The sequence below is a fragment of the Coffea eugenioides genome, chromosome 9 (genome assembly GCF_003713205.1).
Source record: "Coffea eugenioides isolate CCC68of chromosome 9, Ceug_1.0, whole genome shotgun sequence".
NCBI classification, from domain to species: domain Eukaryota; kingdom Viridiplantae; phylum Streptophyta; class Magnoliopsida; order Gentianales; family Rubiaceae; genus Coffea; species Coffea eugenioides.
This window is the reverse complement of record NC_040043.1, coordinates 16,115,391-16,187,479: the sequence shown is the minus strand read 5'-3', so window position 1 is coordinate 16,187,479 and position 72,089 is coordinate 16,115,391. Positions and strand designations below refer to the sequence as shown.

Below are 72,089 nucleotides of genomic sequence, written 5' to 3'. Positions count from 1 at the left end.
TAGCAAAGGTTCTTGCTAGTTCAAGTGATAATCACTTAACCTTTACTCAAGTTGCAAATATAGTTTTCTAGTCCTCGAGCGTAAATTCGGGCAGCATGCCCTTTGTGTTTACCTAATTTTCCAGCCATTTAGGCTTCATTATTTTTCCTCAACCAACCCAACATCACACATATAAGCAATTCATGTCAAGAGCCATTCCATAGGCTCACAATATCATAATAACAAGAATCACAACAATCACAAGTGCAGAATTTCAATTTAGCAAAAGACAGATTTAACGTATGAATGCGGAAATAACATATCCGAGGCTACGCTTATCAGATTGAGGCGAAACCTATGCCGTTTCGAAGCTAAGACTCAGGGCTACAATGTTCATGAAGGTCACTTAGTCCAGTTTCTAATGTAACTTGGTCAAATTCTCGAATTACTAAACCAGAAACCAATTCGTCGGCTGCTTAATCGCAGAACACTGTAATGGTCATAACTCAGTGTAAAAAAATCCAATTCAGGTGTTCTTAGAGGCATTTTAAAGCTACTTCAGAACACTACAACTTTCATGTTTTGGCCCAGAGCTAAATCAGAATGGATCCTGGTCAAAAAACGTGATAAACCGGACAAACTGATCACACAGACTGCTGGGGAAAAACTTAAAATAGTAAGGGTATTTTGGACTTTTCACGACCTACGTTGCTCCGATTGAGCTGAAATTTTGTAGGCACCTATAAAATACCATTCTCTACAACTTTCATTCTTTGCCCTAAGGCCAAATCGACCTCTAACATACAGTTATAAATTCGGACAGAATGTTGGGGAAATTTTCCAGATTCTGGAATTTCTAGTTTTTAGTGAATCTTTCCTTAATTTCTTGGTCCAATCACTACCAAAACACCTTATAAAACCTCAATTGCAACATATAAGCATCATATAATAAATTAGGCAGAATTTCCTCAAACCCTAGTCATCAAATAAGAAAGGGGAAAACTTCTAAAACATGATAATCATCCATGATTTCACCACAAAATCAAGTTGCCAAGCTTAATTTAACAAAATTGAAAGCAAAACTTAGAGAGATAAGCTTTCTTACCTTGACTAGAGGTCACTAAGAGTAGCCCAAGCTTTCTCTTTCAAAAATCACACCACAAGTCACTAACTAATCACTCAAGAACAAGTTTAATCGGTTTATTTTATTTGTTTTCTCACTAAGTTGTTGGATTGAAGATGAAATGAAATGTTTTCCCTTGTTGTTTTTCTCCTTGCTCCTCTCGGCCAGCAGCAACAATATGAAGAGGAAATTTGCTAAGTGTTGGAGTTAAATGGATGGTATTAGTCTTGGGTTAAGAAGCCATGAGGTGGCGACACACCACCTTTCTTTTTTTCTCTTTCTTTCTTGTTATTTTCTAGCCTCAAATTCGGTCAAGCTTGCTGCCAAGAGAGAAGATATTTTGTTCAAGTTCAATAAATTTGTTTGGTAAGAAAAATGGTGGTCAAGCGGTGCGTTCAATCGGTAGTGCGCGGGACCCGCCGGTTCGCGCCGTTTTTCTTAAAAACTCACGTACTAGGGTTTTTACTTCCAATTCACTAACATTATATCATTGCCACTAGTCACATATTATTTCTCACTTAAAAGTCACTTTAAATCCCCAAATTAATCCTTACTCTGTACCGAAAATTCATCCGGCGAAAAATCGCGAAAACCCTAATTTTGCTCCAAACTTGAAACCGAAGCGTAAAACCCTATTTTCTAGGTTTATTTACACTTAGTGTGAAATATTTGGGTGGTGGCTTTGATAAATAATAATTTTCAAATAAAAGGCATTTTTGAGGAAAAATGTAGGAAATTTGCGGGTCCTCACAATCTTACCTATTTCCATTATGTTCTAAGGGGCTCTCAAACCTACTCTATAGAGCCGCACAAGCAAAAACAATCGTTGGGATGAAAGTAAGCAGAAATGGTCCAAAAATCACTTATTTGTTCTTTGCTAACAACTCAGTAATCCTTTTCAAAGCCAATAAGGAGAAAGCAGACCAATTGATAAGGATCTTAAAAATGTATGAAGAAGCATCATGCCAATTAATCAACATAGAAAAGTCATCAGTATTCTTTAGAATATGTGGGGTGATGAGAGACATATAGCAAGCTAAGCAGGGGATTTACTTGGGTTCACCTATTATAATCTCAAGATCAAAGCAGCAAATCGTTGGATACATCAAGAGTAATCTGAGCAAGAAGATGCAAAGCTGGAAGAATGGAATGCTGAGTAGTGCAGGAAAGGAAGTCCTCCTTAAAGCAGTTTCCATGGCCATGCCTACATATGCCATTTCTAGCTTTAAACTACCTTGCAATCTCTGTAAAGAAATCACTTCTGAAATGTAAAACTACTGGTGGGAGAAACAAAAGGAAGGAAAAAATGCACTAGATGAAATGGAAAGAGCTCACAAAGGACAAGGAGAAAGGAGGACTGGGATTCAAAGATCTGTAGCACTTCAACAAAGCACTGCTGACCAAACAGATTTCGAGAATAATCACACAACCAAATTTACTAGTCAGCAAAGTTATGAAAGGAAGGTATTACTCCAAAAGTTCAGTCTTCAACTGCAAAGTTCCAAAGAATGCCTCGTGGATTTGGCAGAGCATCATTAGTGCAAGATCTATTCTAGAGGAAGGAATAAGGAAAAGAATTGGCAAAAGGAAAGGGACAAGAATCTGGGAAGATGGCTGGATACCTGACAATGAGAAACAGAGGCCTAGGACAGTAAGACTATGGAACTGCATAGCTCAAAAAGTTTCAGATTTGACCATGGAAGGTAGATGGAATAGACAACTGATCTTTAGGACCTTCAATAAAAAGGATGCTAAAAACATTCTAAAAATTCCAATCAATGCGGTTGAAAGGGAGGATCAAGTTTACTGGAAACACTCCAAGCATGCGAAATAGATAGTTCAATTAGGATACAAGAAGCTGAAAAGAGTAGGAAGAGAGAAGGAAGAACAGGTGACTAGTGGAGCAGGAACCAGTTATGATAGTCCAAACAAAAGATTTGAAAGGTACAGTGGGAGTAGAATGTTAAACAGATATTAAAGTTATTTGTATAGTGTCTAAATGAGATTTTGCCAGTGAATCAACTCATTTTCAGAAGAACTAAGTAGGGGAATCCCATATGTAAGGGATGTGAAGCACAACAGGAAACAATGGAACATGTGCTACTGAAATGCAAAAGAGCCCAGGAGATATGGAAATTGTCCCCAATCAATTGGAATGGAATCGACCATTTAACAGGATGTTGCAAAAAAAGGTGGATTGGAGTTCCAGAAGCACATTTACAGAGAGGAACAGATGGCCATATTCCCCTCACCATCAGTGTACTCTGGCAGATTTGAGAAGTAAGGAACAAAAGAGACTTCGAGCAATGAGAAAAAGAACCACATAGAATTACCTGGAAAGCTCATTTGGAATGGATGGAGTATGATGAACAATCAAAAGTAAGTTACAAAAAAAGAGCACTTAGGAAACAATATCAAAAGAGAGAGCTCATGCTTCAACTCAATAGGACAATAGGAGCATCAAGATCCAAGTCCAGATACACCAATAGCAAAACTCTTTGGTGACAGGAGCAACATACCAATCTACCATGCCAAAAGCCACTTGGGCTATGAAAGAAAGGAAATTTGGGAACTGGACACTAGATGAAGCTGAAGTAGTGAGACTAGCACTCATCAAAGCCGAGGAACAACAATGGTCATGCATAATGGCATTACAGGAAGACAAGAACCTAGTTAAGTTGCTTCAGGAACAAGAATGCAGTTCATGTAGAGCAGCAACAATTTTGGCTGACATTAAGTCACTCAGGCTATTGTTTTCATAGTGCTTCTTTTGTTCTGAAAATAAGAACAGATTAGATAATATAGTTAATCTTAGCAAACATGCACAAACTATCTTCTTAGATGAAGAATGAGTTAATCCCATCTTCCTATGCTAGAAGCACTTTTGTAAAGCTGGTTGGACTTTGGTCCAAACTTAGTTGGGTCTTTACTCAGTCACCTGTATAATTTTAAACATATCAATATAACTGTCATTTCGGAAAAAAAAAAATAAAGGTAAAGAAACAAGAGCGGACTAGTTTTTGGAGAATATAACTACAGTAAAGTTTTATATAAACATATAAAACACTTATCATCCAAATGGAGCCAATTATCTGGAAAAATAATTTTAGATGAGTATTATCATGGAAATCAACTCATAAGTAAGAGAGAGTTAAGAAAATATAAATGTATAAGGAGGAAGTTGATGATTTGTACTAGACATCTTGATTGTATTTTGAATTTTTGCACCAATAAATACATCAATCACACACATGCCCAACACATACTCATAAATTCCACCAATTCAAAAAGGAAATTAATGCGAGCATAAAATAAATAAAAATAAAAACTCCAAAAAAATGAAAATGAGAATGAATATCGTACTAATAAATACATCAATCATACACATGCTCAACACATGCTCATAAATTCTACCAATTAAAAAAGGAAATTAATACGAGCATAAAATAAAATATAAATATAAACTCCAAAAAATGAAAATGAATATTATTATTTCCCCATTGGGAAGAAAAATAATTAAAATAAAATCATTCCCCACCTCCAATAAACCAAAAAAAGAAAGTCATTTTAAAGAATTCCATACATGCACACGGACATCCTATTTTCCACTAATATCCCTTTTTCTTCTGCCTAGGGTTCTTCACTTTTTCTCAGTTGGGTCCCTCCCTCTAAACGCTATCAGATCCAGCCAATTAACCCTCTCGGATGATTTTGTAGACGTAATCTGCGTATAGTTTCGTCTACATTCATCATTGCTTAGAAATTTCGATTTCCTCGGCTTCTGATTGGTTAATTTTGCCCTGCAATGCTGATCAAGTTGGTGCACTGCTGATCCTTTTGTTGTCGCAATTGGTTACTCTTCACGCAAAATCAGTTCGATGGTGCACTGCTGATCCTTTTGTGGTCGGAATTGGTTACTCTTCACACAAAAGCAGTCCGCATTTTTTCGAATTGGAGTTCCGTCTTTTGTGGGTTAAAAGTTTTTTCGCTGTTGAACTATAAGTCTCTGATTATTGAGGCATTTTCTGATTCTATTCATCTTAATTTATGCTTTTTATATTTATGAAGTGGGTATCTTGTGTGAAAGTTTGAGGCTTTGAGGACTGGGATTTTTTTTTTCTTTTAATGTTTGTTGTTTTTGGGCTGAGAAATGAGGTGACGTTATTTATGCATGGTCCGAGGATTTTTATCTGCTTGTTGGGTGGGGTAGGGAAGGATGAAGAGGATCAGAAGTGAATCTCAGAGTGGAAGGAGGTTCAAATTGTCACATTTGTTAATGGGGTTAGCTGCATTATACCTGATTGTCATATGCTTGAAGTTCCCTAAGTTTTTGGAGAGTGCAGCAGTTTTGAGTAATAATGGTAATGATGTGGGTAAGGAGGGACTGCGAGTTGAGGTTGAAGAAGATACTGAACTAAGTAAACCGCGTCTGAGCTCTGCTTATAAGGATGGCTTTCATAGAATACTACAAAACAATGTGAACCAAAATGCTCCTCCAATGCCGCGTGAGGAAGCTTTAGAAGAGAAGAAAGGTGGTTCAACACCTGTTAACCCCCTTTCGCTTCATTATGGTAGAATAGCTGCTGCAATTTTGAGGCGTAGGAACAGAACAAGTGATTTCTCCGTAGTAGAGAAAATGGCAGATGAGGCTTGGTCATTAGGCACGAAGGCATGGGAAGAAGTAGGTAAACATGATGGGAAGGATATTGAGATGAATGCCACACTTGAGGGGAAGCCTGAGTCCTGTCCTTCTTGGGTGTCGGTGAATGCAGAAGAATTGGCTAGGGGAGATAATCTCATGTTCCTTCCTTGTGGGCTTGCTGCAGGTTCTTCAATCACAGTGATTGGAACACCACGTGTAGCTCATCAGGAGTACGTGCCTCAGCTGGCGAGATTAAGAGCTGGTGATGCACTGGTTTTGGTTTCACAATTCATGGTTGAATTGCAAGGACTAAAGGCTGTAGTTGGAGAGGATCCACCAAAGATTTTACATCTTAATCCTAGACTGAGAGGAGATTGGAGCCATCGACCAGTAATTGAGCACAACACCTGCTATAGGATGCACTGGGGCAGCGCCCAAAGGTGTGATGGTTTACCATCCAAGAGTGATGACGAAATGCTAGGTAAGGCATTGAATCTAGATTTTCATAGAATGCTCTCTTCATTTAAATACAGTGTCTCTTCCCCAGGGACAAATTAGAAAAGGCAAAGAACCAAAAACTGAAGACAATTGATTTTGAGTTCTCTTGATCGCTATAGTTAGATACAGAATATCTCTTGATCGCTATAGTTAGATACAGAATATGGTTATAATCATCCTGATGTGTGAAGATAAAATCACAAACACTAAATGCTGTTGTTTTGTTGGATAGATTTAATGTAAAAATCCTAGTTTTGTGGATTCAGTCTCTTGGTATTTAACAATATATGGCAAAGAATCTGCTGACACTTTAATTATGCAAACAAATTAGCTTTTCTTTGTAGGAAAATTACTCACTCTGAGATGTTTATTAGACGCTTTGCTTCTTTTTTCCAAATTAGGGTTGATATTGGACAAATTCAAGCTCTATATCTATGTTAACTTGGTTCCTACACTTGAACTCAACCTAAAATTGACCAAATATAGTGTTGCGCTCAAATTTGGTTCAATTGGTAGAACAGCTCCATATACTACAATGTTCCCATTTTCTAGTCCTTTTTGGGCCAATATCAACTTGAGTTGGAGCTCGAGTCCTCTCTTCCCTCATTCATTATGTTGTTACATATTTTAACAAAAAATATTTGCATTTAGTTAGTGTATACAGCAGCCCTTCTGCAGTCAGGTTGTTGATATCAAACAAATGTCGAGAAGATTGCTCCATGTCTTCTTTACGGATGCCACCTGTAGCTGTCAAAGTATATCAGAGATATCATAGAAGATCAGGATTAGATTGCATAAGGAAGATCCTTAAAGCAGTTTAAATCTGGAGTACTCTTCAGTATTTATGTGTTTTTGACTTCTGGGTCTTTGAGGCATTTCCTAGGCTTGGGCAGGTGATCAAATTTTCCTATTTTGTGGGGTGGTTATAAAGTATCAAGTTTAAAGAAAAAGCAAAAGGAGTTCCATTAAGTTAAACAAGCTCATGTGCTGAATATCTGCAAGATAGAGGTCAGTGTCATTCTCTCTCAAGCTGCCAGAATCTGTCTTTCCAAGCCAAACTCTATACGAGTCAAACCTTGAGCAGCTCTTCTCTGTTCACTTGTAGTCCTGGTCTAGATTCAGTATTCTAGGAGTCTTTCTATCAAATCCAAGATAATGTCTTACTCTTCCATAGCTTTTTGGCCAACATATTTCTCCAATACCCTCATTTTGACTTGACATTTAGATCTCATGTTTTCTCGTATGTTGGCAAAACAGGGTTTCCCCCTTCCTTTAAGTGAAATCAAAAAGCTCATAGCTGCTGCAAAATTTCACAACGATTTATTAAATTGGGAGACTTCGTACTACTCAAAATTGCCGTCCATGCTGATGAAATGGTTGACGCATTGCATTTACTGTCTATGTAATGTCTGTGCTTTTCTTGGAAATTTTTCTTTATTAATAAGTCTTAAAGATACAAAAGTTGGGATTGAAGATCAAAATTTTCATCTTCAAAGCAAGACATGATGCCAGGAGCAGGTAAGAAATTGAGCTTTGTTGATCAGTATAATATAGATATGTAGAACGATGTAGGACTTAAGAGTTGTTGAATCCTGAAAATGATTAGTAGTTAAAAGTTTTTCAATGGTTTTGGAAACTATTCATGATTAATTTCCCTCTTGATAAAGTATTAGTGAATAAAGTTTGTTTTCGTCATAAGTTGAAAAGAATTTTGCTGAACCCTAAGATAGAGACGAGGCTTCAGCATTTTGATTCCAAGTATCTTTAACAAGCGTGTTTCAAACTTTTTGGTTTATGTTAAATGATTTAAAACTCAGCTTGTGAATATTTATCCAGGTAGACTAGATTCATTTTTGCAATAGACTAACCCTGATCCATTGTGAATCAGATAAGCATGGGGTTACTGATTTTAATAATACCCTCCCCTACCATTCGACCTGATAATTGGGTGAAATGGAATAGTGTTGATGCTCTTTTTATTCAGGGGAAAAGAGAAATAAAAGAAACTGAGAAAGTTGTTTGGAAGATTTGTGTCATATGCAGTCTACTGTTAGTCTGTTACCTACCTGAAATTTTTTTTGTTGGAATGGAAGCTTCTTTGGTCCTCGTCATGCATATCTACTCCTAGTTCAGACTAGAGTAATGATGGAGAAGAAATGGCTTTTGACCTATTTTCTACTGTTGACTGCATGTAATCATATAGCCTTCAGTTTTCTCACATGTACTATTGGCTTCTCAATTTTATTTTTTTTTCTTGTGCCTTTTTTTGGTGAGAAGTTTGTAACGAGAGGTTGCCCATATAAGTGCACATCATTCATTTTGCTTGAGAGTTCAGATGAATTGTGTGTTCCTTCTTCGTTTTTAGGTCATTCTTATATTGCAGCTAGAATGCCTGGTTTTTCCGCCCCTTGGGTACATTATTTCTAACCTTTGTCATTCATCGTGAATCTTTTAACTTTGCATTGCATTTGTCTTCTGGAAGATGCTTGAGTTTATTGTTTTGTTCCCTTTTTTTCCCCTCACCTTTGTTTATTGATATATGAGCTTATTTGCCATCTGAACTTCCAGATTTCTAACAAAATATTCTTGGCAGTCGACGGCTTCTTGAAATGTGAAAAATGGATGCGAAATGATATAGTGGATTCAAAAGAGTCCAAAATTTCAAAGGAGTCCAAAATCTTTTCATGGTTTGAGAGATTTATTGGGCGTGCTAAAGTTCCAGAAGTGACCTGGCCATTTCCATTTATGGAGGGTCGGATGTTTGTGCTTACTATTCGTGCTGGTGTTGAGGGATACCATATCATTGTTGGGGGTCGGCATGTGACCTCATTTCCATATCGCACGGTATGCTACTCACAATTACAAGAAGGCCCTGTGGTTGTTTCCATTTCAGCTCCTTTATGATGACTTTCTGCAAAGCTTTTCCATACCATAGAGGTGCTTGCAATTGTTCTAGAAATAGTCGTTTGGTGACTGATATATGGTGTTCTGATATTTGATAAGTTGGCTGACCTCATGATCCATAGCGTTGACCCTCCCCCCTCCAAAAAAAAAAAACTACTATCAAAATGGAGAGAAAATGTTTTTGAATGATTTTGTGAATGGTGTTTTCCTCTGAAGATCTGTTGAATGTTTTCCTTTTGTATTGAGTAATGCCTGTACATTGAACTTAGTATGTTACTATTGGTCATTCTTTGTTGGCTCTCATGTTGGACCACTTCATGTCTGTTAGTTCTTATTGGTTTTTTAAAATGTAGCACTATATGCAGAAAAATGTTGGTCCAATATTATTTGTCCTTTGACCACATGAGTTGTCATTACCTTACCGTTGCTTACTTGAATAACCACTAGATATGAGATCTAAGCATATCCCTCCAAATAAAGTCAAATATCATTTGGGACAGAAATCCGGATATTAGAAGATATATTAGATTAAATTTGTATTTGCTGGCTAATGAGGTGGGAGTATGGTATATGATAAGGCTGTTACTGAAAGTCACAAATAGACAGAGGTCTGATGCAGATGCAGTTGGCTGCTGAGGTAATTGTAGAGCTAGGAAAATAAGTAGACCATTATTTTCCTCTTTCTCTTACGAGATGTTTGCTAGTCTGTCGGAAACTTTTAGAGGTGTAGACCTGGCTGGTTATTAAAATAGCAAATGGCATTGCCCAGCCTTAATCTTTTGACATTTGCACTAGTCGTATGAAGGATCTCATTGTTTCTTTGACCTCTATCCATAGATAATGGACTCTTTGAGTGTGATAAGCATAAATCTTTCATTTTACTTGACAATTAATATGATAAACACTATTGAAAATGCTTGAGAGTATTAAAAGTAAGAAATTGAATTTGTTGAAGTGCTTCTTTGTCTTACATTGCTTTGAAATCCTTTGGTGATCTGATGCTTACTGTTATTTCAGGGTTTTACTTTGGAAGATGCAACAGGGTTGGCAATCAAAGGTGATGTGGATGTACATTCGGTTCATGCCACCTCTCTTCCAACCTCTCATCCAAGTTTTTCTCCCCAAAGAGTATTGAGTTTCTCTGAGCAGTGGAAATCACATCCTCTGCCCCATCATGGTATTCAGCTTTTTATAGGGGTTCTCTCCGCCACCAATCACTTTGCTGAACGCATGGCCGTTAGAAAAACTTGGATGCAATCTTTAGCTGTCAGGTCCTCAAATGTAGTGGTTCGCTTCTTCGTTGCCCTGGTAAGCTTCCTTAATTTTCTTCTTCATCTGATATATCCTATTGAAAGCAGTTGCATTGGTGCATTTCAAAAGAAAGCTTGCTTTTATCAGATTGAGGAACAATCTGATACTAACTTGCTGATATAATTTTGACACTAACTTGGTGCATTTCAAAAGAGAGCTTGCTTTCTTTGATTGAGGAGCAAAGGCCTGATATAATTTTGACACTAACTTGCTGGGTTAATTTGTCTTTTGGATTTTCCTGTAGTAGACAAGTGTGGTGAAAGGTTCATTTGTTACTTCTATTTGTGAACAGATTATTCTTAGAACCTGAAATTTTGGTTAGAACTTGAAATAGAAGGTGATAAGAAAGTGAAAAGTTAGAAGTATCCTTTTAGTGTCTCAACTACTTAAAGATCATGAATTTTCGACAATGGGCTCATTTTCCTTGTCTCTTGTGATTGAATTATGGGAGAGGAGATGATAAGTTTCCCAGGAAGGAGTTAGCTAATATCGGACCTATGAAATTGCCAGCTTATCAGGAAAATTTTGATCCTATCAAATGTTTGCAAAGCTTACTTGTTCTATGCATGCAAGTAGAGAATCTGCACCAGTGCTTGTGGGACAAGTTGTCACCGTTGCCTTGTTAAACGGTGATACAGAATTGTTAATTTGATCAATTCATTTCGGTCCTCTAAAATGACCGTTCACCAGCACATATGATATGAGAGCCAACCATAGCACTTTCTTGGCAGATGTGGTTTTGCATGTTAGAGTTACATGCCAATTTGTCACAAAAAACCCTTTCTTGCAGTAGCAGTGACTTGGTGGTGACCATGCAGATAATGAGCTGACTTGTGAGTTTAATGGTTCTCTGGATTGATTATAACCTGTTTAAATGCTAAAACTTTTCTTGTATGAAAAATGCATGCAACCATCAAATCTATGCATATCAATTGTTGATTCTCTATTAAGTACCATGACTTAATAACTGACTGTACATATATGAAAAGCATACAAATTTCAGTTCATTCTGTCAGCACCTTCAGAACAAGGACAAATGAAAAGCACACAAATTTCGATCTTCCGATTTTTTTGTATTTGCTTCGACAAGTTTTATGGATGATTTTTACTCATACGTAACAAATGACATGCAGAATCCAAGGAAGGAGGTTAATGCTGTTTTGAAGAAAGAGGCTGCCTATTTTGGTGACATTGTTATTATTCCATTTATGGATCGTTATGAACTAGTCGTACTCAAAACTATTGCCATCTGTGAATATGGGGTTAGTTTAGTTCTATACTTTTTCCTTGATCCTCTGCCAATGAGCTCTTAATCAACTTCCACTTTCGATCTATCCCTAACATGGCATTAATGGTTTTCTGCAGGTTCAAAATGTAACAGCTGCATACATCATGAAAGTTGACGATGATACTTTTGTTAGAGTGGATAATGTCCTTGAACAAATTGAAGGATTCTCTCCCAAAAGATCCCTTTATATGGGAAATCTAAACCTCTTGCACAGACCTCTTCGAACTGGGAAGTGGGCTGTTTCCTTCAAGGTATGAAAGTATCCCTTCTGAAATCTAGATGTGATTTGACTGTTTTACTGGAGTTGATCCAAAGAAAGAGCAATCAACTTCTGTTAAAAAGGTTACATCCATTTCAAAGCAAGATAAATTTAATTGTCATTCTGCTTGTGTATCTGAATGATAAACAATGTTGTGAAACAGGAATGGCCAGAAGCAATATATCCTCCTTATGCCAATGGACCTGGTTATATAATTTCCAGTGACATTGCAAATTATATTGTATCTCAACATCTCAAGCGTAGTCTCCGGGTATGTGGCAACTCAAAACTCTTTCCGTATTATTCTGTCAATGCAAGATCAAGGGGTTTAGAGTGCAAGGAGGATTTTGTCCTAAGCGTATTGTTCTCTTATAATCCCTGACAGTTATTCAAAATGGAGGATGTCAGCATGGGGATGTGGGTTGAGCAGTTCAACAGTTCTAAACCTGTCCAATATTCTCACAGCTGGAAGTTTTGCCAGTATGGGTGCACGGAGGACTATTTTACTGCCCATTACCAATCACCACGGCAGATGCTCTGTCTGTGGGCCAATTTGATTAAGGGCCGGGCTCGCTGCTGCAACTACTGAATTGGTAGGCAATTAACAATCTATGGATCTGGTTTCTCTACGTGTACAGTGACCTGATATTGTCTTCCTGAAAACTTCACTGAAATGACAACTTTTCTGGTTGCCTGGCATGGCTGGTGGTGTCGAGGAATTGTTGGAAAGATTTATCTACTGACTTAAAAGCAGAGGGAATTTCCCTTTGAACCAGTCACCTTAGGTTCTCTGTAATGTATCCACGCAATGCACGGTAAGTTGTATAGGCTTCATGTCAGTTTGTACCATGGAATTAAATAATTAATAGCATTCTTGTTGTGGAGCGGGAAAACCTTTGAGCTTCAAGTTTTGTTCTTCACAAAAGTTGTGAAGAGTTTGGGAAGTGGGGTGCTACCACCATAGACATGTAAGCTATCGTTGGCAAACACATTTCAGACAGAATCTTGTCACGGACTACTACAGTATGGTTGATCAAACTAGTTAAGCCTTTTCATGTGCAAAAGTGCTTGTACTTCTGGTAAAGACACAGGAAAAAAAATGACACATTGAAGTTCCAAAACATTAAAACTGAAAAAAAAAAAAAAAAAAAAAAAAAAAAAAAAAGTGGCACGAACGAAATAAAAGACCTAAGAGAGTCGAGAGAATATTATTTGTGGGTCTAAAGAATGTTATCTTAAACTAAAATAGTTGTTAAAGCAAGATAAACAAGAAACATGCAAATTTTTGGAGAATGTATTGTCTTAGGCTAGAATAGTTGTAAAAGCACGATAAGCAAAAGCATGCAAAATACGACTGAAATTTTGATTAAGGCATAAGTCCAACCAAATAGGCGACAAAGAAAAAGTTGCAGATAAAGAATAAGGCAAAGGAGACCATTGGAACTTTCAAAATGGCGTGAAAAAGTAATAAATATGCTAAACATGATGTGAAAAATAACAGCATATATTCCAACACAATGAAAATAACAGTTCAAGAAAGTTTCCTTCATCGACATAGCTAAGGGTTTGATCCTCCAATGGGAGAAAACTTTTATTAGGAGCCAAAAGAAATAAGGACATGAAAGGAGTGATAAAGTTCGATTAAAAAAAAACTCCTTCTCGTGTTAAAAAAAATGAAAATTATGTTTTTGTGCTTAAAATATTTGATATAAATTAAAAGTAAAAGACGTATATTGCATTTCAGACCGTGCTTTGAGATGAACTATTTTGATCAGCCACGGATTTAAGGGGGGGCTGGTGGGGGCTTAAGCCCCTCCCAAGCCGCCGGAAAACCCCCTATATATAGGGGATTCCGGCGGCCAGCCCAGCCAGTTGGGCGGTGACGGCAACGTGAATAATCAACAAGATGGAGAAGACCTTGTGGATTATTCTCACTTTCTGTTTGAGCCTGATCCTCCAGGTCTTTTTTGAGACAAATAAATAGAGGCAAATGGCAATAGCAGTAGCGAGTGATACACACACACATCCAGTTTCTTTTCATGACAAAATTGTGTAGTGTTTTATACTGGCAAGTACTTCAGCGGAACCTATGGAGGATGATGACAATCTAAGTTTTGTTTTCCCCTTCCTAAAAATCTTTCTTATTCAAGGACAATTAAGAGTATTTGGTGTGGATGAGGCCAATAAGGCGGACGCGAGAGTCGTCCAACTTACCCAATTCGGAACTGAAAGACATTGTAGGCATTAATGCAGGGAAATAACATGAGAAGTACTTGCAATCTTCTCAAGTAAAACTCAAAAAACTGATGAGGCTGTAGACGACATTAATTTATTTTCTTTTCTTTATTTGTTTGGTTTAGCAAATTTGTGTGAAGAGATCATGTCCCCCATGATGACTTGCGAGTTCATAAACCCATGATGACCTGCGGGGGCTTTTCTACCGATTCAAGCATTTTAAATTTGGGAACCTTTACTCAATTCTTCAATAATGCCTTGCTAGGTTAAGAGGAATAATCACACACATCGCTTTTTTAATAATGATAACGGGCCGGATAAATACGTATGCGGCCTGCAAATCCTTCAATTCAATGCTTTCTATTTCGAACCATTTGGTACTTATTGGAGAAGTCTATGTATAGAAAATAGATGTAGATTTATTTTGCAATTAATCATTTAATTGTCCGACCAAGACCAATGGTCTTCTTCCTTCGCTTTTTCTTTTTCAGGATGCATAAAACTCCGAAACTGAAGAAGACAGAAGAATTGTTGGGAACCTTATCCCATACTTGGCATTAGTTCTACCAGTTGCGACTGCTTCTGTTGAAAGAGTATTTTCTGCAATGAATATTGTCAAGACTGATTTGCGCAACAAAATGGGAGACGAGTGGATGAATGACTGTCTGGTTGTATACATCGAGAAGGATATTTTTGCAACAATTGAAAATGAGCAAATATTGCAGCGTTTTCAACGGATGAAGACTCGCAGAATGCAATTGCCTCCTCTTCGTTATTCGAGTGCAACAACTACCAATACTTCAAGTGTTAATCAATAACAAATTTTTGGGTATGTATAATTATATGTTTTTATTATTTTTATAATTATTGATTCTAAATTTTACTTATTAAATATATTTATTTCGTCACAAAAAAAAAATTTTAATACACTTCAGCCCCCCCAAAAATAAATTTCTGGCTCCGTCCCTGATTTTGATGAAGATAAAAATATTACCTTGGAGAAAAAGTACAGTAGAAGAAAATGTATTCTGCTTTTTTTTTTAAAGAACTAATTTTAGTAAGAATGGTAAGTTTTAACTTGTAATCGGGATTTCTAAACATTGTGGATTGAACACATTTTTCCATTTCTACTTATTCTTTTACGTGTCTTGCTGAAATCATTCCTAAACTATTTTTGGCACGAATTATTTTTGTTTTTTCTTCCTAAACTTAAGGCCTTGAGTGTGAGGACCCGAAAATTTACTTACTTTTATCTTATTTTATTGGTTTATTTAATTATTTATTCAACTGTTTACTCCGAATAATTTATTTCAACCATTTTAAATCTATTTACATGGAACAATGCCTTACTTATATTTTTAAAACATCCCGTTAACAAATTTAATTTTTCTGCGGCTCGTCTAGTAAAGAATAACGAATACACGTTTTTTGAGATAATATTCGATCCGAGAGTGCAATTATCTTGGAGAATTAAAAATGATCAATAGTAGACTAAGAAAAGTTAATTGAGGGATTAGAGGTGAGTGAGTTCAAATTAAGCTTTTATCGCACGCAAGTCGAAAGTTCATGTATTTCGTGTCAGAATGACTAAGTGGAGATTTGAGAAATTAATACTAGACTAGTAAGAGTGAGTAATTACAGTGTTAAAGGAAGTACCTTAGAGGATTAGTGCATAAGTGTATCAAACCCGAAAGAAAAAGAGGTTGTACGAAACCCTATTCCGACAACTATTCAAAGTTGACTTTTTGGCAAATCTTCTTAGCTACTTTTCCCTCCAATCTTCCAAGACAAGCTACAACACACAACTCTTTCATTTCTCTCTCTCCATTTTCGGCCAACAACAAGAAAAGAAAGGGAGGAAGAGAACTCCACTTCTTTTGGCTTCCATTTTGTCTACAAATCATCATCCAACCTTCTAGTTTCTTGGAGATTCATTCTATCTTGGAGAAAGAAGCAATCTTGTGGAATTTCTTGGAGGAAATTTCGGTGAAAAATATGGTTTTCTTCAAGGGTTTAAAGGGTAAGCACTCAACCTCTTTAACCTTTCAAATTATAAGAAGTTTAACAGTTAATCTTCATGGGTTTGAAACCCTAATCGCGTTTATAGGCTAGCGGACTTGAGGAACCATTTATCTCACTTTAAATTATAGGCTAGCTGTCTTGATGAGGCCTCTAGATAGCTGACTTGAGGCTTGATTGTTTGATTATGGTTGTTTATGTGATAAATGAGATGTTTATGGTTAGAAAGTGGAGAGAAATCGAAGGAAAATTGTGAAGGCAAGCTGGCAGAAAATTCTGTCCATGTTGTCCTGTTTTTATTTCGAAATTTTGATGCTTGGTTGGCTGTGAAATTGATTGATATATGTTGTATATTGTGTGTACAAAGTGCCTTTCAAAAATTATATTGAATGGTTGTCCAAAACTTGAGTTTTGGTAAAGATTCAAATCTGGAAAACACATAGCAGCTTATTCGGACAGTGCTTCTTTGTCCGAACATAACTCTTTTTATAAAAGTCAAAATTGGCATTCAAAATTAAACATTCATAGCTTTCCAACAGTATAAAAATCCCCTGCTAATTCATTTTGAGTGAACCGTAATGAGTCGGCAAAGTTGGCTGTTCTGTTTTGACTGTCTATTCGAATGAAACTGGGAAGCTGCATCCTGTGGCTCGATTTTGTTCCATTTGTGAAAATATTTTCAGAACGATGTCTTCTGATGAATTGTAGAATTTGGAACCTAGTTTCCAACACCATAAACCATTCTCAATTTGGAGTTGTATAGAGCTAGATATGGTTTGATTTCGGAAATGTGACAAAACTGGAAACTGGAAATTTTTACCTTCCTTGCTGACCGAATGGTCAAATCTGTTTTGGGATGTTATATTTCGAAAATTTTAGTGTTATTTAACTATAAATTGCTTATTAAATGTTTTTGGGATCTTGGTTTCAAAAATGGAGCGAATTGGGGCTGATTTCGTTGGACAAAACATTTGAAAAAGAAAGAGAAGTAGGATGGCAGATTAGCTTTGAAACATTTCACAAACTTTGGTCATTTCGTTAACTGACTTCCCGTGTGAGTTTCAATCTAAATTTTGATAGAGGGGTAGTCTACATATGGAGGTTTAAGTGTACCAAATTTGGTGTAATTTCAATACCATTTCGATGCCCAAATAATGCCCCAAACATTGCTTCTCAAATCTGAAAATTCACTGATCAGATTACAAAAATCAACCAACTTTAAACTGTTATATTTTGTTGCTCAAAACTACGAATTTTGTTCCATTTGTTGTGTTTGAAACTTTGTATGGAACACTTATTGTGTTACAAATTTCAAAGGCTGATTCATTTTCTGCAAATTTATCCAAATTTCCAAATATCACCGAAAACCAAGACTGGTTCTGTCTTACCTTCTTCAATCAGCAACTTTGAGCTGAAATATGAAGGTTCTCCGTTTAGAATCTTGGAAAAGTGTCTTCTAAAAACTTTTAGAACTTTAAATTTAGTTTACAACGGTATAAATTTTTCCATTTTTGGACTTACCAAACTCCAGATCTGATTTTACCAAATTTATCGCGCAAAGCTGAAAATTCATGATTTCTTGGGAAATGAGTTATGAGAATTTTTCATTGTCTTTCGATATCGATCATCCGTTTTAAATTCATTTTCATGGAGGATGCAAGTTTGTCTTGTGACTTTAAATTCTCACTTTTGAATCTCGATTTTCGAGATGTTAAAGTTCTTTTAAGACGTTGTCTTAATATTATGCAAGTGTACATTCTTCCTTGTTTGGCAAGGGGTTTGTAAGTATTTGTGAGTGATAGTTAATTGTTATTTCTTCAGGCGCTCAAGAGGATCTTGAAGAGAATCTCGGAGCTGACCACTAAAGATCTTATTTGCACTTACTCACTTATTTTAAATTGGTGAGTGTCAAGTGCATGAATAGTTGCCAATTATGTGAATTGCTTCTTATTGATTATGTGATTTACAATTGTCGAGTCGAATGTGTACTTTATCGCACTCGTTCTCTTTTAATTGATTATACAATTGAATTGCTCATAGTTGAATTTATTTTTGTGGTTGAACATGCCGATTGGAGTGAATCTCATCGGCTTATAATTGTATTTGTCGATTGGAGTGAATCTCATCGACTCATAATAATAATCGGGGGACACTCAAATCTCAATTGCCTGACCTTGCAACTCGAGCCAACATGGACTTGGTCGCGAAGCTCGGTGAACCATGAGATAATCAAAAGTTTGATCTATTAAGAGATCTCGCTTGGCATACTCGTGGAGTAGTGCCTTTTATAAAAGAAATGCGGGCCCGGAGCAGGGGTGTAATGGTGAACAAGAGAGAAGAGTAAGTGAAGTTCTACGCACTTAATACCTACCCGGTTGACGGAGTGTCATCGCAGGGAAGTATTTGATCGAGCCTTGGCGAAACAAGTGAAACCTAACTCCTGAGAATTCCTGTATCCTTATTGAATGTGTGTTATTATTATTTGTGAATTACTTGAATTTTCTTGTTTTAATTCTTGTACAAATGCCATGGCTATGTGAACTATGTATTTGCATGTTTTTCTTGGCCTCACTGAGCGTCAGCTCATCCCATTAGTTTGTTTTTCCTTAACAGGAGCTCGGAATGGAAAGAATTTTGGGGAGAGCCGACTTGTTTACTTCTGATTAAAATTTTGGGATGTAATTGACTAGTCGACTCATAGTGGCTGCATTTTGGGGAAAAGTTGATGTAAGATTTGAATGTTCCGTTAAGGAAGCGACTTTTCTGCATTTCGACTTTTATTTATTGGTTGTGTACCTTTAAGTTTGGAATTTACTTGTATCGAGTCCTGGCGAGAGTTGGGCAGGCGTTCCGAGGATACCCTTGGGTTCGCTCTTGAAAGAAGTGGGAGCGTCATATTGAGTGTACTATTTTCCTTTGAATTTGTGCACGTGAATGTCAAATTATTTGAATTTAGTAAGTAAAATATGAACTCCATTGAGTCATAGTGATTAAGAGTTCGAGTATGCTATAAGAGTGGGCATTAATAAACTAGTTCAATGTTTTAGGAAATTATTTGATGCATTTTCACTTGAAATCTCTGCACTAAAAAAAAAACTTGATTCCGTAATTTTAAGTACTTAAAAGAAAGACCTTTTGGGTTTACTTTGCGATACAATACACAAACACTTTGGGTTTACTTTGCAATATAATACACAATCACATATATCCCTCTTTAGTTAGATGTGCTTTTTGTCTTTTGAAGCAACACAACCGTCATTCTTATAGAAGTAGCACCAAGTATTATAGTTTTAAAATTAATTCTAACCACTATTAAAAAAAAAAAAAGACAAAAAGCAAAGACAATGATGACAAAAGCAAGAAGGGCCACATTTTGCTATTGGCTCTCTTAAAGATTATACGAAGTAATAATTCAGAAATTTACATCGATTTCCTAATCAATAGTGAAATCAATTATCAAATATTTTACATAATCATCGTAAAAGTCATGTATGTTTAGTATATAATTATATCTATTCTTTTCTTAATCTTTGTGGGAGATAATTATTCAAAATTATTATGATTCAGTTAAATTTCAAATTAAAGCTTTTTAAGGTTATGCAAAAGGTGGGAGGGGGTGGAGGATTTGTCAAGTCTCTCCACCGGCTCCACCACAGATAAACACTATTATAGCACTACTATAAGCACAATTATGGCTATATAAACACATTATAGCACTAGACGCTTCAACAATCTTCATTTATAATTGTCTCAAACAATTGGATCGTAAATATACAAGTCCTTTCTCACACTTGAATAAATTCGATCTTAAAAAATTCAATGGTTCAAATTATGCCACATTATCTCACCAATTGATGTGATACAATTTGAACCGTTGAATTTTTAAAAATCGAATCTGCCAAGTTTTGACCCTCCTTAGAAGCACCTACTTGTTCTCGATTTTTGTCATTCTTCGGAATCTTTTTTGTTTGGGGATGATGGTATGGTGAGTTGGGCCTTGGGAACAATTTAATGGTTGGAAGATTGGACAACAACACTCCATGGAATTTTGGGCCCAAACATTGCAAGTGAGAATTGTGATTATTAACAACAAGCAATGGTCATTGTAAGTTGTCATATACAAATTTTTAACATTCACCAACCAAGGAAATAAAGCTTTTTTTTCAATTTTTTTCATTTTTGCTTCCCACTCCTTCCCATACCCTTCCTATCCTATCCCCAACTGTCAGATCTAAGATTTGAATCCTGAATCTCGTAGCAACAAAACCTCTAATAACCTGAATGAAGTTCTTTTCTCAAAGATGAATCAAAGTATAGGAACAAAAGAAATAAAGTGTACACTATTAATATGTAATAACGAATTTTATCTTACACATTTTGGAATGGATTAACCTCACTTCTATTTTCCCCAACATACATTTGGTTATTCAAACTTTAAAAATTTCAACATGGTTCTCTAAAATAGTCCAAAAATATCAATTCAAACCCGCAAATTGTTAAACAAAAAATCAACTTGGTTTTCTAAAGTAGCTTTACAAAATCACGAGTTCATCTCAAAATTTGGTAAAATCTCAACAAACTTCTTCAGCTTATTCCTTCAAGACTTTATTGTTATTGTCAATAAGCATAACTAACTATGGGGGAATCTAGTTACAAAATAAGAAATTGAGTAGGCCTAGTTTCATCCTTGTGAAGAGTTCATTCTGGCTTGGACGTTTCAAAGATAAAGGTGCATTTTTTTTAAGGGATAATTGCAGAAACCTCCCCTGAGGTTTCTGACATTTGCACTGACCTCCCCTGTGGTTTGAAAAATTACACTAATCTCCCCTGAGGTTACTAATCCTTTGCAAATTCAGTCCAAACGATTAAAATATTGTCTTAGGGAGTGAAATTAGAATTTTTTACCAAATTTGTCCTTTGTACTACATGTCCAATGAATGACAAAATATTACAAATCAATTAACAATTAATAAACTTTAAGGAGTATAATTTATACATTACCTATTTAAAGTACCGGCTCTTTATGGGTATTTTACTTTCAAACATTTAATTTAATACAAATATTTACGCTCAAATACATATTTGTATTTACTTTAAAATATTTAATTTTTGTTAAATACAAAAACTACCAATCTCTCTTCCGTAAAAATATTAATATAACACTTTTTCAATTTTAGTTACAAATATTTATGTATTTAACATAAATTAAATGATTCAAAATAAAATATTCATAAAGAGCCAATACTTTACTCATGTAATGGATGAAAGCCATAAAGAATTAATACTTTATGGGTCATTTCTTTTTTTAAAAAAATATTTAATTTATATTAAATAAATAACCTACCGATTTCCTTTTTGTAAGAATATTACTGTAACACTTTTTGAATTTTACTTACAAACATTGATATATTTATTATAAATTAAATGTTTGAAAGTAAAATATTCGTAAAATGCCGGTATTTTAAATGAGTAATGCGTGTTTGCCTATAAAAAGGTGGTAACTATTTAAAGTACCGGTTCTTTAAGGGTATTTTACTTTCAAACATTTAATTTAATACAAATATTTACGCTCAAATACAGATTTATATTTACTTTCAAATATTTAATTTTTGTTAAATACAAAACCTACCAATCTCTCTTCCGTAAAAATATTAATATAACACTTTTTCAATTTTAGTTACAAATATTTATGTATTTAATATAAATTAAATGATTCAAAATAAACTGCACATAAAGAGCGAATACTTTACTCGTGTAATGGATGAAAGCCATAAAAAATTAATACTTTATGGGCCATTTATTTTTTTAAAAAAATATTTAATTTATATTAAATAAATAACTTATCGATTTCTTTTTGCAAGAATATTACTATAACAATTTTTGAATTTTACTTACAAATGTTGATATATTTATCATAAATTAAATATTTGAAAGTAAAATACCCGTAAAGAGCTGGTACTTTGTCAGGATCAAGCGCTTACCATTGTACCAAAAGCTATAACTATTAGCGAAGGCGCAAGTTTATTTCCTTAACCACAATGGCAGTGCAAAACACCGTACCACGCTCGGCCAGCATGAGGGGCTGCACCCCTGGGAGCCCCGGGTTGGGTGGTTAGTCCCTTCGAGCCGGGATCTGAAGGATGTTGCTGATTAGGCCAACATACTTTAAATGAGTAATGCATGTTTGCCCATAAATTATACTCTTTAAAGTTTATTAATTGTTAATTGATTTATAGTACTTTGTCATTCATTGGACATGTAGTACAAAGGACAAATTTGGTAAAAAATTCTAATTTCACTCCTTAAAATAATATTTTAATCGTTTGGACTGAATTTGCAAAGGATTAGTAACCTCAGGGGAGGTTAGTGTAATTTTTCAAACCACAAGGGAGGTCAGTGCAAATGTCAGAAACCTCAGGGGAGGTTTCTGCAATTATCCCTTTTTTTAATTATTAGTGATGAGACTTTTAAAGTGCTCTGCACTAATATTACAACAAATTTGGAAAAGACTACACTTTTTTCATTGTAACAATTTAAGATGAGAATTTTTTTTTGGTAGAAAAGACTAAATGGCGTTTTATACTTTCCTTTTCCCGCAATTAGATATCCTCATAGAGCTAGTTAATCATTTAAACCTCAATAAAGGTTTGAAGGATCACATAAGGATTATTTTCTTAGTTTGGAGGACTAAGTTGAGATTTTATCACTCTCAAGGACCAAATTGAAACTCTTTACTAATTTGTCAGGATTCGACAACTGGAAAACAACACGTCATTTTATCGAATAAAACAACAAGTCAAATTTTAAAAAACAAAAATAAAAAGAGTACATTTTATTTTGATTATGGGCACATCTAATGTAACAATACATAAATCAAGAGCAACTCTACGATGTTAATCATTTTTGTCACTTTTTAAATTCTAATATTTTTCTTGTAATGAAGGATAAAATCATACTATGAATGTTTCACATAAAATTAGTACAATATAAAGGTAATTTAATAGTTCTATTACCACCCACAACCACAATATATCAACACAGTTTTATAATCATCCACAATTATATATTTCTTAGCACAAATTTAAGGTGTGCCGAAATCACTGGTCCTTATAGATGATTATGCACTTTCAATATGTTAGTTTACATATTAGTTGCAGCTTTCAAAATCATTTGTTTGGATAGTAAAATTATCCCAAATAATATTTCGCTTACATCATAAACATATTTCCCAACCCACCTTTTTATATTTCCAACCACCTTTTTATCTCACATACATCACATCATAAAAAGTGCTACAATAATTATTCCAAGTAATATTTCAAATAATACTCTATCCAAATAATTTCATTGTAATACATCTGTGCTAATAGTGGGAATTATATCAAATATGCAACAAATACAACAGGTCCAAAAAATGTTATTTGCAAATTAAATTTGTTCAATTATTAATTGTTCGTATTGATTGCATCATTATAGCTTACTTCTCATCATATACATTTAGTTTAAAGTAGACTTCAAGTCTTACAAAAAGAGAAGAGGAATGACTTGAGAAGCAAACATGGAATTGGCTGAAAGTTATTTAATGTTGCACTAAGTTGTATCTTCAAAAAAAAAAAATGGAATGCTATAATCACTTAGGCCTTGTTTGATAATCCAATTCAGTACTTAAATTTAATGAGTTCAGATTTTAATATATTCAAACGAGTTTAATAACTAAAAATAGATAATCTAAATTAATTAAGTAGCATTGAACTTTTTAGACAAAATTTGCTCCTAAAATCAGTAGCTATTTATTTATTACTTATTGTGATATCCAATCAAATGTATTAAATTTAATATTTAATAATTCAATAATTTAACAGGTTCAAATTTTAGATTTCAAATTTCAAACTTGAATTTTATCAAACACGTGTAGGTACACTTGTAATCAATTTGATCAATTTTTTCAAATTTCAAACTTATTTAATGTCCGGATATCTGAAATAGATATTTGGTAACACTTGTAATCATATAAATTCATATAGTAGCATTAACATAGGCAGGGACGTTGTAGACCACTGCGTACTAGATTTCCCTGTCACTTGCTCGTTTGAAAATGCTACGGATCGGATTGGAAATTTGCCGACACACAAGTGGATAACTGGAGAGGAGGGCTTGGCGCTTGGGACCATGTCCCACGCCGTGGCCTCGATCTTTGAAGTACTATCGACATCAACCAGCGGAAAATACGTGTCTACTTTGTCGGCAACACGGACAACCGCCACGTGTAATTTTGCAATGGATCAAGTTTCATTTGCTTGCGCCACGAATAAATACGACATGTCGGCAAAGTCATACGATGTCGTTTGGCTTCCTTGTCTTCGGTTGTGGTTAAACAGCGTATGAATTGGCTAATTTTGGATGTGGATATTTGGTGGATGGATGGAGAATACTAGGGTCTTTTGCTAAAGGACAAAAATTGACCCTGGGCGTTTGGATAGGGATTTTAATATACCAATGTTTACTTATTTATTTATTTTAAAAAGTTTATGATAAAATCTCTCTTAAAACAAAAAGGAAGTGGTAAAATACAAGCTAGAACTATGTATATCCTTTTGAAGGGGGAAGTTACCCTTGATATTATTCCTTAATTTTGTTAAAGTTACGGATTACATCCTTAAAAAAAAGTTACGAATTATATAAAAAGCCTCCTTTTAATTGTTAAATTTTACGGCGATCTTTTCATGAGATTTAGAGTGCATTTTGAATGAATTTCTCGTAAAAAATGAATGTTAACAAAAAGTAATCTTTATAATTTCACAATTAACGAAATAATTTAAAAGGAGTGGCAACTCAAATTAAAATATCAGAATAAAAAATGCCAAAAAGTTAAACCTAATACCAAATGAAATTCCAAATTCAAAAAGTTAGATAAGGTAGTTAGAAAAGGATCTTGTAACTACGATTTTAAAACTAAAACATTTTTGTTTTTTGATAAAGTGTATATAATAGGATATTACTCTGTCTTTTTATATTCTTTACTTCTTTTTTAAAAGAAAAAGAAGATGATGCTTGGTCACTCTAACATCAATCTCTTTCAAGGATAAGAACACTAATTAGGTGGGCCTAGCCTATACCGATGTGATGACCCAAACAGATAAAGGAGAGAACGTGTGGAACCCGATTGTCCATGTATTTTTACCTAGTTAAATATATGTACATGTAATTGTCCACGTATTTTTCGCTTGAATGAGAAGTGATGACTCATCATATATATATATATATATATATATATATATATAAAGAAAGTGTATTCTCATTCTTATTCTTTTATTTTGTCTCTTTTCTACGTGACTGAACGACAGGGCAAGTAGGTACAACGTGCTTTATGAGTTAACCCCCTAATAACCTACGCTATTCCATCCCTCTTTTTTCTTTTGCCTATACAATTATAGATAATCCTTCCATAATTATCTCTTCCATTCTTTCACCTTTTTTTTCCTTAACCCTAATCGTCAAGTCTAAATTTCTTGGGGATTAGTATAAATAAATTTGAATTATGTTTTTAACTCTCTCTCATTTTCAACTTAAAAGTTCGAAATATCAATTCAAATATTAGATTATCTTTATCAGAATATCGCTATCGCAGATACTCTACATTTTTACTCATATATATGGTTCTCGACCTATTACTCATCACTTTATCAAACAGTGAAAATGTTTACACTTTTCCACCAATTTTTTGGAAAGTTTTTTCTTTTTTTTTACTTCAATGCAAGGACTGTATTTGGATTTTGTTTATGCTCGCTGTATGTGATCTGTAATTTCCTACACCTTCTTCATAGCTAGGTCATTGAATTTGAATTTTCTAAGTCTTCAAAAGTTATAGTTTGGTTTTTATTTCTAGCAAGGTTTTTTGTAATTAATTTGTTATTTCAATTTATGGATTCACTTTTCAATTCAAGTAGAACACATATTGCTTTTTGGTTAGTGATTTAAAAGTGGCCTTTTAAACTATGTGTTTTCACAAGATTTTTTAATTGCCTTTGACAATTTATTAATTGTCTTCAACAATGTCCTATTTTTTTTTTATTTTCTAGGTTTCTGGGGTTAAAAAAATTTTGTGTGGTTTTCAATGTTTTTTTTAGACTTTGGTAGAAAGCTTCTAAAGAACAAAAAGGTGTCACTGATTACATAAATGACAAGGCATCAAGTTCATTGTCAAACAGCAGTTCATATCATGCAATATACATTAGACTATTTAGATTTTTTATGTTTTTGACTTAAGAGCAAAGTACATCTTATGTTTTCGTTTTGCTTCTATTAGCCGTGAACAGATTTAGAAGGTTGCTGTGTTCCTATGACTTGATTGATTCTGGATTCTAATCTTTCATTAATACTTCATTCGGCTTCTTTTCTTTTCACATTAATCTTTAAGCCATTTATATTAAGTACCAAAATTAATGTTTTGGTACGGGTTGGCCATTCTTTTGTTTACAGAAGATCAGCCAAGATTTGATCTTGCCTATTTTCAAGTTTTTGAATCTTATCATATTGTCGATTTTTTTTTTTTTGAATTATTAATCACTGAATTAGATGTTTAAATTTACATTATAAGACTATTTTTGAATAACAATGTGCACATAGTAATGTATTTAAGAAAGGTTATAATAGATTATACAATAAATTTGTATTTTATGCAAATATTTTTATGAACTACACTAAATAATTTATTATTTTTAAACAATTCTCATTCAATGAATGGGTACAACACTAGTTATCTATAAAAGCGAGTTATGATTTTAAAAGCATGTACTGAACCGTGATGGTGATTGAAATCAGATTTGTCCAAACTTTTTCATACTAAAAAAAATGAGCAAGAGATCTAGGCTAGCCAGAAGTACATTAGATGTTGTGGCAAATGAAGATTTTCAAAAATTTTCTTTTTCTAGAAGAGAAGCAGCGGAATTTGAAAAACAAGGAGGAAGTAGGAGGATTAAAGTCCAAAACTTTTAATTTTTGGAATATCAATCTGCCACTAAACCAATGCCTCTTCGGCATAGCAAATGAAGATTGACAAACACAAAAGCTAAACATAATTGGGTCGACATGGTGGTGCCGACAATCATGCGAACCTAGAGACTATTGGTTTCTGTGAAATGAAATCATGGGAACCTAGAGACTATTGTTTTTCAATTTTCGTGATGTGAGAGTAAGTTAATGTTTCATTTTAATTGCAAAATGTCTCAATTTATTTAATGTGTGCGCGTGCATGTGTTTTACCTTTTTTTTTAATTTTTTTAATGAAGGAAATATCTTAATCTTTACTAGTTACATGTTAAGCATGGATGTAGCATGGTATAAACTTTTTGTTATCACTTTAATCTTATCTTTACACTTATAATTTACCAAAAAGGAAACTTCCCATAACAAATGTCCAACTCCTTACCTAACTACCTAAGCACGGGTTTTAAATATAACCATACATCATCATGTAACTTAAAAAAGATAAGTATCATTTTTAAGAAAATGATATTAAAGGATCACAATCTTGCATTAATAATGAAAAGTATATACTAATGAAATTATGTCGTGCAAGACATTACACAGACATTGATTTTGCCACCAATACTAATACAAATATTTCCTTTTGTTTAGAGATGTCTTCAATTAGCAGTTTACATGGATTTATTACTATTAGCAATGTTAAATGCGCAACAGGAGAAGGCGTAGTATTAATAGTACGGACCAAACTTACTAATTTGTATTCATTCATGCAATCCTCTTTAATTTCCCTCCCCTTTTTTTTATGTGTTCTTAGTGCATGTAGGTCCTGTACAGTTGAAAAATGAATCGAACTATTCGGTATTAAATTGAAGTTAGTTTGGTAAGAGTTCGTTTAAGTTTAATTCACCAATTAATTAAACCAAACTTGAATAACAATTTGTGTTTGATGAACTTTTAAATTTGGTTTGAACTCAATTGATTAACACATAAGTGAAATTTACATATAAAAAATGCAAACTACTCGAACTCGACTCAAGTTTACCTCGATAAAAGCTCGTTCCAGCTCAGATCGAGAAGTAAACAAGTCAAATTTAAACTCGTGAAAATAGTCAAACAAGTTTAAACATTAGAGTGTTTAACTTGTTTAAACTTCTTCTCCCTATTCATTCACTCTCAATTTTTATCCTGGCTCTAATACTTAAAGTGGAATACTTACATATTTTCACCCCTATAAAATCTGATTTTCCAAGAATTAATTGCAATCACATATTTCTGCAAATGATTCAAAATATTTAACTTGGCTGGTGTTTAAATAACAGAGGAGAATTATTGACAATTGAGTACCTAATTCCAGTGATGATGTGGCCGATCTTGCACTGCTTATTTATAAGTGTACGTATAGATTGAGTTTACCTAAATATTTTTAATTATCATAAGCATTTAAACATTAAACACTAAAAGTCACCTTCTAACATTGCCACATTTTTGCATTTTCAGACAAAAACTCTTTGCTTGACAGCACAAAGATTTTATGTACCTAGCTTTTGATGTGGCAATAACAATACATGTGGCCTTTCAATTGGTTGTGGCATCGTGGGACTTCTTGTAATTAATATGCTTTCTCTATAATTGTGTTGTTATAACAGATGCAGCGGAACAGAAGAACAAACAAGAACAGACAAGAACAACTTGGGGGAAATCAGATTTTATTAGGGTTGTAATCGGAATAGTTTACAGACTAAAATAAGGTGTATATATATACAACAAAATAGATTGGACCCAAAAATAGGCCCAAAACAATACCCGAAATAAAACAGACACGGTAACTAATATATACCGTAACAGCGAGACCCCCGAACAGCTCAGCGAAGGTCGAAAATTTAATTCAAGGCATCTCAACATGTGTGATAGACAAAGCTTCCTACGTAAATTGATTATAACCAAACAAAAAAAAGGGCAAATCGGACTAACTAACCTACTTCATGTGGGAATGGTTATACATCAACGACTTCGGACTAATCAATATGATCTTCATAAGTTCATATTAGCTGCTTGACGTTAAAAGTATCCGTGTGGTTTTGTTTAGATAAATAAATAAAAGTACATGAGAAAATTCAGTGGACAATGGGACTTAACATGACCACATTTCGAATTCTACTGTAATGTTTTTAAAAAATGTTTATAAACTAAACTAATGTTGAAGAATCAAATGACAGATATTCTTTAATTTTTATGCTTATATCCTTATTGAAAAAAAAAAGAAAATTCTCTCATTAGAAGTTTTCAATTCTCTCTTTTATCTTGTAATAGAGAAGATGTCCTACAAATAATTAGTGTGCCACCTTGAGATTTTTGAATTCTTTCTTGAAATTATTTTTCCATTTTCAAGTTTTCAGGCAAATATAGGTGACATCCCAAATCTCATGCTGTGGAAATAAATGATCAACCGACAATCTTTTATACCATATGAGCCACATAACGTGTCATACAAGCGTCCAACACATCCGGTTAAGGCTTCCCATTTCGGTGGACCTATAACATGTCATACAAGTGTTTGAGCTATAGCTCATGTCACACGGTATCCATAATCACTCGCAAACAAGTCGTACAGCATGAAACACAAGTTAGAAAACATTAAATACATAGAACGAAAATATCATACTATATGCCAAAATTACAAATTATAAACACTAAATAGAGGGAATGAGATTTCTTTCATGTGGGCACACCAAAAGTAGTTGAGATTTCTTTTTTTTTTTTTTAAAGAGAGAGAGAGAGTGAAAATAAAACCCTATACCTAACCTAACCAATCATTTACTTTCGTTTTGACAATGAAAGCTATCCCCACTCCCCATCCTCTCATTCTTTTGTTGAAATTTGTCATGTGAGTAGCAACTGTGAACAATCATTAAGTGTGTTTGGCTAGTAGATTATTTGGGATAATTTAATGAAACAAATATTTTATAACACTTTTTTGATGTAATGTATATGGAATAAAAAGGTGATTAAAAAGTATGTTGCTGATACAGACAAATAAATTTTGACAAATAATATACTATCCAAACAAACATTATTTTATAAAGATGACATATTGCACAACCAAATGATGTTACGCAGAATAATTGAAACTATTTGTAGTTATAATGTCTTTTTTTTTTTTGTTGACGCAAGGATATCCTGGCTTACGCCAGATTTGGTCCCCATGTTGTGGTACAGAGCTTGCCCCAAAGATGTACACGTGGTAACTAGGAAAGAATTGAAACGATGACCTTCAAGTAAAGATCTAGAGAGCCAACCAGCGAACTATTCCTTGTAGTTATAACGTCTTGTGTATGCATGTTATTTTGACCAAAAATACCTATTTTACATAAGCTAAAATGTGAAAAATGCTTGTTAATTTTTGAGTTTGAATTGAGTAACCTACTTTTTAAAGCTTGTTCATACTAAATAGAAATTGATAAAACTTCTCATGAAGAACAAGATAGTTATTAAAGCTTATTAAAGTTATTTAAAGCTTGTTAATGCCTATTTTACTCAAACAAGGTTCGAGACGTTTTTGCATCATCCATGCAACTTTCTAGTAGCATACGTTTTATTGTAATGGCATGAGATGCTTATATTAAGAGGAAAATAAACCATAACATAAAGACAAATGGCTGTAGTTTCAATCCCATGTTATGTAATTACAATCAATTAAGTCTTGCTCTATTGATATGTTATCAATCTTTTTAGCAAAAAAGACAAAGGGTACAATGGATCATTCCAATTTCACCGATATTGCCTCTAAATTTGCTACCCAAAAAAAAAAAGGGATATTGTCTCCAAATTGTGTATTTACTAAACTAATTAATTATTCTTGTATCTACTAAACCAATTCATGTGCCATTGACAGGATTACTAATTATTTTAGAAGTGAATTTTCTTCTCTGGATGTGGTTTTGAATGACATAAGATTTTTGTATAAATTCTTTTGGCATTTTACATTCTTCTATGTGGGAAAAAAAAATTCAATCTTTGCAGTCATATGATTTGGCTCGAGTAGCCACAAATCTTATTAATGAGGTGAAGGAATAATTTCTCTGTATGGTTTAATAAAGCGGCAACTACCATTATTGTAATAATAGTTGCCCTTATTTTGTAATTGTAATTGTAATTATAATTACCATTATAGATTTACAAAAGAGTCGCTTTTGACATTAATCTATTTCATTTCTTTCGCTCACAATATTGACCAAAACTGATCGTGAATCCCGCCACTTTATTATCCACCTCTGATGTTCTATCTAATCCGCTTGGCTTTCTTTGACCAAGTCCCTTGCCATTACTAAAAGAAGAAACTTTAATAAAATAGGGTAAAAGCATTTAAAGCAAATTATTCCGATAGTCACAAAACTTTTTCAATAGTCAAGATTTGGTCATTCAATTATTAGTAATATGCTTTTACCCATTAAACTATCAAAAGCATAAATTTTGGATCATCCGTCTGATTTCACATTTAACTTTATTAGATCTAATAGTATGCACGATTTACAAGATATACTATTAATAGTTAGATCTGGTATAGTTAATGAAAAAAGCCTCAAGCACATGACCAAATCCAAAATCTCAATAGGGAGTTATATATTAAAGTTCCATATTCTCACAAACAAAATCAACCAACAAGAATTGTGGCAATATAATACTTTTCTCTCGATCTCTCCATAGCAATTGCATCGTACAATTGATCGCCAATATCGGTTTAATTTGAATTTTGAATGAATGAGATTACAGGCTCAAATTTCAATGGACGATGAAATATGTTATATTTTTAGATATTATATTGTTTTCATATTCATATTTGTTGACTTAATGTATATAATTGACATATTTGTTACCTTAGTGCATACAATTGTTGTCTCAGTATATACCGTATGTAATGCAAATAGACAATTCCACAAGTCGCGGATCTCAATTATTACAATAGTCATCTTCCAAGGTAATACATATTACCCGCCTTCTATTTCGAAAATGTTTTTTCTTTTCTTTCCTTTTTTTTTTCAGCTTAACAGACCAGGAAAAAGGTGTGGACCATCATAAATTCTAAAACAAACTTACCATCTAGCTTGCGGAAAATTTCACCAAAAACAAAAAAATTATCCTTTTTTCAAAAAAAAAGAAGAAGAAGTGATACCTAGATCTCTTCTTACACGAGATAGAAGAACCTTTTGAGTTAAACACTTACAAAATAAATTTATTAAGGAAAATCATTCAAAATGTTTTTAACATTTTATCAAATGAATTTTTTTGTTCTTTACTTTTAAAATGTCAACTTTATGCCCCTTACAAATTCAAGTTAATAAAATTTAGTTCCAACATAAATTTTCAACTATTTTTTAGCTTGAAATCATCAATCGATCCCCATGCAGTCATTTTTTATATACAAAAAAGGTTAGATCTCACTTTTTTAATTACAAAAATGAATATAGATTGGGTTAGTTTTCACTTTTTTAGGAAAAAAATTAATATAGCTCGGATCAGATCCTACTATTCTAAGGGCAAAAATGAATGTAGATCGAATCATTTGTTTATTTATAAATGAAATCTAACCTTTTTGGCCCCAGAAAAATGATCATGTGTGGATTACTTGATGAATCAAGGTAAAAAGTGATAAAAAAAAACATGAGTTGGGATCAAATTTTGTTGATTTGATTTTGTAAAGAATGTAAAGTTATCATTCTTAAAGTGAAGGATGAAAAAATTTATTTGACAAAATATGATGAGATGTTTTGAACTATTTTTTCTATTTATTACTTCCTCTACGGTTGTGTAAATAGCATGAGTTTTTTCTATAAAAAAAAGTGTTCTGTTAAATTCTATAAAATCAGAATAAGTCGGACTCCTCTAAGTACCCCACTGGCCACTGCCCAGCACCAACTAAGACAAATCTCACTGTTCCACAATCATTTTCAAACTGTAATCCAGATATTTTCTTTCTTTCCTCCACAGACATGTTAGCAACCCCTCAAGAAACTCAACTACCTCCTGTTTCCTTCAGTCCTTTCCTCTTCCATTACTCCTAACGGTTACTTTTCTTGCTTTCAATGCCCATTAACCTCCTCTAGACTCCCCACTCTACGACCCCAAAACGGCAAGAAACCAAACCTCCCTCCAAAACATCAACAGAACAAGAACAGAGTCTCTGGTAACTGAAACAGGGGTGAAAACAGACTAAAATTTCTGAGGAGGCCGGATGGAGTTTAGGGCCTTTCTGACGTCCTTAGGGACTTCTTTCGTGATATTTGTGGTGCTCATGTTCTTGTTCACCTGGCTCTCAAGAAAGCCTGCAAATTATGTGGTCTATTATCCCAACAGGATCCTCAAAGGTTTGGATCCGTTTGAGGGTAGCAAGAGGACCCGTAACCCGTTTACATGGATCCGGGAGGCCTTGTCTTCAACTGAAGCTGATGTGATTAGAATGTCTGGTGTTGATTCTGCTGTCTACTTTGTTTTCATGAGTACTGGTATGGAATAATACTTCTCTCTCTTTTTTTTTGTTTATTTCCAATTTTTCTCTTGTGATATTGTCATATTTATGCAGCATATTGCTCAACTTTTGTGTTGGTATTACTACTTGTTTAATAATTTAATTCTCACATGGCTATCATTTTTTTTTTTCTAAAAAAAGTTTGTATTTTTGGTGGATTTGGTGCAAATAGTGTGGGGAAATGATTAATGGATCAGCTTTTGACTGAAGCCAACTTAACCACCTTTTTAGGATCTGTGACTTTGTTAGTGGAGTCCATAATCTGAAATTATGTATAATAAGAATTTGCTAGTGATTTCATCATTTTATTCAGTAAAGTTGCGGCATTTTCAGTTTAATTTATTAGATTCAAGTTTTGGTAAAGACACTGGCTTTGTTTTTTATCCGATAATTTTAGCCACTCTCACAGTACTTTAAGTTTTAATTACAGTAGTTATAAACTGTTTTGAAAACTAAAATAATTCTTTCCACCCACAAAAAGGAAAGAAGATTAAGATAATTCTTGCTTGATATATCACCTGATTTTTGTACTCGTTATGCTTGCAATTCATCTCTCTATTTTTTTGAACTGTAAAACCAAAGATTTATTGTGTTTTTATCCATCTTTCTTTCTGTTAGCAAATATCAAGTTCCATACAGGCCTTAAGTGATTTGAAATTTCTTAGTGTAAGCTTTAAGACAATGCTATTTCTTGATATCTTACATATAAGTACTAATAAGATGCCTCAAGTTGAGTTGACCTTCTCTTTTAAACAAAAACATCCGTTGTTTGCTTTTATTTTTTTTGTTATGTAATGCCAGTCCCAATCATCTATTGGTAACTGAAGAAAAATGATTGTACATTAGGATGCTGAATTTTAAAATGGATGTGATCTCCCACAATATATCTGCAGTAAATTGTGTTGAATGGTTGTACAACCTAAGGTTTGCTTTGGTCAAAAATTTTGCTTTCAGTTTTCAAATTGGTTTAGCTTTATGAGTGAAACAAGTCAAATTTCCTAGAAAATCAGAATATATATACTTTCAAAGATCAATGATTACTTGAAAGAACGTAGATTTATGGGGGACAAAAGATGATTAGTTCAATGGAAAGTGGAATTTCACTCCTCTGTTTTTGAATAAAAGGGGAAAGAAAAGGGGATTATACTTCGAGCATATCAATCATGAAGAACAAATGATGAGAAGTCTTGACAGATTAGAAGTTCCTCACATAAGATATCATGGAAAGGTAGGGAGACGATGCCAAATGACTAAGTAACTAAACTGGCTTGTTGTCAGGTAACATATTTCATTCACCTGAGTTCTGGATATGCCGCTATAAGCTTTCATCAAAATTGGCTGGATAATTTAGTAGTTGTCAGGTCACAAATGTGTCATCATTTTTGTCCATCTTTTTCTATATCCCATGGTGTTTTGCCATTTCAAAAGCATGGTTTTATCTGGGTCTGGATGTTGAATGGAGTTTACAAAAGTGAAACACGTTGATGGACTCCTGTTTAACAAATTTGGAGAAGAAAATATTGAGAAATCAACAAGAAAAAGGTGTAACCTTTTCCTTTTAACAAGCCATAATGTTAGCACTAGGCTGTAAAAATTCTTTATGCTGTTTAAGAGTTTCTTGTTTATGTGAAACAAGCATTTTCTTCTGCAGTTAGCTAAAATTAACTAAATTGCTAAGCCCTCAGTTTAAACATTTTGTTTTGGATTTGCAGTATTGGGAATATTGGTTCTGTCTGGCCTTGTGCTTTTACCAGTGCTGCTACCAGTTACGGCAACAGATCATAGCTTGCACTTAATTGTTAATGAAACCAGCCAAGGGGCCTTTAATGATCTTGACAAGCTGTCCATGGGCCACATTGGAGTAAGTGGGAGTAAATTTATGTGTAGTTTCTCTTGGGGAGATAACAATAATTAGATTCTAATGATGGTTTTTCCTGTCCTTGCTTATGAAGGGATAAATGAATGTGATATTTGGTTTTTCAGCTTTTGATGTGTTTTTTGTCCTACTTTTCATTGGTTCAGGCAAACAGTCCTCGATTGTGGGCATTTGTGATAGCTATATATTTGGTTTCTATTGTTGCATATTGCCTCTTATGGAAAGCATACAATCATGTTTCTGATTTACGAGCAGCAGCTCTGGAGTCTCCCGAGGTGAAAGCTGAGCAATTTGCTATTGTGGTAAGAGACATACCTCCACCTCCTGATGGACAAACCAGGAAAGAACAGGTTGACTCATACTTTAAAGCAATCTACCCAGAGACTTTTTATCGATCCATGGTGGTCACAAATAACAAGAAGGTGAATTGTGTTATTGGTTTTTTCTGTTTTGATGGTTATTTGGGTAATTTCTATTAGTTTTTAATCCCTTTGGCTATTTAACTGAAAGATTTTAGCGAACAGGGGTCAAACAGAATAGAAACAAGCAAAAAATTACAAATGGCAGTAGATATAGGCTGCTATAGTTTTATTATCCAAAATACTAGTGATTATTTACCTGATAATTACTGTGTTATGGCTTCTGACTCTACACTGGTTTGAGTTTCCTTTTATCTCATGATCTTGACTTCTTCAGGTTAACAAAATTTATGAAGAGCTGGAAGGTTACAAAAAGAAGCTTGCTCGTGCAGAGGCCATATTTGCAGAGTCAAAGAAGAATGGAAATCCTGAAGGGACAAGACCAACGAATAGAATTGGCTTTCTTGGTCTAATTGGTAAAAAAGTAGACTCAATAGAATATTACAATGAGAAGATCAATGAATTAATTCCAAAATTAGAAGCTGAACAAAAGGTCACTCTCAGAGAGAAACAGCAACCTTCAGCTCTGGTTTTCTTCACCAGTAGGGTAACCGCAGCTTCTGCATCACAGAGTCTACATGCTCAAATGGTGGATACATGGACAGTCTTGGATGCTCCTGAACCACGCCAGCTAATATGGACTAATCTGCCTAAGAAGTACTATGAGAGAGAAATCCGTCAGTATTTTGTGTACATTATTGTGTTCTTGACCATATTCTTTTATATGATTCCTATTGGGTTTGTTTCCGCATTTACAACTCTGGAAAATTTGGAGAAACTTCTCCCATTTACAAAACCAATTGTGAAGCAGAAGGTGGTTAGTACGGTGTTAGAGGCCTACTTGCCTCAGCTTGCACTCATCATATTCCTGGCTTTGCTACCAAAGTTTCTTTTGTTTCTATCCAAGACGGAGGGCATCCCTTCAGAAAGCCATGTTACAAGAGCTGCATCCGGGAAGTACTTTTACTTTACAGTGCTCAACGTGTTTATTGGTGTTACAGTGGGTTCTTCCCTTTTTGGTACGTTTAAGCAGATTGAGAAGGATCCAAATAGTATTGTTCCTCTGTTAGCAACTAGCCTTCCAAAGAGTGCAACTTTCTTCTTGACTTTTGTGGCATTGAAGTAAGAGCAGCTTCCTTTTTCCTTTGCTTATTGGGCAGCGTTGTCTTCTTTCTTACATGAATCTTGTTTTCTCTTTTTCTTTTTTCTTTTTTTAGCGTGCACCTGTAGTTTGAGAGTTAGTTATCACTAATGGTCTCAGTGTTGGGCACTATTTTTGCTCCCCTATTCCTACATGCCTCCAGTAACTCTTCGTTTTGGACATATATCATTTTTGTTTTCTGCATGTTGGGCTTGCATGAAATTATCTATTGTTTGGAATGTTTTGAACATTCGTAAATTTGTGTCTTACTATGGATCATTATCCTATGCAGACCTAGTCGACTGAGTGCATCCTCCCTTAACTTTGGGTGGGCATGAATTTGTTGCTGCGTGTTATCTGGCCAAACCAATATTTGTTCTCAGGGCAATACATTTGGAATGACCCGTTCTTATGGACCCAAATTTTACTAGATAGTTTTATTATTGCTTATTGGTGTTCCAGTTCTATGACCTTGTCTGTGTTCTCCTCTTTTATCCTGGCCCGTGAGTACTTTTAATTTTAACCTGTAAGGATGCAATAGATGAACAAGTTCTGCATTTACATGGATAATCCTGTTGATGTGTTTACTTGTGGATAAACAATTTTTCCTTTCCTGTCCGAGAAGCTTATGTTTAACTGATTTCAAACAATCATGTTGCTCTCAGGTTCTTTGTTGGTTATGGGCTTGAGCTTTCCCAGATAGTTCCATTGATAATATTCCATCTGAAGAAAAAGTACTTGTGTAAGACTGAAGCTGAAGTTAAAGAAGCTTGGGCTCCTGGAGATCTTGGATACGCTACTCGATTTCCTAGTGACATGCTGATTGTTACTCTTGTGTTTTGCTATTCTGTCATAGCTCCTATAATCATTCCATTTGGAGTCGTGTACTTTGGTTTGGGATGGCTCCTTCTACGGAATCAGGTAATTGTTACTTCTAACTGTGAGCTCTCATTTTTAAAAGGTTTTCTGAACTGAACTGTGTCTGAAAGTGACTTTACTTCCAAATGTTTTTTGCTAGGCAAATGGATAGTTTTTATCCTTTATTATACCATATGAATTGAGATCGGTTGTTTCATGGAAAATCATTTAAGCTTATTATTTCATACATTAATCTTGATTAGTGTCTGAATTAAGATAATGATGGTTTGTCAACTTGCAATTTAATTGTATTTGTGGGAGATTAGCTGAAGTTTTTATATAGTTGAGACTTAAAATGTTTTCATTCAGTAATTAATCTAAGGAATGCATGCATATATTGGACTTGACCATTTTCACAGGTAAGTTTAAACTTATTCTTGCCAAATTTCTTTGACATAGGTTCTTAAAGTATATGTTCCATCATTTGAGAGCTATGGGAGGATGTGGCCTCACATATTCATACGTATCATGGGTGCCTTGGTTTTGTATCAAGTTACAATGTTCGGCTTCCTTGGAGTCAAGAAGTTCCCCTATACTGTGCTGCTCATTCCTCTTCCAATAATATCAATCATTTTTTGCGTCGTTTGTGACAAAAAGTTCTATAGATCCTTCCAGTCGACTGCCCTCGAGGTTGCTTGCAAAGAATTGAAGGAAGTTCCTAACATGGAATCTGTCTTCAGATCTTTCATTCCACCAAGTCTGAGTGCCGAGAAATCGGAAGACGATCAGTTTGAAGATGCATTATCTCAAGTTTCAAGAACAGGTTCCACTCTTTGATCCACAGTAGTCAATTCTCAGTGGATTGTGTAAATTGTGTGTCCAATACTCATCCACTTGTTTTATCATTTAGTGTAGAGAGCGTCTAGTGAATTTGCTGTGTGTATATTTTCTTGTTTAATGAACTGCTGATTAGAGTCCAGTGGTTTTTCTTGTTTGTTGCTTTATGAAAATCTTTACCACATGTTCTCAGTTCTCACACAAAGCTCCATGGATCTGGAAAAGTCAGTTTCCACGAACATTGAAACCAATACCTATTTCAGATGTTGTGTTGATTGAATTTTAAAGCTGCTGATTTCTGCATCACTTATTTTAATTTTTTAAGTCAATTTATAGGGGTATAATGAGTCTATTCGATTGCAATATACTCTAGTATTTGAATTTATTTATTTATTTTAACGAGTCTGAAATTGTGATCCCAAGTAATTGGACTCTAGTTTTAGTGATTTTCAGTTAAACTTTGTGGTCAATCATAGTTGTCACTATTTCAAATCCACATCCGTTTATGATGTTGGCACTGAAAAAATGTCATGTAAAATAAGAAAAATGCCATGCATAATCTTTTGTGGCATTGTTACAGGATTAGCACAAGAGAAAATCAAGGTGCCATGATAAAAGTTGATGACACCCAACGTTTTGTGCCACAATTAAATTTTGAAAATTTTTTTCTAAAAAAAGTTGAAAATTTTTGTTTCCGTGGCCTTTATTATAATGTCATGAAAAAGGGGATCCGATCAATTACCCTCTTATCATCCAAAACTGAAGATTGACCAAACCCAACAATTGCTAATTGGGTATTAGTTGATCCAAACAAAAATAGATCAGAAAACCATCAAAATTAGAAACAAAACAAACTAAAATAGATGGACTTTTCGCCTGAATGTACTCAAATTACAAAGCACTAATGAGCCACACCCAAAATAATAAGTAATCACTCTTTTCATCTTTAAAAGTCCCAACTCCTCGATCAGTGATTAAAACGAAGAAACGAGATAACATCCATATCAAATATGGACATCCAAAATCTCAAATCAATCAAATAATCAACTATTCTGACCATCTCATGGTTTGTAGGGGAATGGGTTTTCTGTTACACATTACAATGTAACTTTTCATGTTACACACTCTAATGGATTGACACATGTACCTTTTAGAGTATTATAATAATATTTTTAATTAGATTTAATTCTGGGAAAGGACACGCATCTATGCAAAAAAGTGTATAATATGAGTGTTATACATTAGCGTGTAACAAACGACTCTTAACTTCTTATGTTACACACTCTAATAGATTGACATATGTACTTTTTAGACTATCATAATAATACCTTTAATTAGATTTAAATCTTAGAAAGGACACGTATCTATGCACGAGAGCGTGTAACATGAGTGTTACACAGTAGTGTGTAACAAAAGACCCCTAACCAATTTGTAATCCTTCCGATATATGTTGTTGCCAATCATCTTCTACTTTTCTTTCTTCTGTGACAAGAATTTCAAAAGAGGATATTAAATAATATATGTAAAAAATCAGGAAGAAACCCTAAAGAAAAAGAGAGGTGAAATCACCATTACGTAAAACTCACATGCAGAGAAGTAAATCCAGAATAAGTAACAAAAAAAGCTGCGGAAGCATGCAATTTACTCCAACTAGAACAAAGTAAGTTGTCCCCTAAGGTGATTGGTCTTGTCAAGTTTGCGACCATATATGTTGTATCCCATGGGAAATGATAATGGTACTCTCACTATTTATTTTATCATATAATCTAATAAACATAAAAATCATATGATGCTCTCGCATAGAGTGCGATTAATATTTTTCTTTTTCGATGGTGTAACAAATAAAAGCTCTGGCATTTGACTACTCAAGCTTTAACAGATAAACCATCAGAGTGTATTGTCCCCTATTCAAAGCACTCAGATATAATATATGTTGCCAACCCTGGATTGAACAAAATAATTTATTAAGTTTTAGCTTGAGGAAAATAATTTTTGGATAGTAGATAATTTGGAATAATTTTTTTTTTAAAAAATAATATTGTAGCATATTTTTTTTGATGTGATGCATGTGAGATAAAAAAAAGTGATTGGAAAAAGTGTTGATGATGTAAGCAAATAAAACAAATTTTGGCAAATAATTCACTGTCCAAATAAACATGAAAAATAAGGATCATATGACAAAGAAAAAGTTTCTTAAGTGCCCAGATTTCTTGTCAGGTGCAGGGTTGATTGAGTTTGGACATGAGCTTGTCTTGCAAGATGCGGCTACGCCTAATCTTTCATATGGTGAAAAAAAGCTGCGCAATGATGGGAAATAGAATTTTAGCTCTCACCATTTTAATTCCTCGTCTTTGGAGTCTTAATCAATTTGATCCCTCATGGTTAAATAAATCATGTTGCGCGCGTATACAATTTTTACCCATTTTACTATATACATATATTAGGGTCAGACACGGTTTTCCATAACAGTTTTTTTTGTTACCCGTTTTGTTCATTCTGACACCATACCTATGCCAAAAGAAATTTGAAAATCATGGCAAACTGAGACTGCATTTTGCTCCACAATGCAACTAACACGAATAAAACCGCATTATAGTTGAAGGTATTGCTTGTTTGGACATTTTGTGTTAATTATCTCACAACTGCAGTGGAGAATTTTGAGAAAAGAAAATTATCACTAAGAAAGAAACTTAAAAGAGAGACTAAAGGCAAAAGTAAAGGCGAAGAAATTTCGGTGTAATGAGGAAAATATTTTTTTTCTTTACTGAGTATAGAATAAGAGCAGTTTATAATATACAAAAATTTTCTTGACTACACTTAGTAAGAAACTAAAGAACGCTGAAACAAAAACGACGAAGTCTAGAGCTACATACATACAAATCTAAGAAACGTGCATTAAACTGTTGAAATACCATTCTGGATTCAGTGGTTTGGGAATATTTTTGGACCAAACCTACTTTGTACCCTTAAACTTTATCATTTCTCAATTTGTATCTTAACCTTTCAATCGTAGACACTTTACACCCTAAACTCCTAATTTTGAACACTTTATGCTCTAAACACTCAACTTTGTCCCATTTAAATCCACACAATAATTATGTTCGCAAAATTAATGAGATAAAAGACGGTAAAATTAATGATATATACTATTTTGTTCTAATTGCGACCCCTTAACTCTTTTTTTAACCACTTGTAACATATTGTCATTGATTTATACGGCTTCAATCACTAATATTATTAGCAAAATTAGCAAAATAAAAAAATGGTGTAAATTAATGATAATGTATTGTTTTATTTTGCTACAATACCGTGGCACCTTTTAACCACTTTTGGCACGTTATCATTGATTTGTTGGGTCTTTCACGCCATTAATTTTGCTAATTCATTGATTAGATTTAAATTGAACAAACTTGAGAGTTTAGGGTGTAAAATGTTCAAAATTGAAATTTAGGATACGAAATGAGAAAGTTATACAAGTTGAGGGATGTAAAGTGGGGTTAGTTCAATTTTGTCTAATCTTTCTAGTCATAATCACCTAAAGAAATGTCCTCAACTAAGGGTAAAGTCTCCTATCGGTACGGGTGTGCATCTTGACCCAGTGATTAGATACGAACCCTATTATAAGGATCACATCCGAGTCAAGAAGTTATAAGGATTACATTCAGACATCATTTTTTGCGATCCACAGATATCTGATCCAATCTGCATAGCACTTTTCTATTTTTTTTTGAAATTTTTTTGCACATTAAATCTACTCATTTATAATGGTCTTATCTCTTATTTCTTATTGTTATGTCTATGCTTTCTTTCAAAATAGTTTTTTTATTGTATATGATGTTAAGTTTTAAACATATTGTCCTAATTACTTATGGATAAAAAAAATTGTAGAGGAAGTATTGAATCTTATAATGAAAGTTAGTACAATGAAAGAAAAGAATTCGAGTAAAAGAAAAGAATAATGAAAGTTAGTAGAATATATCACTTATAATTTGGACTAAAAACATATATGTTAGTACAACATATCACTTATGTGATATTTTTGAAATCCTAATACAATTAAATTTCATTTTATCTTTTGAAATTAATTTTTTAACAAAAAATTTAGGCCATGTTTCCAGACACCATTTTTTAATATTTGAACTTCTTTTTTTCTTTTGCTAAGTAAGTTGTGAAATTTTTTTTTTTTTAACAAATGCATCCCAACTAATATGCTATTTATAAAACTAAGCAAAAAGGTCCATTTAAATGACTTATGAATTGGATATAATGTGTTACGGTGAGACGTGGTTAGAGCTTTTGGATAAAAAAATTGTAATGTCCCATATTGATTGGGAAAGAGGGAAAGGAAATGTGTATAACGTCCAGCCTATCGAGTCACTAATAATTTTGAATTAACCATTTTGAACCCGTGGTTTTAATTCAATTAGGTATTGGGCCAGTTGGCGGGTGTGGGGCATTACAAATGGTATCAAAGCAAATCTCGCGTGGTTTCTACGTGGGGTGAGATTGGGGCCAAGTGGTGTAGTTCCAACTATGCAAGGAAGATTAAGTGCTATGTTGGACTAAGTGTCACGTTCAACGGGGGTTATCTCTAGAACCTATGGGACTAAGTGCCACGTTAGATGAGAGTCACCTCTAGAGCCCGTACGAATCACCTCTAGAATCCGTGCATGACTATATGGATGGTTGAATTGTAATAGGTTTTGCGATGATGCAAAGTTCTAAAGGTGGAGAGAGTGTAATGTCCCACATCGACTGAAAAAGAGGAAAAAGGAAGGTATATAAAGTATGGCCCGTCGGGTTACTAATAATTTGGAATTAACCGTTTTGAACCTGTGATTTCAACTCAAAAAAGGTATTAGGCCAGTCTAGCAGGTGCAGGGCATTACAGAAATATTTGTAAAATGTGATTTTCTTTTTCTCTTACACCCACTTAGGAATTGTAAACTTGTCAAAATTATTATAATCTTTTCATAATATTAAGGGAAGTAAGTGTAATTTTTAAAATCTCAAAGGAAGGTGGCTGCAATTATCAGAAATCTCAAGTGAGGTTTATGAAATTATCCCTTTCAATTGCTCCAATTGATGATGATAGAGATGGCTGTAATTTTTTTTAATAGAAAAGTTTTAGCTGTGTGCGAGAGATTGCCTTCTGATTCAAGGAAGAATTCACATCTTCTCCCTCCCGGAGAATAGTTAAATCAATCTCCTCAGCTGGTGAACTTCTTCTTTCTGTCAGATTGAAAGAAAGTTAGCCAACCAAGTGCAATATTACATTTCACACCTAAGGAGGGTACAACTTAACCATGAGAAATCAACTACCATAAATTGGCATTCCAAGAGGTTTTCACAGATGTGAATCACCAGCCCAAAGGCTGGTGGCCCGCACCAAAGGATTAAGGGTTGGTGGGGTGGGAGGTCAAGGGTTCAAACCTTATCTTCCACTAATTGCCACAATATGCAGGTTTACTTGAAAAAATCTATATGAGTGCGTAGTGTACCCGTTTGATTCGGTGATGGTTCAGTGCCCTTTGAATTACTTTTAGGCCTTTTCAAGTCCCCTCCTCCTAGTATAGAATAGTATAGGTCTAAAAGATTTTCATAGATGTGATAGATTCAAACAATAGAAAAGTGTGTGTACTTGCATAAAATAGCTTGACGCACGTCGATTGATGTGGTGTTTCTGTAGACTGTATTTCAAAGCGATTTTTGTACATGTTCCACGTTAACTAAAGTATTCCTGTCCACCATGCAAACCAAAACACCAAACCCAATCCTTCCAAAACGTCAACACCACAGCACCCTACCCATCTACATGACCATGTGTAACCTCATGCGTATTATTTTTCTTTTTTTTCCGAAAACGACAACTATTGTATTATTTATTTATCCTAAACTACAGGAGAGGGGAAACCGAAAGAGGTTGTATTTGAGACTAGCAGGTACACAGATTTTACTAGATCAAGGAATTGCTTTGGCACAATTCTTGAATTTTTTTTGCTGCAGGTGAAATTTGAACCCCCACCTACAACCCAAGGAGGGACTTAAGACCCTCAGCTCAGTGGTTAACCTCATGCATATTCAATACTCCACACTTCATCATTCAACAAACACACTTCAAGCAAACCACTCACAGTCACAGCTAGAACCAAAACAAAATAGGGCACAGCAACAAGTTTCACACCTAAAGAAGGTATAAGTTAACTATGAGAAGGCAACTTGCATAATTTGGCAAGTAATTTAAAAATTTATAGTTTTTAAATTAAGAATAGAAGGGTAAATATTCTCCCATAAACGACCAAAAATTTTAGTACACTATTGGGGGCCAGGCATAAACGAATCAAGTCCTTAATGAAATAGCAATAGTTAAGATTCAATTCAATTTGAGTTTAACGAGTTCGAATCAAGTTTCAATAATATTTAAGATTTGATAAAGTTAGCGAATTAAGTTAGAGTTCATATAGATTCAACTCATTAAGGCTAGAATAAAGTTTGATATATACAAAAATTATATATGTATTATTTATAAAGTAGTACTAAAACTAAAAAGAAAAAAATTGGAGCTTTCTAAATGAATTCGAGCCCATAACATAGGAGCAAATCGAACTCAACCTCAAATCTTAGGTTTGTCTACCATTCGAGTTCAGGAACAAAATTTAAAACCGAACCCATCGGCCTAAAATTTGATCTAATTTGATTCATTTCCAATAGGTTGAGGTAGTATTTCGGCATAGTGAACTCGAAATGACGTGTCATTTGGAGATTATTTGAAAAAATTTATTTAAAATAATACTGTTGCAATTTTTGTGACTGACATATTTGAAAAAGATAATTAAAAATCATATTTCTAAAGCAAGTGGAATAATATTTGAATTTTAAGTACGGTCGGTTACGTACTTGGGACTATTTCAAACCCAAAAGGAGTAATTTCGTCAGCAGGAGATCTGCTCTTGACCGTTGTCATTCAAACAGTAGACTACTCGTCCGCACGCGGCAGTCAAAGCCCATTATCTAACTTTGGAAGTGTTGAAAAGATTTAGAGCGACCAAGTGACTCTTTATTATTTAGTAATAGTCATAATGGTACATTTTCGTGCGAAACGTGAAAAGAGTAGTTTTAAAATCTCTTTCTCATTCATAAGTTCCCTTCTGTTGATAATTCGGCTGAAAAGAGCAAGGAACATGTTTTAAGATATCACTTTGCAATCGTGGTTGTATCTTCAAAAAAAGAAAAAAAAAACTAACAAAGAATAAACGTAAATGTTTACAATATACTGTGTGAATATACTGTGTGAATGTTTACAATATACAACAATAACATATATTCTAATATACGACAATAGCATTACACGTGAAATTACATATGACGAGAAAGTATAAAGTGATAATAAGATTAGATTGAAATAGAATATTAGATAGAAGTTATAGACATAAAACTTTTTAAACTAATTTAAACAATGTGAAACAAAATATTTTAGTATTTTACTTTTCAAAGTTTGAACGACTCTTTATCTCCTTTGAGAAAAGTTCAACCATAAAAATTGGGAAGTCTTGACCAAACTTCTGCCCTTTCTCATTGACACACCGAGTAAGATTAGCTTGCCTGCCTGCCACAGGCCTTACTATAAATATCTTTGCTAATAAATATAAAGTTCAAAATCTCTTTCTAACTCCGAACTTAAACCTGCTTGGCAATCAAGAACCAAATCATCAGAGCAACCATGAAAGCAATACACAGCCTTCATCAGAATCTCCCAGCTACAAATCTTCCCAACCCCTACAGGCTTCCATTGAGAATTGAATCCTATCAAGATTTCAAGATTGAAGCCCGGCCACGCCAAAAGCCTCCTAACAGGGCAGTTCGGCTAGCTGAATCATGGTCAAGTTCGTTACAGCTCCAGATTGAAACAGCAATTCATAAGAGCCTTAGCCATTCCAACAAACACAACAATCTTGTGAACTTTGAAGACATGCAAAACACACCAACCATGTCACCTAAGGAAGACATATCAGAAAAATGGCAGGAAATCCATGGTTCTAGTGAATGGGATACTCTCATTGATCCATTGCATCCATGGCTTCGTAGGGAGATAATCAAATACGGAGAATTCGCGCAAGCAACGTATGATGCTTTCGATTTTGATCCCTTCTCGGAGTATTGCGGGAGCTGTAGATATAATCGTCATAAAATTTTTGACAAGTTAGGCCTTAGCAAGAGCGGCTATAAGGTTAGTGCATACATTTATGCCATGTCACAGATAGACTTGCCTCGATGGCTCGAGAGGTCACAGTTGGTCGATACATGGAGCAAAGATTCAAACTGGATGGGGTTTGTAGCTGTAAGTGATGATGAAGAGTCTAAAAGAATTGGAAGAAGAGACATTGTGGTGGCTTGGCGTGGAACTGTAGCAGCAACAGAGTGGTACGAGGATTTTCAGCGAAAACTGCAGCCTATAGGGGAGGGAGATGCCAAAGTCGAACATGGATTTCTTAGCATTTACACATCTAAGTCTGATTTCACTAGGTACAACAAGTCTAGTGCATCGGAGCAAGTCATGAAAGAAGTGAGAAATCTCGTGCATTTCTATAAAAGCAAGGGCGAAGAAGTTAGTCTTACCATAACTGGACACAGTCTAGGTGGTGCATTGGCTCTCCTCAATGCCTACGAGGCTGCAGCTTCCTTTCCAGGCCTCCCAGTTAGTGTCATATCCTTTGGTGCGCCTCGAGTTGGTAATATTGCTTTCAGAGATGAACTTTACCAAATGGGCGTTAAGACTTTACGAGTCACAATAAGGCAAGATTTCGTGCCTCGAATGCCTGGAATAGTTTTTAATGAAAGCTTGCAAAGGTTTGATGATTTGACTGGGACCTTAGAGTGGATTTATACACATGTTGGAGTAGAATTGAAGCTTGATATCAGGTCTTCACCTTACCTAAAAAGGGGGTTCAACCTGATGGGGTTTCATATGCTTGAGACATATCTTCATCTTGTGGATGGATTCCTTAGCACAACCTCAACATATCGATCTGATGCCAGAAGGGATGCAGCATTGGTTAACAAAGCTTGTGATATGCTAATTGATGAACTCAGAATTCCTCCCAGTTGGTATCAATTGGCCAACAAAGGTTTGGAATGCAATGCTCATGGGAGGTGGGTAAAGCCCAAAAGGGATCCTGAAGATATACCATCACCTACTGTGGAATTGCATAGCCAGAACCATGTATTTGACATGCAAACGCATTATGCACTTGAACCATTGTTTGCTTCCTGAGGTTTGAATTACATATATTGAATAGAGAGATGTGACCATAGATTAAGATAAAGTAGCTCTAAGGTGAACAGAGCAGAGGAAAAGAAGTATTTAGAAAAAGAGAGTTGAATAGTCATTAATTATGCTGCTGTAACTTTATACTATTGTATAATAACTCCAGAACAGCGCAACGATGTTCAGCAGAAAATTCTTTGGCATAGATATCTGGAATGAGAATATCTCAAAAAATTTCTTTGGTATAGATATCTGGATGGGAATGTCTCGTAAAGAACTGCAGGAATAGAAGCTCAAAGTCAGCCAAATTCAAGGGTATGGCTTTCAGAGCAGTTGTAACAAAGAATTTATGTACATTTCCTAATTGGTTATAGAAGTAGTTCATCAGATGTCCTCATCAGCTCTTAATCAACTAGATCACATTTGATTTGGGGTGACAAAAATCGCATATGAGACAATTTGCTACCTAAGATTAAAAGGAATTTGCACTTCAATATGTAATCATATGCTTCACAAAATATAACTTCAACCAACAGATAATAAAAAGAGCCCAAATTTTCCAATGATGGATGATGATGAGTAGGAACGTAAAAGCAAAGTTTTATCCAATCCGTTTTCTTGCTCTTTCAGAAAAACACAAACCCAATTCTATTTCGTCATTCCTCTTTCTGAATGCTGGTTCTATTGTGACAGCCTTTTGGCTTCTTAATGTCCTTTTTCTTCTGTGCACGCATATCTTTGCGTCTTTCATGTTTTCTCACACCCTTGGATTTGAACTTGGATGCTGCCACCTGCTTATAGAAGAAACAGATATATCATGAGACTGGAAATTTTGGGATAACCATTGGTGCAAGGAGCCTTACACAAGCAAATTGGCACGAGTTTGGGGTTGAGTGATGTAGCTTGTGTCTACGTTTGATTCCAAGTGAAAAATAGCTTTAACAAGTACAGGTGATAGATAGTCAACTTGTCATAGTATTCAACAGAGATGGGTTCTGGTCTATTATACGTAGCAAAAGATCTTGTTGGTTTGAAAAAGAATTTATTTTTGCTCAGTTTGCCTGCGACATTTGAAAAGTGATTTCCAAAGTGCAATTTCACACGTACCTGAGCGGTTACCATCCTTTAGATGACATTCAGTAGTGCAGGCAACTAGGCATATAAAAGCAACATAAACATCATACCATGAAAGTAAGGATATGAATATCAAGAAGATGCAGTGAAAGATATATTACATAGGCAAGGTCGAAATCTGTTGTCTCCTTAATCTGAAACGCCTCACTAAGAATATCCAAGTCAAAACGATGCATGTGCTCATTTCTATCTCCCGTACAGGATGTACCCTGCAAGAGCTGACCAAGTTCCATTCCTTCTCCTTTTCTAATCTGTAGGTCTCCGACCAGATTACTAAGGTATGGAGACTCAGAAAGTGATAAAGGTGGCGGCCTCTTACAGAAATAATCATGATGGGGCCAAAGTTTATAACGACTTATAAGATCAACTGCCCCACAAAGTTCACTAGGTCCTGAAGGTGTGCAACAAGACATCAAGGACGAAAGTAAGGAAGGGAAGGAGGAAGGAGGGGAAATTGAATTTAGAGAGGCAGAAAAAGGAAGAAATAAAGCACAAGATCAACATTATAACCACTTTTCTAAAGTTTGAACTCCTGAGTTTCACTTGTACTACAAAAGCCAAGATATAGCTGTATGACATCAGAACCATAAAAAAAATGTAAATCTAATTTATTATTGAGCATAGCAGATTTTTTCTGAACAGAAGTAACATTGCGGCATACTTTAAGTTTGACACGGGAAAAATAGTTTTAGTCATCTTACCAACTTAAGAGAAGAATAACAGCCCTTTTCCTATTTGGAATTCCACCATACGCTATATAACAGTTGTTACAAGCTAATATAGCTTGTGCACATTTTATAAAGAGTATTAAAGAGGGCGTTGCCCCTTCGATGTACCAAAATGTAAAAATATAAAGAAACAAATCTTAGGCAAATTTAAACAAGATGAAAGACAAAAAGCAACCTGTCATAATACTAACTGTACAGAGTAAGGATCTTCAAACATATTATTTTCAGATAGAGGAGAGGATCCCTATACTAAAATTTACATTAGGATTGGCTTCCATTAGTTAGCAGCTTTGCTAATATAAAAGTACAAAAGTTTAGGAAGTCAGCTCTTTTCCAAGTGTTCTTGGATCAAGTTGCAGATATAGCTGCTCTGCACCCACTCCTGGAACCAAGAAAATGCACCATTGTAACAAGTGTGCACATAGCTTGATCACTTCCTTTGTTTACATTACCTTAAACTGGCATACTAAGATGATTTATGACATTAAATCTGATTATTGCAGGGAATAACCAGATTTACAGGCACACAAACTGCTAAAGGTCAGCCAGAAGAGCTGAAACTTAGAAATACATGGTAATTGCCCAGGAACTTCAGAGAAAAATAGAAACTGAAGATATGTAAAAAGAAATATTAAGCTAGAAAATTAGGAAAACTTAGTTTCTCGTTGAGCTGTATCAGAAGCCTTTATGGGAACAAGGAAACAATGAAATCTCTCAGATGAACAAAAACTGCAGGAAACTCACTGACCTTCAACTACGATGAAAACTTGTGACCTCGTTGATCTTGCTTTATATGCATATAGAGCTTATAAGACCTGAGATCTTACCTGGCCTACATTCACCTAAAGTAGCTTAAACCAAAGCAAATTCAGACAAGGATGAAAGCTCATGACCTAGTGATCTTACTTTATATGCATGTAGTATAAGGCCTGAGATCTTAGTTGAGCTACTTATCCAGTGGAGGCTATTTGTTCGCTTTCTTTTGTTTTATTTTGATAGTGAAAGGGATGGAGGCAAAATGTGCCCATAGTGAGAGATGAAGGGCAGCTAAGCACATATTGGAATGTTGGGGCTGGAGGCTACGGGAGACAGAACTGGTGGAGATTCTGAGGTGGTGCAAGCAAAAGCTATAAAGGGGTGGAGATTCCACGTGGAGCAAAATATGAGGAAGCCATGAGTTGACACCTTGCTGCTGGAAATTGAGTCATTATCAAAAGTGAAGCCAGTGTTTCTTCAACCTTAGAGGGAAGGGTGGCTTCCATGGAGGATCAGGATGAGGTGACATTGGTAAGATAGGGGACTTGGAAGCGGCATTTGCTTTCTTTTTTTTCTCCCCCCATCATATAATTTAAGTTTTTTTGGTCAAGATTATAATAATCACTTCACACAAGTTTTATAACTCAACTTTCAAATCGGCCTCTGTAGAGGAAGCCAAATGTATCTATTACTATTGGTACAATTCTTGGGGGAAAAAAGTACACGGACTTGAATTTCATTGGCGGGGACTATTCAATTGAAAAGCAATTTTTTAGTATAACTGCCAGGATGATTACTATCCAATATTATCACAAGGCTTTGCAACAAGTTATTAGTTTCAACAAATCATTCAGCAAATCCAGGAGAAACAGTAAAAACAATGAATAAGAGGTTTTATGTAATGCCATCTAGCATAACAATAATAACAGAGACAAAGAGAGCAAAATTTATATTGACCATGGACATCACATCCCATGTGATGTGTCAATATCTGCGTATACGAGACACCAAGTTTCTGACTTCCAGTGCTCAACTTTTATGCCCCCTACTCATCTGGTAACAAATGCACAACACACTGTTTTAACCCATATTCATACTCCATGAATAAACAATGGAGAGAACATGGACAAATTGACCGCCCAAACTAATGCATTGAACCACTGCACTCACTTTAATCCAAAGTTTAGTTCACAACTTTTGCAAATAACCTCCAAAGCAGGAATACCCATCACCTATTCACCATCTATCCATCATTCAGCTTAAAAACGTTATCAATGGCATATATGGGAAGCAACTTCTTGACACTTCCAAATGCAGAAGTAGGCTCCCAGCACTGTAGCATTGGTCAAGAATTGGGAAGTGACACACAATAACACAATCTTATCTCGTACTAAGGCTAATTACTCTGATTAATAAAGGCATAGGAAGGCTTTTTTAATTGTGGTCACTAAGGTTAATCTTTTTTGGGTCCATAGAAGGATTCACCCAGTTAAAATGGTTGAATGATCTCAGAGTGACCCCAAAAAAAAAAAAAATGAAGATGGAACCTATTGTACTTTATTTGTTTAAGTAGCTTCTTCATCTAAATTCAGAAAGCTTGAGCTGGAGTTCAACAGCATACGTTTTGAAGCCAAGCTCGAAGAACGTGGTACTTGGGTTCACCTTATCTTGACTGCACACTGAAATTGAAAGAACTAAAATCATGCAAGTTTTGTAAAATGTTTATAAACCTGTGTGCCAGAACCAGGCAACGAAGGCATACATCTGTGCAACAAGATGATTACGTCCCAGAGGGCAATGCATGGACACATTCACACTTCAACCAACAAAACACAAAATTGACAAAGTAACAAGGTTACACTCAAAACATCTAGAAGTGTTTTTTGCCTATATGGTACACCTAACTTAGAAATCTACCAATTCGTTCTATACCACAAAGAAAACATGAGATAAAGATATATTAACTATCTGAGCCATTCATGTAATCTGCACTATAAACCTTGGTAATCCAGATTATGGAGTAGGAAATATATCCCTCCATGACGCAATCCACAAAAAGTGAAGAATTTCCATCCTTACATCTCTTTGTAATGTACAGCAAAAGCAAAACTCATTTCCTCTCTCTGCTTCTTATCTTCACCTATAATGCATAACTGAATGGCAAAATAATTAAGGAACCTATGCAAAGCTTACCACACTTCTCCAGATTGTGAAGCAGCATATGAAAGGCTTTACAACAAATGCTAAAGTGCAAAGAACAAGAGGGCTAATCTAGACATAGATGGCAGATGACAAACTAGCAGGACACAGAAGTGCAATAACGGCATTAAGTAGTTTCCCCAAGCTAATGTCATGCTTTATAAACCAGCAATGGAGCCAGCTAATCAATCCATTTAGCGCATCAAGCGAGAGCCCCCTTGTCAATAAATTTCACACACATTAAATTCTCTCTAAAGAGCAATACACTGCTTCACAATGATAGAAAAACTTGGTAGACATTTTACAGCAGCGAAGAGCTTTCAGGAAGCAATTGAACACTTGAAAATGTTGAAATAATAAAATATAGGAACAATTTAAATACTTAAGCCAGAATATTATCCGAACATCTTGAACATAAGAAAACAGTGAGTTTCCGAATACTATATGTTAATTCCGCCTAGATCTTTTTTCTTTTTAAGTCTTATAAATCTTCCAAACAGGAAAGTGAAACATTGAAATGCAACGTGAGAAACAAAGATTAATAACCATTTCTACCTCATCCTTCAAGAGAGAATGTTAACAGTTGAACACATAGATGAACGTCAAACCTCTACCGTGTTCCACAATTGAAAGCAAGGTCTCAAAACAACAGGGAGCAAGATTTATAGTTATACATATGAAATAAGGAGTTATACTCCACTATGAACAACCAAATGAATAAGCATTCACAGATAGGATCATGACTATATGTACGTCCATGTTTGAGCCATTACTGCTGAATACTTCATCGGAATAATCGCTTCAACATCAGAAACATCAACATGAACTCTGGCCTTGCTTTATCACTGGTTTAAACCTCACGAGACAAACTTCCCATCGTGAAGCTCTAATATACAGTGACATATTACATGTATGAATGAATAAAAGATGACAACAATGTGCACAATAGATAAGCAGACTAATGATCAACCACTAAGCCTCCATTACTTCTGTTGCTTACAGCTTTTTATTTCAAGACATGATAGCCTAAAACTAAGAAAGAAGTAAAACCTTTATTCTGTTCATATGGTCCAAAAGTAATCCAAACACTACACACACTGTCTTAAAACATTTCCAAATCCCTAATCCATTTCTGGACTTGTTCAAACATATAAGTCCACAGGGCAAGCTTTCCAAGAAACTCTTGAAGATGATTTTCCCACAAAAACAAGAAAGGTGAGGGTTTATTTGGACTCCATCTCCATCTACAATAAGAAAGATTTTCCTTTTTATGAGATATTAATGGGATCTGCAGCACTTCAAATTGAAATTTTTTATTGACTAGGGCAAATGGTTAGCAACCACTATCTATATCACCTAGGACTTGTCACTAGTGTTTAAGCATCCAATTTGACATGCCACAGCCAAACAATTTCTATTTCTTGTACTGGATACTTTTCAAGCATGGACAAATCACCCATACACAGCTGGTAACTTACTAATACCCATAAATGCCACAGAAGAAGCAGCTTTAACTTTAGCAACTATTAATGGCCTGCCATACTGATCGCAAAGGAGAAGGAAAACTTGACAACTAGACGGAATGACCTGCATAGACTACAGGAGTTTCTCTTAACTATGGTAGTGGAAAAGGAGGCACCTTAATTAGGACAGGTGGGAAAAAATTAAGGGAGCAGGTGCTGCAGACAAACAATTTTGCTCAGGTGTATAGCGATCAAAGACGAGTCCATTCTATACTTGTCTTCTCCAGTCATATATTCATGCTTTTTTCAATAAGATGTAGTCAAGAAAACAAATCAAAGACAAAGTTAGAGGTGGAGCAAGTATTAAAAGGCAGGACAACATAATCAAGAATTTGACTTGGAATTTTAGTCTCGCTGAACTTCTAGATGTCCTTGACTGCCGACTTCTAGAGTTACAAGTTGCTATTTTTCATGGTAATTGTTTGTAAATCTCCTAAAACATCACCTCCACATCTCACTACTTTGATATCAGAGAAGCTCCTGATCATCTTATGCCACCTCAAGTTCTCTTCCTCCAAACTTGGCGAGGCCTATTGATCTGTTCTTTGCAAATTAAAGCCACTTTTCATCTCAGACAGTCCCATGAGATTAATCCTTAAGTGAAGAGCACCAATCAGCAAATCTGTTGGACCAGGTTTTTCATCCAAATGCATAAAAGAAAGTGTTTTCTAAAGTCTGCGTGGTAACTCAAGCTACATCATGCCCACAGGCATCTCCTTAGAAGAACAGTCTATTGCAGTTAGCATAAAACATACTTGAAACAGCTGAAAAACCTAGAGGCTTAACATTTGAGACTAGCTTCAACCATACAATACCAACTTATCACATTTCTTGGAAATACAAGTTCCCCTTCTACCATAGATCATTGTTGTCTTCCCAATTTTTTTATTTATATCAAGCGCCTATGGTCTCCTTTGCTTTTCAGCAGGAAGGTTCTCTATGATTTAGTGAAGAAGCTTGCAATGATTTGTCATCAGAGACACGAGCTAAGCATAGAGGTCAATACTTTAGACACATCCTTCTGCGTAGTTCATTAGCTCCCCTCAGTTTTAGCTATATTAATGTTTGACTTAGAAGTAAGAATAGAACTTTTGAAATCATAGTAGTTTTTTTTCCTAATCTCAAATATAGACAAAGGAGAGGAATAGGGAGACTGAGACAAAGTAATCTGTGCAAACAAGGTTACCCTTTCTTTAGATAATGGCACAGAGAGAGGATTCTGAGAGCCATAAAGCATTAATAACATTATCTAACACCAATCTCAGCCCCACAATAGAGAACTCTACCAGAATAGGACTACCTCTGGGCTAAACTGTAAAGCATAAATTGAGCCATCCAAATTCAACCATGCATTCTCAACAACCACTACAGTGCACCAAAGTTGGATTCTCTTAGTAGATCATATTGCATTTGTTACCAACATTATAAAATCCCCTCAACTTATAATCAGTCAGAGTAACTTCATTGTGCAGCAATGCATAAGAAAGGGTACATAAACCAGAAAAATTTGTGAACCATTCCACCCAATATAAGCGATTTATCCAATTACAATGACTCCATATCAAGCCAGTGAAACTTTTTTGTTTTATTTTTCTTTTCCTTTTCTGTTGAAATCATACTCCAGTTACTATAAGCTCCTTCGGATAGTGTTAATTATGCTCTATCCATTAATACAGATAAGTCAATAATCAAAGAAGCAGCATCCCTGTGAATGCCCTACTTCATTTCTTTAATTTGATTTCAGAGGAAGAGAAAATAATTTGAATAAAGAACACAAAAGTGTCCGGCAAACCTTACCTCTTCCAAACATTGGTTTTGCAAGATCCATCACTTCTATGATAAGTGTGAGGGTTGATCCTCAACAACCCTTAGACTGCAGAAAAAAGCAACCAAAGAAAATATGAGAAAATGCAAATCGTTATCCTATATCAAATTGAATTGAGTTGGTGAACTTTTCGACTAACTACAGAAATATATTACGTACCGCGAGTAACAACTTCAAAAACCAAGAATATATGGCAAACAAAAAAAAGCATTACAATTTGGTGAAGCTACAATAAGACTCTTCAAGGTGGTCTGATGTCCTTGATTCCTTGTTCAGTTTGTTTACGTGGTGAAAAGGACCCACTTTAACCGCACTACTATTTTCTTTTTATGTGATTTTCCCACAAGATTACACCATCGTCAGTCTTTGCTGTAATTATACTAAACAGAGCAAAGATATTCCAATAAACATCAGCAATTGGGAAATTTTGCGCAAGAATTATAACAAATGGACACCACCGGAAATCTACAAAACTTAAACGAACACAAACTTATAAGAAAATTGTTAGGAATGCGGAAATTCTTCTGGGTGAATATAGCCTTAAACAAATACTCGAAAGGCAAATGAGAATCGGCATACGAATCAAATGCACATGCTAAAATGTATTTCAGAGAAGATTTGGCCACTTGAATCAATCCCGACAAAGATTTAACCCAAAAAAACAAAAACCTAGTAAAACAGCACATAATGCAATTCGCAATGTAGTAAAGAAATAAATTGAAAAAAAGATTTCATTTTTAAATCTTCAATCTATCACATACATGGATTGAATAACGTGTTAGAGTAGAAACAGAGAGAGAGAGAGAGAGAGGGATGTGTCACCAGAGGAGAACAAAGGCCGGCCAAAGATGACCAGAGCGATTTTGTACTGGGGCTTTTTTGGGCTTCTTGAAGAGCCATCTTCTGCAGGATGGGCAAATAACGATGGTGCTGCCCGAACTTTAGCCCTTTGCCGAATTTGGCCCCCAACTTAGTTTTTGATAACCTTAGGCCCTCCAAGAAGTTGGCTAAAAAATTTTAATTCTTTTGGTACATAATGAACAGACATATAGAAACAAAAAAAAGAGCTAGAAATTTATTGAAGTTTGTTATGGAGAAATATTCTATCTATGAAGTGAGCCACTAATTATTATCACACAAATAACAAAAGATTTTTTAATCCTCGTTATATGTAAATAATGACAACTAATGAGGTGAAAAGGTAAGCATCTTATTTTGTGAATTTTTTTGCAAATATGATTATGCATAAACATTTAGACTTAATATGTATTATGGTACCTTTCTAATAGATTCTCTTGATTCTATTTGGTATTTTGGATCCAAGAATTATTACCTATTTAGTGGGATAATTTTTGTAAAATATCACATTATCAGACCAAACAACCCAGATGGGTTTAATATTCTAGGCTTAAAAGCAAGTGCAGGTCATACAATTTACATAGAGTGGGTTTTAGTTAAAAAAATGGAAGATCATTAAGCTGGCCATCAACACGACAGTGAAAGTGAAAAAAATTAAAAATACACAACTTTCTTAAAGGTGAGGTTCACCACTTGTCATAAAGTCAATGTTTTGAAAATCGGACCGGACCGGTCGGTTCGACCGGTTGAACCGCGAACCGGCCATGGCACCGGTCCGGTTCAATGACATTGTTGACTTTACTAGAAAACCGGTCAAAGACCGGTTGAACCGTGAAAACCGCCGGTTTTCAGCTCTCCCTCTTTTTTTTTTTTTTTTTTTTAAGTTTTGCAAAATGCAGCAATCAAGATTCGAACCCAAGACCTTTGTAATAAAAGACCAATGTATTAACCGTTGCACCATCACATCTTATTAGTTTTTTTTGATAACTTATTTATATAAAGCAAACACTCATATTTCTTTTTTCCATTTTTCTTACAAAATCTCATCCCCTCATGGCTCTTTCTTTTTAATTTTCAACTCTCTCTCTCTCTCTCTATCCTCTTTTCTTTTGTCACTCCCTTTTTAATCAAACCTCTTTATTTTTAATTTATTGATGTTTTCTTCCATCTTTTAATTTTGTTTTTGTCCATTAAATTGAAAAAAGTTAAAAAAGAAATTTTTTTAACTCAAATTATTTAATGCCACAACCACTCACTTTTATCTTATTTTTTGTTTCTTATCAAGTTTACATTTCTATTTTCGATTTTCTTGATTTCCTTTGAACTCCAAATTTTCTTTTTTAAATTGCAATCTCTAAATCCCAAAACGTAAATTTAAATTTAAATTCATAATATCTAAATTCTCAGAGACATGAATTTTGTATAATTTCAAAATATTGTGATATTTTGGGGTTGGATTTAGATATAATTGAAATTGAGATGAAATTTATTTGTTTTAACTTATAATTTAAAAAATTTATTTTTAAAAATCCAAGTTATTAAAAAATAGTAAACTTTTCATCATATAAAATATTAAATTAGTCCATTACATGTCTTATTTTGTACATATATATATTTATATAAATTATTTTTAAAAAAATTCATTGAACCGAGGTTGAACCGGTCCGACCGGTTGAACCTCGATCCTTTCACTTCACCGGTTCAATTAACGGTCCGGTTTTTAAAACATTGAGATGGGCTACTACATTACTTGCACTATCTTTTTATTGTATCTATCTACCTTGTATATAAAAAGGAAGAGAAGTGTAAGGACCGTAAATTTTCCTTAGTGTATATTATTTTATTTTATTTCCTCGCATATATTTTTCTTCACTATACCCTATTATTTTGATTTTTCCAAAGATTTTATAAATGAGTAGAGTTTTTAAATCATTTTTCTAGGTTAAGTTAGTTCATATTAAGTTTGAAGCGTATTATGGACGTGGGACCCGCTAGTGCGGTAAATGCAATATATTTTTGACAATTCGTTGGAGTTTTGTATTAAGTGATATTATTTTACAAGATACTAGGAGACAATTAGAGGTTAGCTAGATAGATTAACCATTGCGAGAAAGAAGATAAGCTTAAAACATAAAAGGAGCCAAGTGTCACCACACTATTGGAAGATGGACTTTGACTAAGTTTCTTTACCATTACTAAATCACAAAAATTGACCAAAATTCATCTCATTTTCTTCATGCTATGGCCGAACCTCTTAGAGGAAAAGAACAAGAGAAACTTTCAACCTCAACTTCATTTTCTTGCTCAATCTTGAGTTTCTACCATTAAAATTTCAAATTTCTCCATAGAAACTTCTTGCTAGGAAGGATTAAGTGGGTTGGTGGAGTTGTTTTTGTAAGGGAAGCACTAACCGATCACTCTTCTTGAGGTTTCAAGGTATTTCACTAAAAACTTTCTTTTTACTTCAATTATTTGGTAAGTAGTGGTTTAGAGTTGTAAGTTGTGTAGTTTTATGGAAAAAGTTTGTAAAGGAAGTGGTGTAATGATAAATTTCAGATTTTCTAGTGAAATTTCTGCCCTTATTTGATGCCTAAGTATTTACCATGGATTGATAGCTTTGTGATGTGTATTATTGAGCTTTTATATGCTAGTTCTAGTTACCTAATGAAATTTCCAGCTTGGGTACAAAAATTCCAGCTTTAGGGTTTCTACTTTGGTCTTGTTTGTGGTTGGTTTTGGAGCTCTCACTTGGTGAGATATGAAGGGTATTTAATGGTTTATGATTTGTATGTGAAGTTGTGGCTGAAATAAGATGAGGTTGGATGTTATTGTTAGGTTGGAAAAGTAAAGAAAAACAAGGGAGGTGCTGTCAAAATTTTCGTAGGAACTTCTATGCAGTCTCGGGAAATCTGCTATATCTTGATGTAGAAATGTCGAAATTGAGTTTCGTTTGTGCGTTTGAAACTAGATTCATAGAACTACAAACCGTGAAAATTTCAGACCCTGTTTCTGTTTGTACGATTTATGGTGATTTTTCAAAGTTAACTGAAAATTGCACCCTGTTCTGTCTTTCACTGGATGAAGCAGCCACTTGAGGCTCGAATTTGACTAACTTGTGGTCTGGATCTTACAAATGTGTCTTCTGAGAAATTGTACCCCTTTGTGTCTATTTTCTAACGGTATAAATTTTACCAATTTTGGACTTAAGAATCTTGAGATATAATTTTTCAAATGGAGGTGTACAAAACTGGAAAATCCTGTTTTCTTAGAATTACTCTTACTTTCATTTTGCACCTTAAGTTTGGAGTTAGTACATCATTGTAGGTATGGTTGTGGGTAGAAGCAAAGGGTTTTTGGATCGTTCATGTTTTTAGGACCAACTACTACCTTTTCACTCCAAAGCTATACCCTTGTGTTGCATTGGTAATTTACTTGGTTGGGCATATGACTCGTAATCGAGTCTCAATTGTTTTACCTTGGTGGTTTAGGACGTGCCGGTGATCCGAGTACTTCGGGAGGAAACGTTTGAAGTTGTTTGTTTGAACTGGTGAGTGTACCACTCCCTTCATTATTGCTTAACTTGGTAGCTGTACATGCAATCGGTGATTTGAATAACTGTACTCTTTGTTTACTCTGTTGGGGACGAGGGTGTACTTTATCACACTCGATCTCTTATCTATATGCCTATTCACTGTATACATTTGACTCTGTTATCTATGCTTAATCTGATGTCATTTGGACGTTGTATCCAACAACCTTTCTGGTAACTCTGAGCTCAACCTCCTTGGTAGTCAATTGAATTGAGCCAGCAAAGGGCTTGGTCGAGGAAAATTGATAAGCCATGGGAATGATTTCTAGGAATCTTTGGGTATTGAGACTCTTGATTCCGGTATACTCGAGTATTACCATTTCCGTTCTTGTTTGGCGTTCGGGCCCGGTAAGGGGGTATGATTGGTGAACAGGATTTGGCGTTAAAGTGGTGTTCTACTGGACTGGTTTCCTTATTTGAAAGTTGACGGAGGCTCAACGTAGTCGGATCAAGTACTGCAACGGGGATTTGGCTCCTGAGAGCCACCTGTATCCTTTCTATCTAAGTTGTTTGCTCATCTCCTTATTTGGTACACCTATGTGATTAATTGAGCATGAAGTTCCTTGGTTCTTGACTGTTATTATTTTTGGTACCTCATTGAGCGTAAGCTCACCCCCTTCCCGTTATCTTTGTTTTCCTTACAGGGAACAAACTTTGAACTCATGGTTTTTGGAGGAAAAGGGTCGAGCTAATGTATATGAGATTTTGTTAAGCTCCTTCGCAACCGAAACCCTAATTGTATTTTGAATAGAAAGAATACTTTGGCTTGTACTTTAGTTAATTTGTTCAAGACTTCAATGTAAATATATGTAAGTAAGTATTTAACTTTGTTTCTTAATTGTATTCATTCGAGATGTTATGTTTTTATAACTTTGGTGAACGTCTATGTAACCGTTGGTAGATCGGACGAGCGCGGCGTTTGAACGAGGGAAGAAAGAAAATTTTCTGGCGGGAACTGTTCATCGAATCCGGCCGAGTATCCGGTTAGTTCCTGGCTAGATATCTGGCCGGATTAGCAGGGGTTTTTTGAAAAATTTTGGATCAGCTACTGCCTCCAATCCGGCCAGAAACCGGCCGGATTGTGCGTGGCGGTTACTGTTCATTTTTTTTTTGTTTTCGTTTTCCCTTTTCCTTTTCGTTACAATATTTAATCGAAGTATCATTGTACCTTATGGTTTAGAAATCATGTTTTCAATGTAATAGTCTCCGATGGTTTGTTTTCTTGGGTTTCTATCATGCGTACTCTAGGGTTTGTGTGATTCGACTCCGTAGTCCTGGCGAGAGTTGGACAGACAGTCCGCCGAACCCTTTGGTTCGCCTTAGGGGAAGGTGGGGCTGTCACAAGAAGTTACTGTAACAAGCTTTTTTTTTTGCCATGTGTATAGCTTATCTTTCTAACAAGTGGCAGTTTCCTTTTTAGTTCAATTTTTGCTCCTTTATTTTTTTTGGTTAGCCTAAAATCAATAAACACTTCTCTTCTCAATGAGAAATCCCACTTCATCTTCGATTCTTCCTCTTGCCACCTCCATCTCCCTCTTTTTTTTTTCATCTTTTTTGCCCCTTCAAATTTCTTCTTTATAACTAGTTACAGTAAGATTATTTTATTGCTATTTTTTTAGGTAATTATTGTTGACCATGGGGAGGTTTGTCTTCCTTTGGTGAGGTAATTATTGCTATTTTCAAACTATTTTTCTACCTTGTATATAAAAAGGAAGAAAGGCTACTATAACATCTATTTTGGCCATGTGTATGGTCTTTTTTTCTAACAAGTGGTAGTTTCCTTTTTAGCTGAATTTTTACTCCCTTATTTTCTTTGGTTAGTCAAAAGTCAAACAAACATCACTACTCTCAACGAGAAACCCTATTTCATCTTCCATTCTTCTTCTTGCCACCTCTATCTCCCTCTTTTTTCTTCATCATTTTTCCCCTTCAAATTTCTTTTTTTTTTATAACTAATTACACTAAATTATTTTCTTGCTATTTATTTCAAGTAATTATTGTTGAACATGGAGAGGTTTATCTTTCTTTTGTGATATAATTATTGCTATTTTCTAACTATTTTTTCAGCATTCCTTTATTTTGGTCTTGCAAGTTGGTTCTCTTTTTGTGAGGTTTGTCTTAAATTTAAATGCAAAATTGGTATTTTGCAATTCTGATGTTTAGTTCCTTTTTCAACGTTTTGAATTTTTTTCTTTAGTATGCAAGCTATTTGACAAGCAATTTTTTGCTTTTTTTTTGTTGGAAAGTTAAAAATCATTTATGCATTAACTGCATTTTTACTTATTATGTAGCATTCAATTCTAATTTTTGAGGTTTTGTGTATCTTTCTTTTAAAGACATGTTATCACCTCTATCTTGTAGCTTTATTAACAATATTTATACGTACATTCTAATAAAAAGTTAAGTCTCTTTCACATTTTCAAGACTATACCTATTGCAATTTAAATTAAATTAAGGTTACAAAAATTCAGGTTAACCCCAAAAAAGGTTACAAAAATTCAGTACCGAAGAATTACTAAAGAAAGTGCAAGATTCAATTATTTTGCCACAAGAAATTAGAAGAAGGTTTTTTTGGGACAAATCCAAAGACTTAACAATTTTAATTTGCCTAATTAGATAAATCTCATAAAATTACCAAGACACTATCCAAAAAAATCTTTAAACAAAATTACAAAGATAGCAACCTAGAGATAAAAGATAAGGCTACAACTGATTCCTGTGACTACTGAACTGATTTCAGTGTAAAAAAATTCTGTTCAAGAATTTAAAATAATTAATAGATCAATGCCGGTTAAGGTACTGCCCTTATGATTTTCTTGCTTTTTAGTGATGATGTTATGGAAATGTTAATATCCACTGAGCTTAACCGAAAAAAAAACACCTTATATGTGCGAAGAAATTTTTCCTTTGCAAATAACATGGTTGCTTCAAGGCTTTTAGGCTTAGTTTGGGAGTTTATGAAGGAAGTGAAAACAGAAGAAAAGATAACTTAGGAAAGAAAGGAAAAGAAGGGGAAAATGTACATTTCGTGTGGGAGTTCAATGAAAGAAAAGAAAAGAAACATCTTTCTCTTGTTTGAGAGTTGGAGAGATATGGAAAGAAAGGATCTTACGAGAATACAACTTTATGTATTTGACCTTTCAATTTTTAAATCAAAGTCCAAAGATTTGCTTTCTTGTTCCAATAAATAGTAAATTTGGGCAAGACAAATTTCTAAAACAGTTGCATATACATTCCCACAAGATGAATAGTAACAAGTTGAGTTCCCAAATTGTGCAAGACAAATTTCTGATACATCAAGCATGATAAACTTTTTTGTGTCACTATACGCATGCCTTTATGGGATCAGCATTGTTATCCAAATAAGCCAAATCAAACAAAAAAGATTAAAAAAGGGGAAACTAGAGCTGGCATAGATATAGTTTCCATACAATGGATATTTTTAGGTCTTTCATATCTCATCAGATGCTTCATGTCTAGACATAAGGGACAACTAAATGAATAGCTGAAATTAGGCCCCGTAGCACTTAAATTGGTGTGAGATGACCAATAGGACATGTCATGCTAAGTAGTTCTACATAGGCACTCATGGAAGCTGTCATACAACAAAAAGTTTTGAAGTTATTCAAGTTAAAGCCACCATTTGTTTTCCCTATTTGGATAGGGCCATAGGCTAGAGCATTTCTGTTTGGCAATAGATAATCTTTTGTTACCATTTGTTTTTCCTATTTAGATAGCCTAAAACAAGGGCCTGAGAACATTGATGAGATCATTAAGTCCAACAAAGTAATATTGCCTATCGATTTTTTATGTTCATGCATTCTATATAAGCAAATAATAGTTAAACACTTCACATGAAGGATATGACAATTCTAATACTATAGCTGATCGAATCGTTCACCTGAACAAATTCAAGTGAAATGAAGTAATTCTTGCACCATGGATCTTTGAGTAGGTTATAGACTACCATGTGTTTGCAATAAGTCACATAAGCACCTAAAAGTTTCTGCCCTATACGGATAACCTTATTCAAATATCCATTTGTACTAAGTTGCATCAATAATTCATCTCATACTAAATGACATTGTGCAGACCAATATCCAACGGATTGATCCACAATAATTTGCACGGCTTAGATTTCGAGCAATTATCATCTTTATTACATAACAAACAATTTCAGTAGCAACTAATTGTCGCTTCCTTTGTTGAATGTCATATTCTCCGTCAACTTCTTTTTGTTCCTTATCCATCTAAAAAGGTTTCTATTAGGACACTAAATTTACGAATGAATGGATAATTAAAAAACAGATTTTATTTATTTACAAAAGTTATGGAGTCATTATCAGGTACAATGCCAAAACTCTAAACATCAATATAAAGAGAAGTATTCTCTAATAGTAATGTTTTTAAAGCATTAACATAATCTACAATAAATAATCAGGATAATGCAATTTTCGAATACATAAAAGATGTTTATAAACGAAGGTATTGATATATAAATACCATTTTGTCTACTCAAACTTTATTGAAAAATTCTTCGTTGCTCTAAATTAAGTTGATCAGGCATTAGATTTTTCATGTCTTCATTTTGGTCTCAACTGGCAACCGAGGACACCTCTATGACCATAAATAGAACTACCATAGACTAGGAGATCTAATGATATCAACTAACATGACAAAATGTGATTTATTCTATTGTCATATGACCACTATCTTGTTAGGTCTAATTTGTTTTTTATGATCAGTCTTCATTCAAAGCAATACTTCTAGTATCACAATCTTTTTAATCACTTGAAAGAAAGATGCATTGTTACAATAAAAGAGGCTAGCATACTGCTTACGAACTCTAGATTGATCATTTTACAATCTACATTGTTCTTTTGCGTGCAAGGTCATTGGTTTAAAAAAGAGCGATTAGCATTGTAGATTCAACATTATTAGGAATGGCAAAAATCAAATCGGCATGGAGAATAACAAAAGTTGCAATCCTTTTATTAGGTTTTATAATAAAACAACTATAGGCAAATAAACAAATAGATTGTATGCATTCAAATTTCATATTCATGTATCACCACCGATGCTTACATGTATCATAACCATGCAGGACATAATCATAGATCAATAATATAAAAATCAAGAGTTCATTGACAAGAATTTTATGACAGAAAATGAACTAAAAATTTAGAATATAAATAACAACAATCTACACAAAAGAAATACTTTTCCTACAATTCTCTAGAGGAGATTAAGCCAAAGAGATACCTTTTGTTATTAGACTGTGGCTGAAGAACGAAAGCCAAGTGAACTCCTTTGTATTTTGTTACTAGTTGAAAGTATAGGACTGAGATCGAAGAGCTCTACATCGATGCCTTTACAAATTAGCTTTAGGACACATCAGGAATAATAAACTTTTGTATCAGCTTTTAAAGGACAAAATTGTCATATTGAAAATATCTTTTGGCACCCATGAAGTTTCCATCCTTTTCTTCCCAATTTTGGGCGGAAAATTTTTCACCAATTAGAGGGGCTTTTATCCATTCATTTCTTTTCTTTTCCATGGTATAACTCCCAAAGGAACGAAATGAAGATACTTTCTTTCAATATACTTTATTTTCTACCCTTTTCTGTCTATCCAAATGACGCCTGAGTTTCTTGGTGCCATCAGAGAATGAGTGCTTGACTATTTAAATTATATCAAGATGCTCTTTAAATTTTATCGTGTTTTCTTACTTAGTGTATGCCTTTTAGTTTGCTATATTTTATTTCTAAGCAAGGAAAAGTAAAAAACTTTATCATTTGATCTGTTAACTTTATTTTTCCTGTATTTTGCTAATAATTTTAATGTGAATTCTTATTCAAATTCATAGATAGTTTTTTAGAGATAGAAAAGTCATTTTTCCCTTCTGATTAAAATTTTTTTTTCTGAATTCTTATTCAAGTTCTATATAGTTCTTTAGAAATTGAAAAGTTGTTTTTCCCTCTTGATTAAAATATTTTTTTGCCTTCACCTTTTACTATCTCATTACATCTTATATGTTTTTCAAATAGTTGGGAAGTTACAATACTGGATTTTGTTTCCCCAAGGCTTATAGCCAAAAAGAGATGCATTGTTTCAAGTTTTAACAAATGAAACATGAAGGAGAAGCAAATGTCATCTATAGCTGTAGGATACTATAATCTACAGTCAGTTGCGAGAGTACTATTTTCTAACTTGCTTTATACTATGTCAACATATAATAGGTACCACAAGAGAAGTTTGATAGATGATGGAATAGGATCAATATGTGCTGCAAATATTTCATAGATTCAGAGTAACTGGTGCCATTTAGTACTTTACAACCCAAGAAAGATTATTATCAAGTAAGCCTCCAACTTCATATGTTATAATTTTATGAATTATTGCAAAATGATAGTGTAACTATATAAGATGCATTTCAATTTACGTAGTATGAACCATCATATGGAAGGTTTGAAAGATTGTAATTGAAAAGTTATATCTTTCTATATAGAATTGATTGAACATTGTGTAAAATACCTCATTTTCCAGCATTTAGTTTGTTCAGAGGTCTAATTATCATGATTTTATCTTAAAAAAGATTAACTATTATTATTTCTGATCACAAATTTGCCTTTATAAATTTATATTAGGTTTTTGATCTTGACATATCATAAAGCCTTTCTCATAAGAACTTTTGATTGACCAACTAAAAATAATTGAATTAGTTAGTTGTCTAAGAAATAAAGTAGGTATAAGTCATGGCTTACATAGATTCGCCAATTTGTCTTTTTTTTTTTTTAAAGAAAGCTACCCAACAAGACAAATGAATTTGTATACTTTATTAGTCTTCTTTAACTAAAAAAATTTCCTTCTCATTAGATAGAATTGTTCAACCTCACTCTTAGCTTCTGATATGTATATTAATTATATGTCCTTTCATTATACAATGTGTATTACTTCCCAATTTGAAATCACGCCACAAAAAGAGCATAATAATCTATTAAATACGAAACTAACTAAGTTTCATCAAATTAGATCCTATTAATTCTATAAGAGTGGGAAAAAACACAAGAAATACTAGATATGTTGACCAGAAATTGGTTGCATATTGCTTTTCAAGCATGAACTTTCTTACTTTTGTCCTATTTATTTGATTAATTATGCAACAAATACATACACTTGCATTGACAAAAAATTGATAGTATTTTGCTTTTCCAAAAATAAATTTTCTTATCTTTGTCATGTACTATTTGATTAATTATGGTTTAACAAAGAGAGATATTTTTGGTTTAAGAAATTTGTTAGAGATCAAGCAAATTTAGCCAAAATTTTGTAGTTCTATAACCCATCTTCATTTGTCCTGGCCAAGTATACTTTTTGAACACCTTTAACAAGAGAAGGTTTCAATATTGAAATTTTATTTTCTTCAATGTAGGTAGGAAAAAGTTTGTTGATCTTTAGAAGCTTATAACAATTCTAGCTGCTGAATTGGTTGGAGAACGTCCGATGACATATTACAATGGCATAAAAGTAGTAACTGAGCAACACCTATACATTCTTTACATTTTTTTATTTCTTTAAGACAAAAAGTTGCTAAAGTTTCTAAACTCATTGGCTGTAATTGAATTTTATTTGTACTCGCTCTTTCTTTCCTAAGAGCTTAATAGTCCTAGGTCATGTTAAAGGAGAGATTGGTTTTGCTTTTTTGTTATGTTGAATCGAATTGGTTCTCATTGGCGATGCCTCTTCTTTTTTTGTATTACTTTGTGATTTTATTTGCTGAAAGTTGCCTACAGTATAGTCTTGATGCGCTAATAGGTTTGCTTATTTCTTCATTTAATTGCATTTCCATAGATTCAATCTTGCGGTAAAATTTACAATCATAGTAAGCTAACAATTGCTATGCATTTAGTCTTAAGAGTTATGAAAACTTAAGCAGGGATAGTTCTTCTTTAATATCTTTTCCCTTTCTCTCCCAAGATTTTCTTTGAATTTCTTACAAGTTTTGTAATGAATTTTGTAGGATGGAAGCTTTTACATGATAGTGTCTTGTTTGAAAAAGAAACAGTGGAAATTTTTTTTGCATTTGTAATAGTAGTAGCATGATATTTGAGCTTTACAAAACATGTATCATGATATTTGAGCTTTACAAAACATGTATCATGATATTTGAGCTTTACAAAACATGTATCATTTATGTTAACACTGAACCAGTTTTACATTTCTCATGTGCTTACTTTTAAAATTCTTTGCTGTTGTTTGTCCATACAATATAGCAAGATAAATCTCCATTGCATCACAATAAGCAAGTTGGAGCACACTTGTGGAACATTCCACTAGAAACAAACTTTATTTTTTTATTTTTATGCTCATTTTTTGGCAATCACAATTGTTTTTATTTGAAAGTATAGACACTTGAATATAAACATAAAGTTAAACCCCAAATTACTAAAAGAAAGTGGCCCCTTTAAATTCGGTGGTTAACAAAATTATACTTTATAATTGTCAAGAAGGTTGGCAGTTATACATGGTCATAAGAAAAGTTCTTCCCCAATGATCTAACAAACAACACCGTCTGTTAATGCTATTGAAACTGTAACTTTAGGTCTTCCGTATTCTCAAAATTGCTGATCAATGGATTCAAGTAAAATTTTGATCAACAGTTTGAATTACCATGATAATTTGAAAAAGGCTAAAGGACAAATTTCTGCATAATCTTAATATTTTAATTTATCCCTTACGACAGGCCTTTTTTTTTTTTATATTAAACTGTAATCTTTAAAACTTTACTTGAAGTATAATACTAACAAGATCAACCAAGTCAAGTGCTATACTCGGCTTTACTTTTCCACCTCAAAACAATATTGCCAAACAAATCATCAACAGCTGAACAATTGTTCACGCAAATATTGCAAACTTTAAAACAATTATGTGTGGAGACATAAACACACAACTTGTGCAAGAAGACGTGAATAACTAATGGCAATATTCATGCAGGAGTTCAAGTATATTTATGAAGAGTGCCCTCTAGATAGTATAAACCTTCCACTCAAGTGAAACTGCGAGACAACTTTAGAAGAATTGATATACTTCAAATAGATAGGCCCTTTCAAGATCATAATTTTCCCTCATTAATAGGTTGCAATTTTGTCATTACTTTTATGATTGTTTCCCTATTTTATTTTACCAAATATTGCGTTAATTGGTGAATTCTATTTATTTTTGGTAATTTGTGTTGGTTGCAGAGATTTGGAGTAAAAAGGAATTAAAAGGCGTGATTTCTTCACTGAACTTGCTGCTCGGTGTGGTTAAGTCAAAATTAAAACTCTGCTCATCCTGGGGAGTTCGGGAGTTGACGTGTAATATCCAGTTGTGAAGTGAACTCTCAAAAGTCGAATCATGGATGTTTCACTAGATGATTATTGTTGACTTTTCATTTTTGGTTAAGATGGGATTTGTTGGAACAATTTGATTTGAATTGATAATAGTAGTTGACTAGTAATAGGAAACAAAAAAAGGGCAAAACTGTTTTGCCTTATCTTTTCTTTCTTCTTGGGCCGAATAGACTAGTCAGTAGTCAGTAGGTATTCTTTTCTTTTTTCGGCTGCAAGACACAAGAAAAAAATGTTCTTTGCTTTTTCTTTTCCGTTCTTTGAATAACAATATATCACTTTTGGAAAATATTCATGTCAAGGAATTCAACTAATTCACATGGAATTTCTTCAACGGAGATGAACTAAAATTCTCTTTCTAGTTAAGGAACAATAGAGGATTTGGTTTATCTAAAATTGTGAGATCGAATTAATTTTATTTATTTATTTAATTTTCTGATATTCGTATATTCCCTGCTTTACTTTCTTATGGTTGTTGTGTTATTCAAATATCCAGGGTCCGAAATTTAGATTAATTCAATAACCTAAAATTAATTAAGACAATTAAATCCATAATTGTTTAATTGTTCTAAATTAGTGGTAACTGGCATGATTGGATTTGTGTTAGGGGAATATATGGACTAATTTAAAATAACCCTTGTAGCATGTTATTTGACTAGAATTGGGCTTCTTTAATTCTTAAGGCAATTGAAAAATTAAACTCTAAGGTCGTACTTAGGATTATTTCTTGATTAGGGCAGTGGCTAATGGTCGTACCTTAGCTATCGATAAAGTAAGAAGAAATTGACTGTCATCACTTGTTTGGCAGTTATAACTTGTTTATCAGTTAACAAGTGGAATTACTATTGCATCAATGATCAATTAAATAAACTATTTTCGAAGTTATTTCTTGGTAAGAGTTATATATTATTGATTCAATTCTAATAAATTATCATTTAGTTTTATTTACTCATTTATTTTATTCGAGTTGTTTAATTATTTTCATTTTTATAAAAATCCCCCGAGACTCTAAACTTTAGAAGAAACGAATTTTTTCAATCCCTGTAGATTCGACCCTGTTACCCTATATATAAAAATTGTATTTTTCTCGAGGAGATATTTATTATTGCACAGGTTCGACACCTGTCAATTTTTTGGTACCGTTGTTGGGAACTGGTGTTAATTAATTTGTTTCTTTTCAAGTTCATTTTATTTAGATTTTTTTGGTATTTTTCTAGTTTATGTCGCGTTCTTCTTGTACAGGCAAATTAATTTTCGATCTTGAAGTAAAGAAAATTGCACGTAAAGTAAGGAAGGAGAACAGACAACACAGAGAGGAGAAGTTAATTGCTGCATTCCAGAGGCTCGATTCAGAAGCCGAATCGACGAATTCTTTGAGTGTCGTCTCGAGTGATTCTAAAGAAGATGAAGAAGTCGTCATGGCTAATACTTGGACCCTAAGGGAGTTGGCTATCCCTGACTTAAATCAGCAGCCATTATGCATTACCTTTCTAAATTTAGATGATAATACCCCTTTTGAATTAAAATCTGGTCTAATTCATCTTTTATCTTTTTTTCATGGTCTTCTTGGTGAGGAACCCCTTAAGCACTTGCAGAAATTTGATGTAGTATGCACAAGTATGAAATCTCTTGGGATTACTGAAGAACAGATAAAAATGAGAGCATTTCCCTTTTGCGACAACAACTTGCCATTCCAACCCCTATTATGTAGCATTTGTCTAAAACCCACGTCCCTTTGTATTTGGAGCTTTTAAGTACAACGCCCCAGATCCAACCCAATTATCATACCAGAAATCACAACTGTAATTGTTTAATCTCCATACTGTTTACCAGTGGACATAGTACAAACAATTTTGGAGATGGAGGTTCTGGATGCAGACATATCGGATGTCATGATTTGGTCTCCTTCTACCTCGGGGAGTTT

General features: G+C 34.2%; 4 protein-coding genes across 5 annotated transcripts; 3 read left to right on the top strand and 1 right to left on the bottom strand.

Annotated features, from left to right (window-relative positions):
• Positions 1–4,702: 4,702 nt before the first annotated feature.
• LOC113782964 (hydroxyproline O-galactosyltransferase GALT2) lies at positions 4,703–12,948 on the top strand. The gene is made up of 7 exons (XM_027328951.1): positions 4,703–6,225; positions 8,836–9,086; positions 10,164–10,454; positions 11,591–11,719; positions 11,823–11,996; positions 12,168–12,275; positions 12,390–12,948. The coding sequence occupies exons 1-7, from the start codon at positions 5,319–5,321 to the stop codon at positions 12,591–12,593; spliced, it is 2,064 nt and encodes a 687-aa protein (XP_027184752.1). The 5' UTR covers positions 4,703–5,318; the 3' UTR covers positions 12,594–12,948.
• Positions 12,949–33,163: 20,215 nt separating this feature from the next.
• Positions 33,164–39,204, top strand: LOC113783735 (CSC1-like protein ERD4). The gene is made up of 6 exons (XM_027329951.1): positions 33,164–33,744; positions 35,480–35,628; positions 35,790–36,065; positions 36,340–37,184; positions 37,869–38,124; positions 38,521–39,204. The coding sequence occupies exons 1-6, from the start codon at positions 33,474–33,476 to the stop codon at positions 38,896–38,898; spliced, it is 2,175 nt and encodes a 724-aa protein (XP_027185752.1). The 5' UTR covers positions 33,164–33,473; the 3' UTR covers positions 38,899–39,204.
• Positions 39,205–46,575: 7,371 nt separating this feature from the next.
• LOC113783496 (phospholipase A1-Igamma1, chloroplastic) lies at positions 46,576–48,552 on the top strand. The gene has a single exon (XM_027329643.1). The coding sequence runs from the start codon at positions 46,619–46,621 to the stop codon at positions 48,167–48,169; it is 1,551 nt and encodes a 516-aa protein (XP_027185444.1). The 5' UTR covers positions 46,576–46,618; the 3' UTR covers positions 48,170–48,552.
• Positions 48,553–48,626: 74 nt separating this feature from the next.
• Positions 48,627–57,237, bottom strand: LOC113783497 (mediator of RNA polymerase II transcription subunit 19a-like). 2 transcript variants are annotated; one of them, XM_027329644.1, is made up of 4 exons: positions 57,151–57,237; positions 56,301–56,376; positions 49,399–49,688; positions 48,627–48,954 (listed from the first exon to the last, which is right to left on the bottom strand). In XM_027329644.1, the coding sequence occupies exons 2-4, from the start codon at positions 56,329–56,331 to the stop codon at positions 48,820–48,822; spliced, it is 456 nt and encodes a 151-aa protein (XP_027185445.1). In that variant the 5' UTR covers positions 56,332–56,376; positions 57,151–57,237; the 3' UTR covers positions 48,627–48,819. The 2 variants fall into 2 exon arrangements, with proteins under 2 accessions (XP_027185445.1, XP_027185446.1); XM_027329645.1 differs by having other exon boundaries at positions 57,090–57,171.
• Positions 57,238–72,089: the final 14,852 nt, after the last annotated feature.

Excerpts from the sequence above, each read along its gene's own strand:
- LOC113783496 (XM_027329643.1), top strand. The coding sequence starts at position 46,619 with ATGAAAGCAATACACAGCCTTCATCAGAATCTCCCAGCTACAAATCTT.
- LOC113783497 (XM_027329644.1), bottom strand. The coding sequence starts at position 56,331 with ATGGATCTTGCAAAACCAATGTTTGGAAGAG. Across the intron at positions 49,689-56,300 it reads AAAACCAATGTTTGGAAGAG|GACCTAGTGAACTTTGTGGG; the intron begins GTAAGGTTTGCC and ends GCACACCTTCAG. Across the intron at positions 48,955-49,398 it reads CAGATTTCGACCTTGCCTAT|GTGGCAGCATCCAAGTTCAA; the intron begins GTAATATATCTT and ends TTCTATAAGCAG.
- LOC113782964 (XM_027328951.1), top strand. The coding sequence starts at position 5,319 with ATGAAGAGGATCAGAAGTGAATCTCAGAGTGGAAGGAGGTTCAAATTG. Across the intron at positions 9,087-10,163 it reads CCTCATTTCCATATCGCACG|GGTTTTACTTTGGAAGATGC; the intron begins GTATGCTACTCA and ends CTGTTATTTCAG. Across the intron at positions 12,276-12,389 it reads ATCTCAAGCGTAGTCTCCGG|TTATTCAAAATGGAGGATGT; the intron begins GTATGTGGCAAC and ends AATCCCTGACAG.
- LOC113783735 (XM_027329951.1), top strand. The coding sequence starts at position 33,474 with ATGGAGTTTAGGGCCTTTCTGACGTCCTTAGGGACTTCTTTCGTGATA. Across the intron at positions 35,629-35,789 it reads TGTCCATGGGCCACATTGGA|GCAAACAGTCCTCGATTGTG; the intron begins GTAAGTGGGAGT and ends TCATTGGTTCAG. Across the intron at positions 37,185-37,868 it reads TTGACTTTTGTGGCATTGAA|GTTCTTTGTTGGTTATGGGC; the intron begins GTAAGAGCAGCT and ends TGTTGCTCTCAG.